General features: G+C 43.3%; 2 protein-coding genes and 1 non-coding gene across 3 annotated transcripts; 1 reads left to right on the forward strand and 2 right to left on the reverse strand.

Moving 5' to 3' along the window:
- Positions 1–3,385: 3,385 nt before the first annotated feature.
- Positions 3,386–3,467, forward strand: trnal-aag (transfer RNA leucine (anticodon AAG)). The gene has a single exon. It is a non-coding gene; the product is annotated as a tRNA-Leu (tRNA).
- A 20,142-nt stretch (positions 3,468–23,609) lies between these two features.
- On the reverse strand, positions 23,610–42,235 carry LOC106577917 (uncharacterized). The gene is made up of 6 exons (XM_045701533.2): positions 28,689–42,235; positions 26,793–26,948; positions 25,580–25,698; positions 25,031–25,149; positions 24,663–24,803; positions 23,610–24,465 (listed from the first exon to the last, which is right to left on the reverse strand). The coding sequence occupies exons 1-6, from the start codon at positions 42,062–42,064 to the stop codon at positions 24,421–24,423; spliced, it is 13,956 nt and encodes a 4,651-aa protein (XP_045557489.2). The 5' UTR covers positions 42,065–42,235; the 3' UTR covers positions 23,610–24,420.
- A 12,403-nt stretch (positions 42,236–54,638) lies between these two features.
- On the reverse strand, positions 54,639–56,285 carry LOC145861703 (uncharacterized). The gene is made up of 2 exons (XM_082964587.1): positions 54,778–56,285; positions 54,639–54,646 (listed from the first exon to the last, which is right to left on the reverse strand). Exons 1-2 carry the CDS (start codon positions 56,261–56,263, stop codon positions 54,639–54,641), a joined length of 1,494 nt encoding a protein of 497 aa, XP_082820713.1. The 5' UTR covers positions 56,264–56,285.
- Between the last annotated feature and the right edge of the window lie 15,401 nt (positions 56,286–71,686).

Below are 71,686 nucleotides of genomic sequence, written 5' to 3' on the forward strand. Positions count from 1 at the left end.
AGTTCAAGTAACAGACACATCTCAACATCAACTGTTCAGAGGAGACTGTGAATCAGGCCTTCATCGTCGAATTGCTGCAAAGAAACCACTACTAAGGGATACCAAGAATAAGAATGGACTTGCTTGGGCCAAGAAACAAAAGTAATTGACATTAGAGCAGTGGAAATCTGGCTTTTGGTCTGATGAATCCAAATTTGAGATTTTTGACTCCAACCGCCATGTCTTTGTGAAACAACTATGTACAGACTCAGTGAGCATAACCTTGCTATTGAGAATGGCCGCCGTAGGCAGACCTGGCTCTCAAGAGATGACAGGCTATGTGCACGCTGCCCACAAAATGAGGTGGAAACTGAGCTGCAATTCCTAACCTCCTGCCAAATGTATGACCATATTAGAGACACATATTTCCCTCAGATTACACAGACCCACAAAGAATTCGAAAACAAACCCAATCTTGATAAATATGTAGTGGGTGAAGTACCACAGTGTGCCATCACAGCAGCAAGATTTGTGACCTGTTTCCACAAGAAAATGGCAACCAGTGAAGAACAAACACCACTGTAAATACAACCCAGATGTATGTAAATGTATTTTCCCTTTTGTACTTTAACTATTTGCACATCGTTACAACACTGTATATAGACATAATATGATATTTGAAATGTCTCTATTCATTTGAAACGTTTGTGAGTGTAAAGTTTACTGTTAATTTTTGATTGTTTATTTAACTTTTGTTTATTATCTATTTCACTTGCTTTGGCAATTTAAACATATGTTTGCCATGTCAAAAAATCCTCTTGATTTGAATTGAGTTACACACAGTGTGAGAGAGAAGGTTACACAGTGTGAGAAAGAGAGTTACAGAGAATGTGTGAGAGAAAGAGGGAATTACACAGAATGTGAGAGAGTTACACAGAATGTGAAAGAGAGAGAGAGTTACACAGAATGTGAAAGAGAGAGAGAGAGTTACACAGAATGTGAGAGAGAAAGAGAGAGTTACACAGAATGTGAAAGAGAGAGAAAGTTACACAGAATGTGAAAGAGAGAGAGTTACACAGAATGTGAAAGAGAAAGAGAGAATTACACAGAATGTGAAAGAGAGAGAGAGTTACACAGAATGTGAGAAAGAGAGAGAGAATTACACAGAATGTGAGAGAGTTACACAGAATGTGAAAGAGAGAGAGAGAGTTACACAGAATGTGAGAGAGAAAGAGAGAGTTACACAGAATGTGTGAGAGAAAGAGAGAGTTACACAGAATGTGAGAGAGAGAGTTACACAGAATGTGAGAAAGAGTTTACACAGAATGTGAGAGAGAAAGAGAGAGTTACACAGAATGTGAGAGAGAGAGTAACACAGAATGTGAAAGAGAGAGAGAGTTACACAGAATGTGAGAAAGAGAGTTTACACAGAATGTGAGAGAGAAAGAGAGAGTTACACAGAATGTGAGAGAGAAAGAGAGAGTTACACAGAATGTGAAAGAGAGAGAGAGAGTTACACAGAATGTGAAAGAGAAAGAGAGAGTTACACAGAATGTGAAAGAGAGAGAGAGTTACACAGAATGTGAGAAAGAGAGTTACACAGAATGTGAGAGAGAAAGAGAGAGTTACACAGAATGTGAGAGAGAGTTACTTCTGTGAGTGTAATGTTCACTGTTCATTTTTATTGTTTATTTCACTTTTGTATATTATCTACTTCACTTGCTTTGGCAATGTTAACATATGTTTCCCATGCCAATAAAGCCCCTTGAATTTAATTGAATTGAGTTACACCGAATGTCAAAGAGAGAGAGAGTTACACAGAATGTGAGACAGAAAGAGAGAGTTAAACAGAATGTGAAAGAGAGAGAGAGAGTAGTGAGGAGGAAAAGAAGAATAGGTTAGCTATGTAAATAGAACGGCGATTATCATAACAATCAGTCTATAAGGCTTCAGGATAGGATAGGCTTCAGGATAGGATAGGCTTCAGGACTAAAGGGTCCCTACCTCTCAGCATACAGCAGCAATGCACCACTACATAGCGAGGAGTTGAGACAGTCACGAGTCACTATGACACAAATCACAACTAGGCTACGTCATTGTGCACTATCTTATGCTCAGGCTGAGGATAAAGCATTATCGTTATCCCACAAGGTTATTGAGTCACAAATAATGTTATGTGATTACTTGATTATTAATAACTACTGCATCAGTATGTATCATATTAACAAGCTGATCTGGCTGCAGAAATATCTAGTTTTCCTAATTTAAGGTTGTTGTGTTGTTAGTTCACATTGTTTTGTTTAGGCACAACGAGATAACTTTAATAGACTTAGACATCATCAAGTTTCATCATCATTTATAGATCGGCAGGTAAAGGTTCTGTCGAGCGGCTAGATGTTCTTTACCATTCGGGCCATTCCATTTGCCACCAATGCTCCTTATAGGACACATCACTGCACTCTAAACTCTGCATACCCGTCGCAAGACCCCCTGGTTGATGCTTATTTATAAAACCCTCTTAGGCCTCACTCCCCCCTATCTGAGATATCTACTGCAGGCATCATCCTCCACATACAACACCCGTTCTGCCAGTCACATTCTGTTAAAGGTCCCCAAAGCACACACATCCCTGGGTCGCTCCTCTTTTCAGTTCGCTGCAGCTAGTGACTGGAAAAAGCTGCAAAAAAACACTCAAACTGGACAATTTTATCTCAATCTCTTCATTCAAAGACTCAATCATGAACGCTCTTATTGACAATTGTGGCTGCTTCACGTGATTTATTGTTGTCTCTACCTTCTTGCCCTTGGTGCTGTTGTCTGTGCCCAATAATGTTTATACCATGTTTTGATCTGCTACAATGTTGTGCTTCTGCCATGTTGTGTTGCTACCATGTTGTTGTAATGCTGTGTTGCTACCATGTTGTTGTAATGCTGTGTTGCTATCATGCTGTGTTTTCATGTCCACAACACTCTTTTAGTGTTGTGGTGTCTCTCTTGTCATGATGTGGCTTTGTTTCTTATTTTATTTTTAATCCCAGCCCCCGTCCCCGCAGGAGGCCTTTTGGTAGACCGTCATTGTAAATAATAATTTGTTCTTAACTGACTTGCCTTGTTAAATAAAGGTTAAATAAAAATAAATACAAAATAAAAAGTTGACCTTGTCTGATTGGTGCGTGATAGTTATTGCACTGCATCTTCAACCAGTAGATGGCGGTAGTGTACAAGGTTGGTGTTTCTGCGTTCTGAAGAAAAACACACGTTTTCAGTACCATTGGGAGATAACTAGTGGGATAGGTCTACTGATTTTGAAGGAATTAAAACTTTTCCATCAAAAAAACTAATGAGTAGAAACATATTATCTTCTTTGGCTGAGTTAAAAACCCTAACACATCAAGTAAATCCCATCGGTAGCGTGGCCGAGCGGTCTAAGGCGCTGGATTAAGGCTCCAGTCTCTTCGGAGGCGCGGGTTCGAATCCCGCCGCTGCCAGTAGTTTTTTGTTTGACGTTTTGAAAAAATATTTTATAGTTACTACTATAATCAATTATATTTCATGTGCATACGTCACGCACTCAAATACAACATGTAGAACGTGTTTTTCCAGTGGTGCATTGTCCAGACTTTTTAAACCTGCGGTACTCCGTGGTGTATTGATTCTTGAGCAGTACATTTAAATGTGTTGTCAACGCTAGGCACAGAAACATAATTCACTTCAGCCCGGTGAAAGTGCAACATTTAAAGATATCTACGAACTATATTAGCTAGCTATAGCTATGTGAGACACGTTATGTGGGACAAATCGTTTTAAAGCTAGTAACGTTAACTATGTAAATGTAATGTAAAATGTTAACTAGCTCTGGTATTTCGTGCTACAGAGTTGCCTCTGCACTGCATATACTTTAGTAGCTAACTAGCCGAAGTAACGATTTGGCTAGAGTGCTGGATAATTTGTATATGTGTGTGAAGGGTGTAATTTTTCCAAAATAGGAAAAGGACCTTTGGCCACTTTTCTGAGAAGGGTAGCTACAGCTCAATATGGCGAGTGGGTGTGTCGAAGGGTTAGGTTAGACAAAATATATTTATAACTAACCCACGATAGTTAAACTGTGTTGTATACAGTAGAACATGACGCATACTGGGCAGAACCAGGAAGCAGGTGGGCAAAGCCAAGCACGAGATAGCGAGATGCTATTGGCAAGTTGTTGCATGTATTTGCATATTTCTATTAGGGAACGCCTCTTGGGAAGTACGCGTGTGTACAAACTCCAAACTCCTAGTGAGAACACTTTCTAAATTGGTGTTTATAGCCCCTGTGATGTGCATGGGGTTTCCCCTTCTGTCTGTGGTTAGACGGTTTTGATTGAGCTGTGTTTATTTCTTCCGTTTCTTACCAGGCAACTACAACTACCGTACATTATACTGCGAGAGTTTGCGCTTGTGTTTTGAAGCCAGATAATGAGTCTGAGTCGTATTTCACAAATAATTGTAGATTTTCACTTATGAAAAATATGTATTGTTGCTTCATGCGTTGTATGCGTGTGCTTACGGTGACCCTGATACTAGGTACTTCAACTACTTTCCTAACAGCTGCAGAAACTCCGAAAAGCTCCACCTGCTAGAATTCTCCCCCAGCACCGACGTGTGTGAACGCGCACGAACTCAATTATTCTTTGCCACGACTTGCTTGCTAGTTGAGATTTCTGATTACGTTCGGCTGCCTTTCATTTTATTTTTTATTTCGGTTTGATACCGGGGGAGGCACTAGTAATGTCTGCAGTTTTCGGTTTGGCTATTTAGTCTATAAATACGTCTCTTTGACAAAATTCGTCATCTCTCCCATGTCTTATTGGACTAGTAGTAGTTCTGAAATGTTTACTGCTTGCCTACATTTTACTCCCTCCTCTATGTTTAATATAACACACATACATTAATTATTAATTTTGGTTGCCTATCCTGATGTGAAGTTTGTTCTATAGAAAGTATTTGACTCTGATGTGTGCCACAGAAAGTATTTGACTCTAGCCACAAAATGAAGGAAATTGGAAGGGGGAGGAGGATTTCGGCAAGGCTATTTTCTATCTCTTTTTTATCCCCTTCTATCTTGGGACTGCAAGGCCTACCTATCAGGACTAGGTTAGGCTTGAGTTCCAGGCGACGGTATCACCTGGAAAACTTTCCATAAAAAGTGGACTAAATGTTCAGTCGAGCTGTTGCAGCTATTCAATATTTGTTTGTTATTTATTGTCTTTTAATATTTGATTTATTGTCATTTTACATCTTATTATGCAAAGATCAAACTTTGTATTTCTTATTTAATGTTTGTTAACAAACGTAACTTTGTGATATTTTTTTGTTACTGTGTGATAATATGTGTGTATTATCATTATTTTCTTAAACATGACAAAATGTTTCTAAAACAAATGCTTATGTTTCTTTATACTTTAATTTTGCTTTCTGTGGCACACACTACTGGTCAACATGAGCTACCAAAATTATTCTGAAGTGTGCCAGGCCTTGCAGTCCCAAGATAGAAGGATGGAGGGGGATTTCGCCAGGCAAGAAAATAGCCTTGCCCTCATTTTGTGGCGAGAGTCAAATACACTGCTCAAAAAAATGAAGGGAACACTTAAACAACACAATGTAACTCCAAGTCAATCACACTTCTGTGAAATCAAACTGTCCACTTAGGAAGCAACACTGATTGACAATACATTTCACATGCTGTTGTGCAAATGGAATAGACAACAGGTGGAAATTATAGGCAATTAGCAAGACACCCCCAATAAAGGAGTGGTTCTGCAGGTGGGGACCACAGACCACTTCTCAGTTCCAATGCTTCCTGGCTGATGTTTTGGTCACTTTTGAATGCTGGCGGTGTTTTCACTCTAGTGGTAGCATGAGACGGAGTCTACAACCCACACAAGTGGCTCAGGTAGTGCAGCTCATCCAGGATGGCACATCAATGCGAGCTGTGGCAAGAAGGTTTGCTGTGTCTGTCAGCGTAGTGTCCAGAGCATGGAGGCGCTACTAGGAGACAGGCCAGTACATCAGGAGACGTGGAGGAGGCCGTAGGAGGGCAACAACCCAGCAGCAGGACCACTACCTCCGCCTTTGTGCAAGGAGGAGCAGGAGAAGCACTGCAAGATCTAGAATGTGTTGTTTAAGTGTTCCCTTTATTTTTTTGAGCAGTATACTTTCTGTGGCACACATCAGAGCCAAACACTTTCTATAGAACACACTTCACATCAGGATAGGCAACCAAAATGAATAATTAATGTATGTGTGTTATATTAAACATAGAGGAGGGAGTAAATTGTAGGCTAGCAGTAAACATTTCAGAACAACTACTAGTCGAATAGGAATAAAATTAATTTTGTCAAAGAGATGTATTTATAGACTAATACACTTGAAACAAATAGCCAAACCGAGACCTGCAGACATTACTAGTGCCTCCCCCGCTATCAAACCGACATAAAATATAAAATGAAACGCAGCCTAGCGTGATCAGAAAGCTCAACTAGCAAGCAAGTCACAGCAATTCTGGCAGGGGGGAGCTTTTCGGCACAGCACCGGAAAGTAGTGCATGTCAAGCGGGAGAGAACAGGACCCGGTTCTTTTATCGTTATTTTATTTAACCTTTATTTAACTAGACAAGTCAGTTAAGAACAAAGTCTTATTTACAATGACCGCCTACCCCTAACCCGGACGACGCTGGGCCAATTGTGCGCCGCTCTATGGGATCACAATCACGGCCAGTTGTGACACAGCCTGAATCGAACCAGGGTATGTTGTGACGCCTTTAGCTCTGAGATGCAGTGCCTTAGACCGGTGCAACACTCGGGAGCTCCTGGTGTTGTTGCCGTTCATTCCCTCCACATTGAGCAATCAATATTAGTTGTTTCTTGTGTTGGCTGCTGTCTTACTTGATATACAAAAATGTGAGGGAAAAAATGGCAGTGATACTCAGTTGGAAGCTTAATTATCGCGGTCAGATCTCAGGTTGGCAGGCATGTCCATACAAAACCAGTGCACTGGTCGCAGGTTTATTGACTCGTCGTGCAAACCAATGTATGTAGTTATCTCCTTTAACTGTTCTTGTCTATTGATGTTCTGTATTATGTCACTCTGTATTATGTTTCATGTTTTGTGTGGACCCCAGGAAGAGTAGTTGCTGCTTTTGCAACAGCTAATGCGGACCCTAATAAAATACCAAGTAGGCCACACAAAACAGTCTTGAGTGGCAACAAATATGCCAAACTAGCTGACTGGTTTTCCATACACCCACTCCTTTCGACACACCCAATCGCCCATACTCCGGTTGCCATCTCGTTTTAGATCAATGGAAAAAAGATAAGAGAACTACAGTGCACCCTCACGAAAAATGCAAAACCATGGATAAAAGAACCACTCAGCTGGAGGAGACAATCTCCAATGCTGAACGATACAATATAAGATGTTGCCTGTACGAACTGACTGAATACAACGTTGTGGACGTAAAACAAAAAGTAATTGACATTTGTCAGAAGCTAGTGCCCGGTCTTGGTGTGAGTCAGCGAGGCCGTCGACGTCGCACACAGGCTGGGCAGGCGAGACAACAACAATTCAGTTAAGTAGTTAATTACTTTTATTGTTGTTACTTTTTATATCCTTTAACATAACAGGATATTGTAAAAAGAAAAGCATTTTTTTCTATTTTGTAAAGAGGCAAAGGAAGATTTAAGTTTCTTAAAAAAAAATGCCATTCATACTCAGAGGATGTGCAATTTTGGAAAAAACAGTGGGGGCTATCAATGAGCTATGGTTATCACATGGTATAAATTATTCTGCAGGGGTCGCTATTCTCAAAGAAAAGTGTTAACAACTAAGACCTTTTCAAGAGGTCACTGGGACTTTTAGTAATTGAAACTGCTTAAAAACCGTTCTTACTTTGTAATGTTTATGGTCATAACGCAAGAAATGCAAATAGAAAAACTATTGGAAGATATAGAAGAGAACGCAAATTCACTCGTAGATCATTTTACTTCTGCAAAGCTGATATTTGGGGGATACTTTAATATGGTCCTACACAATAGCATATACGTATATCCTGTACTCTAGGAAAATGTATGTATTATCTGCATTCTGTAATTGTATTAATGTTATTGATATATGGAGGTATAGAAAACCTGTGGTAAAAGATTTCTCAAAAAATACTTCACTCTACAGTGCAGAATAGATTTATGGCTGATTTCCAATGATTTAGAACCTAAAGTTGATTAAATTGAGAACTCACCAGCTATTTCAACAGATCATAAAGTAGTAAAAATAAAACTGAATCTTTGTGATGACTCACAGAAATGTTCAAATCCAATTTCAAAACTTCACAGCAAATGTCAATTATCTTATTTAACACTGGACATTATCCATTGATGATGATGACTATGAGAAATAGTGTGAATTATTAATGTTTAAGATGAGAAGATTGGCAATGAGGCATGGCAAGGAACATGCATCAAAAAAAGAGATTGAGGATTAAAAGCATTGTCAGTGAAATGACTTCCCTATCTGAACGTCAAAACGAAGGTACAGGGTTGTAGGATATTCAGTTACACGAACTGCTAAATGAATTAGATGAAATGTACAAAGAGAAGGCTAGAGGGGCTTTTGTTACATCAAGAAGACAATGGATGGAGGAAGGCGAGAATAATTCAGAAATTAATGTTTTAAGGAAACTAGCAACTGATGGAGCTATGTGAAGATAGTAAAATCTCTACCTTTTGTGGCTAGTTTTTAGAGTAATCTTTACAAACTGACTCTTCAAATCAAATTTATTTATATAGCCCTTCGTACATCAGCTGATATCTCAAAGTGCTGTACAGAAACCCAGCCTAAAACCCAAACAGCAAGCAATGCATGTGAAAGAAGCACGGTGGCTAGGAAAAACTCCCTAGGAAAAACTCCCTAGAAAGGCCAAAAACCTAGGAAGAAACCTAGAGAGGAACCAGGCTATGAGGGGTGGCCAGTCCTCTTCTGGCTGTGCCGGGTGGATATTATAACAGAACATGGTCAAGATGTTAAAATGTTCATAAATGACCAGCATGGTCAAATAATAATAATCATAGTAGTTGTCGAGGGTGCAACAAGCACGTCCAGTGAACAGGTCAGGGTTCCATAGCCGCAGGCAGAACAGTTGAAACTGGAGCAGCAGCACGGCCAGGTGGACTGGGGACAGCAAGGAGTCATCATGCCAGGTAGTCCTGAGGCATGGTCCTAGGGCTCAGGTCCTCCGAGAGAAAGAGAGAATTAGAGAGAGCATATTTAAATTCACACAGGACACCGGATAAGACAAGAGAAATACTCCAGATGTAACAGACTGACCCTAGCCCCCCGACACACAAACTACTGCAGCATAAATACTGGAGGCTGAGACAGGAGGGATCAGAAGACACTGTGGCCCCATCCGATGATACCCCCGGACAGGGCCAAACAGGCAGGATATAACCCCACCCACTTTGCCAAAGCACAGCCCCCACACCACTAGAGGGATGTCTCCAACCACCAACTTACCGTCCTAAGACAAGGCCGAGTATAGCCCACAAAGATCTCCGCCACGGCACAACCCAAGGGGGGGGGGGGGGGCGCCAACCCAGACAGGAAGACCACGTCAGTGACTCAACCCACTCAAGTGACGCACCCCTCCCACGGACGGCATGGAAGAACACCAGTAAGCCAGTGACTCAGCCCCTGTAATAGGGTTAGAGGCAGAGAATCCCAGTGGAGAGAGGGGAACCAGCAAGGCAGAGACAGCAAGGGCGGTTCGTTGCTCCAGCCTTTCCGTTCACCTTCACACTCCTGGGCCAGACTATACTTAATCATAGGACCTACTGAAGAGATAAGTCTTCAGTAAAGACTTAAAGGTTGAGACTGAGTCTGCGTCTCTCACATGGGGAGGCAGACCATTCCATAAAAATGGAGCTCTATAGGAGAAAGCCCTACCTCCAGCCGTTTGCTTAGAAATTCTAGGGACAATTAGGAGGCCTGTGTCTTGTGACCGTAGCGTACGTGTAGGTATGTACGGCAGGACCAAATCGGAAAGATGGGTAGGAGCAAGCCCATGTAATGCTTTGTAGGTTAGCAGTAAAACCTTGAAATCAGCCCTTGCCTTAACAGGAAGCCAGTGTAGGGAGGCTAGCACTGGAGTAATATGATCACATTTTTTGGTTCTAGTCAGGATTCTAGCAGCCGTATTTAGCACTAACTGAAGTTTATTTAGTGCTTTATCCGGGTAGCCGGAAAGTAGAGCATTGCAGTAGTCCAGCCTAGAAGTAACAAAAGCATGGATTAATTTTTCTGCATCATTTTTGGACAGAAAGTTTCTGATTTTTGCAATGTTACGTAGATGGAAAAAAGCTGTCCTTGAAACAGTCTTGATATGTTCTTCAAAAGAGAGATCAGGGTCCAGAGTAACGCCGAGGTCCTTCACAGTTTTATTTGAGACGACTGTACAACCATCCAGATTAATTGTCAGATTCAACAGAAGATCTCTTTGTTTTTTGGGACCTAGAACAAGCATCTCTGTTTTGTCCGAGTTTAAAAGTAGAAAGTTTGCAGCTATCCACTTCTTTATGTCTGAAACACAGGCTTCTAGCGAGGGCAGTTTTGGGGCTTCACCATGTTTAATTGAAATGTACAGCTGTGTGTCGTCCGCATAGCAGTGAAATTTAACATTATGTTTTCGAATGACATCCCCAAGAGGTAAAATATATAGTGAAAACAATAGTGGTCCTAAAACGGAACCTTGAGGAACACCGAAATTTACAATTGATTTGTCAGAGGACAAAGCATTCACAGAGACAAACTGATATCTTTCCAACAGATAAGATCTAAACCAGGCCAGAACTTGTCCATGTAGACCAATTTGGGTTTCCAATCTCTCCAAAAGAATGTGGTGATCGATGGTATCAAAAGCAGCACTAAGATCTAGGAGCACGAGGACAGATGCAGAGCCTCGGTCTGACGTCATTAAAAGGTCATTTACCACCTTCACAAGTGCAGTCTCAGTGCTATGATGGGGTCTAAAACCAGACTGAAGCGTTTCGTATACATTGTTTGTCTTCAGGAAGGCAGTGAGTTGCTGCGCAACAGCTTTTTCGAAAATTTGTGAGAGGAATGGAAGATTCGATATAGGCCGATAGTTTTTTATAATTTTTGGGTCAAGATTCGGCTTTTTCAAGAGAGGCTTTATTACTGCCACTTTTAGTGAGCTTGGTACACATCCGGTGGATAGAGAGCCGTTTATTATGTTCAACATAGGAGGGCCAAGCACAGGAAGCAGCTCTTTCAGTAGTTTAGTTGGACTAGGGTCCAGTATGCAGCTTGAGGGTTTAGAGGCCATGATTATTTTCATCATTGTGTCAAGAGATATAGTACTAAAACACTTTAGTATCTCCCTTGATCCTAGGTCCTGGCAGAGTTGTGCAGACTCAGGACAATGGAGCTTTGGAGGAATACGCAGATTTAAAGAGGAGTCCATAATTTGCTTTCTAATGATCATGATCTTTTCCTCAAAGAAGTTCATAAATTTATTACTGCTGAAGTGAAAGCCATCCTCCATTTGCGAATGCTGCTTTTTAGTTAGCTTTGCGACAGTATCAAAAAGAAATTTCAGATTGTTCTTATTTTCCTCAATTAATAAGTTGGAAAAATAGGATGATCGAGCAGCAGTGAGGGCTCTTCGATACTGCACGGTACTGTCTTTCCAAGCTAGTCGGAAGACTTCCAGTTTGGTGTGGCGCCATTTCCGTTCCAATTTTCTGGAAGCTTGCTTCAGAGCTCGTGTATTTTCTGTATACCAGGGAGCTAGTTTCTTATGACAGATGTTTTTAGTTTTTAGGGGTGCAACTGCATCTAGGGTATTGCGCAAGGTTAAATTGAGTTCCTCAGTTAGGTGGTTAACTGATTTTTGTCCTCTGACATCCTTGGGTAGGCAGAGGGAGTCTGGAAGGGCATCAAGGAATCTTTGGGTTGTCTGAGAATTTATAGCACGACTTTTAATGCTCCTTGGTTGGGGTCTGAGCAGATTATTTGTTGCAATTGCAAACGCAATAAAATGGTGGTCCGATAATCCAGGATTCTGAGGAAAAACATTAAGATCCACAACATTTATTCCATGGGACAAAACTAGGTCCAGAGTATGACTGTGGCAGTGAGTAGGTCCAGAGACATGTTGGACAAAACCCACTGAGTCGATGATGGCTCCGAAAGCCTTTGGGAGTGGGTCTGTGGACTTTTCCATGTGAATGTTAAAGTCACCAAAAATTTGAATATTATCTGCTATGACTACAAGATCCGATAGGAATTCAGGGAACTCAGTGAGGAACACTGCATATGGCCCAGGAGGCCTGTAAACAGTAGCTATAAAAAGTGATTGAGTAGGCTGCATAGATTTCATGACTAGAAGCTCAAAAGACGAAAACGTCATTGTTTTTTTTTGTAAATTTAAATTTGCTATCATAAATGTTAGCAACACCTCCGCCTTTGCCGGATGCACGGGGGACTCTTCAACAAGGAAGTTCAGAAATATACTGAACAAAAATATAAATGCAACAATTTCAACAAGTTTTTACTGAGTTACAGTTCATATAAGGAAATCAGTCTATTGAAATAAATTCATTAGGCCCTAATATATGGATTTCACATGATTGGAAATACAGATATGCATCTGTTGGTCACAGATACCTTTAAAAAAAGGTAGGGGCGTGGATCAGAAAACCAGTCAGTATCTGGTGTGACCACCATTTGTCTCATGCAGAGCGACACATCTCCTTCACATACTATAGAGTTGATCAGGCTGTTGATTGTGGCCTGTGGGATGTTGTCCCACTACTCTTCAATCGTTGCGCAGTTGCTGGATATTGTCAGGAACTGGAACACGCTATCCTACAAGTCACTCCAGAGCATCCCAAACATGCTCAATGGTTTACATATCTGGTGAGTATGCAGGCCATGGAAGAACCAGGGCATTTTCAGCTTCCAGGAATTGTGTATAGATCCTTGCGACATGGGGCCACACATTATCATGCTGAAACATAAGGTGATGGCAGCGGATGAATGGCACGACAATGGGCCTCAGGATCTCATTACAATATCTCTGTGCATTCAAATTGCCATCGATAAAATGCAATTGTGTTTGTTGTCTGTAGCTTACGGTTGGACGTACTGCCAAATTTTCAAAAACTATGTTGGAGGCAGTTTAAGGTAGAGAAATTAACATTAAAGTATTTGGCAACAGCTCTAACTGACATTCCTGCAGTCAACATGCTTCTTGATATGCCACACCTGTCAGGTGGATGGATTATCTTGGCAAAGAAGATATGCTCACTAACAGGGGTGTAAACAAATTTGTGCACAATGTCATGACGTTGGCCTCTTTTGGTACAGGGAGGACAGTTGACCCCCTCCCTTTTGCACCACCACCCAACCTACCTTCCCCCCAACCCAGGCCCTGTGTGTAAAGGGTTGTAAAAACTCTAAAATTCCAGGAGAGTCTCTGGCCACATGGCCCATAGAGAGACACAGGAAATTCTTCCAACTCATAGAATTGGAGAGCCAAGCGACATTTTGTGTTCTGGAGAAGAATCCAGCTACGAACTGATCCGCTTGGTACAATTTTGTGATACTCAGAAGAGACAATATAGCCATATTACCATAAAACTGTTTATATAATAGCCTCAGCTTGAGACTTGCATCATAAGGGGTGTATAGAATGTATTAATAAGGATAAAGCTTTTATAATACATTGAGATGCTATTGTACTGATGTTAATGTGATAGAATTGTATTTCTGTAACCAAGTCTAGCTCAGTCATAGGCACGCCCCAGGGACACATACAGGACCAGGCGTCATTTGACAAGCCTGTTCGATGGGCACTATAAAACACCCCCTGATTTACATTTCTTCAGACCAGGCCTCCACTCCATGGCCAATAGGTTTTACCATCCAATTCCTCTACTGAAAGTGAACCATACCACGTGGTTAACTTTTAGACTATTGATACCGACAGAATAAGAACAAGTCTTTGATATTAATTATTAGTCTGCAGCTAAGTAAATTATATCATCGAACGCGAAGACCAACGAAACATCCATTCTATGACGACATTAATGAATGTCGCTCTGAAAGATCCATTCTAACCGAGAGAGAGAGAGAGAGAACGCGGAGAAAAGTCCCCAACAGAACCGAACTCTCCAACAAAGAACGACGACACACTGAGCGTAAATATATATTGATTGCAATTGTTCCCGAATGAGTGAGCCTTCAATTGTCAATTGTTAATATTAATGAACTCTGTGTAACTCCTCAGCTGACCGTTTATGACCCATTGTCTAACAGACCAGCCATGCCTGTTAGCCATTAGCGCACATTACTATACCAATCCTTTGTGACGATAATTACTGTTTGTATGTTTTCTGTTAATTACTTAGTGTAGTAAATAAATGATTTTAAGACAATTGATGTATGGATGATTTTAGTAAAGACTGGGTTCGTGCAGATACAACAATTTACGATGTTTGGAATGAGACTGAACGCGAGGTAAAATACACCATTTAAACCAGAAGATAATCGGCCTATACTATAATAGAATAGAATATTATAGTACAGGAAAGTTATATTAGGAAAATTATAGCTTTGTAATCTGAATATTCTCCTTGGTGCCCCGATCTCCTAGTTAATTACAATTAAACGATTAATCAGTTTAGTCGCGTGATAGTAATTACAGGGAGCTAATTGATAAACATGTCTTCAGTTTAATGGTACCCCCAAAGACACGACAACAACATTTGAGAGAAATAAGCTTATTGTCCCTATGGAAAATTTTTGGCCTTTATATTTTTGTTCAGTGTATTTCAGCCAATTATTAATCCAGTAATGTAAATGAGGAATTAAAAACTAAATGTTCCAAAATCATAACTATAGATTAAATAAAAATAAAAGTTTCAAAAACAATAAATCCCCGGGCAATTATGGGTTAATGGCAAAGTTTTACAAAGCCTCTATAGATAACATTACAAAATGTATTCTGGTAGTTTATGATGAATCTATGATGAATTACCCTCTTCCCCAAAGCATGGTCTTTCACACTTCTGAATAATGATTAGCAGGTACGTGCCTCCATTTTAGCAAAGCGATTAAAATTTGGCTTGCATGTTATTATGTGTTCTCCTGTCTTGACAGTGCCTTTAAGCTTGGAAAATTCCATAAAATTATGTCATGGCTTTAGAAGCTTCTGATATGCTAATTGACATTATTTGAGTCAATTGGAGGCGTACCTGTGGATCCCTGTGGCTCAGTTGGTAGAGCATGGTGTTTGCAACGCCAGCATGGTGTGTGCAACGCCAGAGTTGTGGGTTTGATTCCCACGGGGGGCCAGTGTATGAAATGTATGCATTCACTACTGTAAGTCGCTCTGGATAAGAGCGTCTGCTAAATGACTAAAATGTAAATGTATTTCAAGGTCTACCTTCAAACTCAGTGCCTCTGCTTGACATCACGGGAAAATCAAAAGAAATCAGCCAAGACCTCAGAAAAAGATTTGTAGACCTCCACAAGTCTGGATCATCCATGGGAGCAATTTTCAAATGCCTGAAGGTACCATGTTCATCTGTATAAACAATAGTACGCAAGTACTAAACACCATGGGACCATGCAGCTGTCATACTGCTCGGGAAGGAGATGTGTTCTGTCGTACTTTGATGTGAAAAATGCAAATCAATCCCAGAACAACAGCAAAGGACCTTGTGGAGATGCTGGAGGAAACAGGTACAAAAGTATCTATATCCACAGTAAAAGGAGTCCTATATAACCTGAAAGGCCCCTCAGCAAGGAAGTAGCCACTGCTCCAAAACCGCCATAAAAAAGCCAGACTATGGTTTGCAACTGCACATGGGGACAAAGATTGTACTTTTTGGAGAAATGTCCTCTGGTCTGATGAAACAAAAATAGAACTATTTGGCCATAATGACCATCGTTATGTTTGGAGGAAAAAGGGGAACGCTTGCAAGCCGAAGAACACCATCCCAACTGTGAAGTACGGGGGTGGCAGCATCATCTTGTGGGGGTGCTTTGCTGCAGGAGGGACTGGTGCACTTCACAAAATAGATGGCATCATGAGGCAGGAAAATGATGTGGATATTTTGAAGCAACATCTCAAGACATCAGTCAGGTAGTTAAAGCTTGGTCGCAATTGGGTCTTCCAAATGGACAATGACCCCAAGCATATTTCCAAAGTTGTGGCAAAATGGCTTAAGGACAACAAAGTCAAGGTATTGGAGTGGCCATCACAAAGCCCTGACCTCAAGCCTATAGACAATTTGTGGGCAGAACTGAAAAAGCGTGTGCGAGCAAGGAGGCCTAGAAACCTGACTGAGTTACACCAGCTATGTCAGGAGGAATGGGCCAAAATTCACCCAACTTATTGTGGGAAGTTTATGGAAGGCTACCCGAAACGTTTGACCCAAGTTAAACAATTTAAAGGCAATGCTCCCAAATACTAATTGAGTGTATGTAAACTTCTGACCCACTGGGAATGTGATGAAAGCGATAAATGCTGAAATAAATCATTCTCCCTACTATTATTCTGACATTTCACCTAAAACAGGGATTTTTTTTACTAGGATTAAATGTCAGGATTTGGGAGAAACTGAGTTTAAATGTATTTGGCTAAGGTGTATGTAAACTTCCGACTTCAACTGTACATTTAACCAACTGAAAGATCTATTGGATAAAGCAATACTTTAAGGACCAAACAGCTTTTGGTTTACAATACCAAATCTTTTTTTCAGAACAATTGGTGTCTTACGTTTCCCTTTGCAGTGTCCTTATGTAGTTAAAAAATGTTCTGTTAAACTGGCTGATTTCCAGAAACAAATGCTTATCTGTTGGTCCCTTCTATACAAACATAAATTTTTCCCCTAATAAATATGTTTTATGGAATAATCACTGTTTTTAGAATATTGGTTTAGGAAGGACATTTTACTTGTGTGCCAGCTGCTCAACTCGGATGGACATCTGTATACATGCAGTGCATTCGGAAAGTATTCAGACCCCTTTTTTCCCACATTTTGTTTTACGATACAGCCTTACTCTAAAATTGATTAAATGTTTTTTTTCCCTCATCAATCTACGCACAATACCCCGTAATGACAAAGCAAAAACAGGTTTTGGAGCAGGTTTTCATCAAGGATTTCTCTGTACTTTACATGTTTCTCTCAATCCTGACTAGTCTCCCAGTCCCTGCTGCTGATAAATATCCCCACAGCATGAAGCTGCCACCACCATGCTACACCATAGGGATGGTGCCAGGTTTCCTCTGGACGTGAAGCTTGGCATTCAGGCCAAAGAGTTCAATCTTGTTTCATCAGACCAGAGAATCTTGTTTCTCATGGTCTGAGAGTCCTTTAGGTGCTGTGGTGGATGAATCAGAATTAGTTGGGTAACATAGATAATTAAGATGTTTTATTTGTATAATATGCTTATGTGAGATACTTGTCATTAGGATGGCGTGCCCTTTGGACTCTGGTGTTGACAGTTGTACTTTTCCCTTAGCTAGGGCTCAGTCACTTGGGGCCCAGAGAGGGAAGAAGTCAGAATGAAACATTGTCTTCATATGTGATTGTGTCTTTACCTATTCTTAATCCATGTAAAGGGATGGCGTGATTAATGGGGAACCAATTACTTGTCTCCACAATGTCTATGCGCATGTCACTCCCTCCTTTTCTATGTTGTGAGGAGGTTTATGCCAGTGTCTGGGACCATTGTATGTCCTCTCTCTAGATCTTGCACTTATCCTGGGATAGTGTATGACCTAGAGGCTCACTCCCCTCAGTGAGCTTGTCCAGGAGTGGGGTCAAGAGGGGTTTTTCTTGAGATGGGAGTATTTAGAGTTGACAATTGAAATATGCCATTGGATGAGTTGGTGTTTTTGTACTATGAAGTACCAGGAACGAGATTAGAAACCTCGTCAAGGGAACCAAACTGAATGATAATTTATAGCGAATGCTATCTGGCTGTGGATACCCCTCTCTCAAGTAACAGTCTTTCTTTGTGAACCGTTCCTAACTATCTGTGGTTTGTCATGTCAAAGGGGGGTGGATCTTTGCTATAAAGATCTCAGTAGCCATTGTGTTGACACTCTCAACGGTTCATTAGAAATGGGGAATCGTTGAAAGTCAAGTGCTTTTGCAAAGCTCTTAATTTAAGATGTAGTTTTAAGTATAACTGACTTGTGTGAAGTTTAACTCTCCTCATTTGGTAATGCAGAAATTAGCCACCACAGTGCCCTTTGGCAATCTCCAAATGGGCTGTCATGTGCCTTTTACTGAGGAGTGGCTTCCGTCTGGCCACTCTACCATAAAAACCTTGATTGATGGAGTGCTGCAGAGATGGTTGTCCTTCTGGAAGGTTCTACCATCTCCACAGAGGAACTCTGTAGCTCTGTCAGAGTGACCATCGGGTTCTTGGTCACCTCCCTGACCAAAGACCTTCTCCCCCGATTGCTCAGTTTGGCCGGCTGGCCAGCTCTAGGAAGTCTTGGTGGTTCCAAACCTCTTCCATTTAAGAATGATGGAGGCCACTGTTCTTGGGGACCTTCAATGCTGCAGAAATGTTTTGGTACCCTTCCCCAGATCTGTGCCTTGACACAATCCTGTCTCGGAGCTCTACGGACAAGTCCTTCAACCTCATGGCTTGGTTTTTGCTCTGACATGCACTGTCAACTGTGGGACCTTGCATAGACAGGTGTGTGCCTTTCCAAGTCATGTCCAATCAATTGAATTTAATACAAGATGTGGAAACATCAAGGATGATCAATGGAAACAGGAGGCAATTTCGAGTCTCATAGCAAAGATTTTGAAAACATATATAAATAAGGTAAATAAGGTACAATTACTTTTTAACAACGTATGAGCTCCCTGTCTCACCAAAGGAACATGAAACAGTGTGTAAAGCAATACCAGGGGGTGTTCTAACCCTTTAGAAACAAACTGTGGTCAATCCAGATCCATCCCTTGGAAATTCAACCATACTAGTTATTAGGCAATTACTGATTTAAAAAAAAACAATTCAGTAATTCATTCTTTAGAAAAAGCTTTTTATGATAGTGATGTTCCAATAGCAAAATGTAGGTGGAACTTACAATATGTTGTGAATTGGTGAAAGGTATGGACTTTCTCATGCAAATGTGTGCTCACAAACAAAGTGAGGGAAACACTCTTTAAAATAACTCCTAGATATTTTCCCGTCCAATGAAAGCATTTGAAATGTTGATGAGAAATGTACATGTTGTCAATCTGGGACTGAATCACTTTGGCATTTGTTTTTCCAATGTGTGTATGAGGCTATGTTCTGGGTGGCTCTTCGGCTGGACATCCATCTACAAGCTGGTGATGTTCTTTTTGTTACGGATAGTTCAAGATTCTCCACTAACGAAAAGTGTGTAATACATTTGATTATGATTCTTGCTAAATATCACATCCATAAAATTAAATGAAGGAAAAATACATCTTATTCAATATGTTTTAAGGTAGACTTAAATAATGACTTTGCCACATTGAAAAGTATGTTTTGTAAGGATAAGAAAGGTATTGAAATCAATTCATACTCTTAACCTTTTCAAATTTCTTTTAATGTTAAAACCCTGTGTGTGTTTTTGTGTTTATCTGTTTGTGATGTTTTATGTGAAACATTTTAAGAAGGATGCATAGATTTTTCAAACATTTGAATTTGTATCCTTCAAAATGTTTGGAATTTCAATAATAAAATGTTTAACTCTGGTCACCATATTGGTCTGCAGCTACCCCACTTGACTTTTCTTACCGCCGTGCTAGCTCTGGTCGAACGTCAGCTCGTAGTTAAAATCCGACCAGAGCTTGCTACTTGCCGTCTCACTGTTTGTCTTTGATACCTAGCTAGCACACCCTCTCGTCCGCGAATAAAACCAACGCACTATGTGAACAAGAAGACTGAAAAGACAGTCGTGAAGCAGGCTCCGAAGTAAACTTGCTGCGCTGCCTCAACAAGCAGAGCAAGATCGAGAGCATCCTGACCGGTTGCATAACTGCCTGGTTTGGCAACTGCTCCGCATCTGACTGTAAGGCGCTACAGAGGGTAGTGAGTACGGCCCAGTACATCACTGGGGCCAAGCTTCCTGACATCCAGGACCACTGCTGCTACTCGCTGTTTATTATCTATGCATAATCACTTCAACTACCCTGTACCCACGCACATTGACTCGGTACCCCCTGTATATAGCCTCGTTATTGTTATGTCATTTTCTTGTGTTACTTTTTGAAGATATAGATTTGTTTATTTAGTAAATATTTTCTGAACTCTATTTCTTGAACTGCATTGTTGGTTAAGGGCTTGTAAGTAAACATTTCACGGTAAGGTCTACACCTGTTGTATTCAGCGCATGTGACAATCTTTTTGATTTGATTTGAAGATGACAAAACTCTTCCAATCAGTCCACAGCAGAAGTTAGTTATTTCTCTCTCTTTGGTTTCTCTGTCTCTCTTTGTGTCTGTCTGTGTGAGAGAGAGAGAGTGCGAGTGGTTTGTGTGTAAACTTTGTCTGCTAACATTACTGTTTCCACTGTAGCTATACTCGTTGGCAACATATCAACAGTGTTTCCTATGGATATATACTGTACTGTACTGTATATAAAATACCCAATTCTGTTTGTTATATTATGGTATTATATTACCGGTATGTAATTGTGTTTCTCCTTTATCTACTCCGATTCAGTACCGGTTGGAGTCTCAGATGTGTGTGATGAGACCGGTGGTGGGGCTGGTGAAGAGGCAGAGGAGTCAGCAGAAGGTCGTCCAGCTGTGGGCTGAGCTGGCTCACGATATTGCTGGAGCCCTGGAGGAGCCCATCACCTCGGCCTTCGCTCATTGGTCGTTCCACCTCAAAAAGCACAAGAAAAAAAGATATCAACACCAGCCGTCTCAGATGTTTGTTGAAATTAACCTGATTGCACCCAAATTGGCCACTTTAATTTATATGATTTTAATAATATTCAATAAATATAGTACCTAACATCCGATTTGGACCAACCCTTTTTTCTAACATGAGGAATCTACAGAAATGGTAAATAGCCACCCACAGTCTCCCCACACCCCCCGCCAATTCCACCCCAACAATGAGTATGTAGTATCAGTTGGACAAGTAGCGTGGAACTGCGGCTCAGAGTATTGTTTCTTCATCCTGTGTAATGTCTTCTCAGTGAATTTGGTGATGTCCCCCCCCCCTCTGTTTAGAGAAAATAAATAAATGGGGGAGTATTTTTATATCACCTAATTAATAGCAGGAACAGTATTATCTATTGGTTAGAACATGGTAATATCAGAATGTAGAATGGGACGTAAACCCAACGACTTCGACTCCAGCAGCCTCCATCAGATTTCGACAGGAGGTTGGTGGCACCTTAATTCGGGAGGACGGGCTTGTGGTAATGGCTGGAGCGGAATGGTATCAAATACATCAAACACATGGTTTTCCATGTTTGATGCCGTTCCATTTTGCTCCGTTCCGGAGCCATCCTCACCGTTGGCCATGTCCAGTGTGCTATCAGTGCAAATGGCTGCCACAGCCACTGTACCATCAGTACAGCCCCATTCTGCCTCATCTGGTCCTACTACAACACTGCAGTCCCAGTCTGTGCCACAAGGTGGTACTCACACTCGCCCGTCCAACGTCACTTTTACTCAGCCAGTCATTCAGCTGGCAGGAACGTTCTCTCCGGTCTCTGCTGGTGTGACAACACAACAAGAACAACAAACCACTACCTCCACTGGGCCAGATGCTGCCAGTATGTCAACATAACAACAGCCCTTTGCTGCAGCCTCCTCTACTGGGTCACAGCATCAGCATCCTGGGGCCTAGAAAAATGTAACATGGCGATGAGAACACTCCTAGATACACAGGCCTAGGGAGCATGTTCCTGAGTACGGTCCATGTGCAGAGTGAATGTTATAGACTGATTCCAATGGTTGAGACGATACCTAATGTGTGTGTGTGTGTGTGTGTGTGTGTGTGTGTGTGTGTGTGTGTGTGTGTGTGTGTGTGTGTGTGTGTGTGTGTGTGTGTGTGTGTGTGTGTGTGTGTGTGTCAATTATACACTTTGTACCTTATGACAGTCAGTCCCATTTTCCTCATCACTACCTTCTTCTTCCCAGAAAGTGTTATACTGGATCTGCTGATGTCTCTGCCTCTACACTCAAACCACAGATCTAGGATCCAATTGCCCTGCCCCTAGATTAAGAGTGCTGATCTTAATAAATAAGAGTTGGGACCTGATCCTAGATCAGCACTCCTACTCTGATGCGCTTTGTGAGTACAGGCCCCCAGGCCTAGAATTACTGATGGGTAACAGATCTTCACCTCAGTAATTTCTGTGGGAGGGAGTTTGCCCTCTTGCTAGTGAGACCTCTCCACCATCTTACATTTTTTTCTCTTTAATATATTATTTCCACCATCTCTCCCGTTTGAGATATATACTGAGTGTACATAACATTAGGAACACCTTCCTAATATTAAGTTGCACCCCCTTTTGCCCACAGCACAGCTTCAATTTGTAACTGTTAAGCGTGAAAAACCCAGCAGCGTTGCAGTTCTTGACACACTCAAACCGGTGTGCCTGGCACTTACTACCATACCCGATTCAAAGGCACTTAAATATTTTGTCAGGCACATTCATCCTCTAAATGGTACACATACACTATCCCCATCTCAATTGTCTCAAGGATTAAAAATCCTTCTTTAACCTGTCTCCTCCCCTTCATCTACACTGATTGAAGTGGATTTACAGGTGACATCAATAAGGGATCATAGCTTTCACCTGGATTCACCTGGTCAGTCTATGTCATGGAAAGAGCAGGTGTTCCTAATGTTTTGTACACAATGTAAATGACATTACTCGTGTAATCTTTTTTTCGTATCACCCCTAGGTACATGAGAGGTCTTCAGCCCTGGTTCCCAAGGCATTCCGGGAAGGCACCGGTCCTGGTAGTCCCCGGTGGCGGCGGGAGGAAGAACAACGGCCGTAGATCAAAGAAGAGAAGATGGCCATGAAAATGCCCTTCAGTTTAGATGCTGGAGACAAGGCGGGGGCCCCACCTCAAACACTGCAGGAGAGTCAGCTAGAAGGAGGGAGGTGTGCGGCTATTGGTGGGCTGCCAGATGATCGAGGAGGAGGTGACGGCAACAGTGACAGGACAGAATCCATCTCAGCCAATCAGTGTGTGGCTGCCACAGCAACAGTTGCGCCCAGCAACTCTGTTGCCAGGAATTCAAATTCCATTGCCAAGGACAGGGCTGGTTGTGTTGCAGGAGAGGACAGCGGAAAGAGCCAGAACTGACACTGTCAGCCTTTCCCATGCCAATGGACAAGCCCAAGGAGAAACGCCCAAATTGCGAGTCAGCAAAATCAGGGACAGCTACGCAAAGGAAACCTGACTGTGAGAAGGCTGGGACTATGTCCCTTTAACCCCTTCATGGTGCACTTGTAACAGATCCATTTGGTGGAAGATGTGTTGCCGTAGTGTCCATTTAGTTTATTTTCATATTCTGAGAGAAACAAAATGGCTGACAATCTTGAGGATTTCATAGAATGTTCGTAAGCACTTTATTGGTAAAGAAGGAGATATACAGTCACAATACAGCAGTATTTATTTGATCAGAAATGGCTCACTTTGGCATTCATTCATTGTTCATTTGACTGCCAACTTCATCAGTTGCGATTATTGTTCTATATATTTTTTAAACAGAATTTGCAAGTGTATTATTGGTTTAACATTATGCAGTTTACAAAAATGAGTTGGGAAATAACTTAGTTTTTGGTACACATTTTAAATATGTTTTGCGTGTGTAAGAACTACCACTGTGCAATATCTGTTCTATATACAGACAGATTGTTAGGCCATATTATTATATACATGTGATATTACAACATTATTTACGTTCATTAGTTTTAGTACCAAAGTAGTACCAAAGTGCAAAACAAGCCATGCTAATTGGTAAACTGGTATAAGTAACATATATCATTGGGCAGACTTATTGTAAACATGCATCACTGAAGTACAGCATATAAAACATGTTGTTTCCTTAGATATCCTGATAGGTAATAGAGTTGAGAGCAGATTATTCCATTAAGGAACCTGAGGTTTGGTTTCACATACTCCTGTATCAGTGAGTCCATGGAAACCACACTTCTTTGGACAATCCTGTGTAGTGTTAATAAAGCATTGTCCCGCAACCGTTATTCAGGCTTCGGCTCCCAAAGAGGAGACTGTCCGTTAGAGATACATTTTCTGTCTGTTTTATTCCGTTGGTCAATGAGAAACACTTCTTTAAATGTATTATCCTCTTCTTTGTCCAATTCTGTTTAAGAGTTGAAGGTGTCCCACTAGATCTCAGAGTAAGTCCTTATCTCCGGTATGCTGATCCTAAGCTGTCAGGGAATATTTAAAACAGGTATTTGAGTATGCAATAGGTTTCTAAAGTGATCACTAGCTCCTCTGTGTGTCCTCAATCATGTAGTAATTTACTTGGAAAGTGCACACCCAGAAGGCTGAAACAGTTTACGAGGGCCAGTCATACCTATTACATACATATTTGACAGCATTATGATGAACAATCCGTTCCCACCTCTGATTGGCTGCCAGGGTCACTCATTGTAAAATGTTGCCCTGACGAGGTGGCAGTAGTCTGTATGACTTGAATGGCGTCCCTATCAGCGCCCCAGGAACTGTAGTCACGGCAGATGGTCTCAGACCTCCTCCTGGACACCTTTTGAAGAAGAAAAAGAAGACTTGATTGTCATTTTCAGATCATGGAATTTCCTTTTTTATGTTGCTTTTTAACCCTTTACGTAACATGCACTCGTCTCCCACACACACACACAGACACAGACAGAGGGGTCGGAAACAAGGGTGAGCCATGGGTTAAGTCAAGTGCCTTGCTCAAAGGCACCACAGCAGGAGATGGCATCTAGGATAGCTATAATAGATCCCCACCTGTGCCTGTGTTCCATGGTAGGGAGATGGCAGCCTTGTACTGGAGGATGACAGGGAATCTCTCTCTGCGTCGTACTGCAAGCCCACTCGGCCACCATAAGGTGGGTTAGGCTCATTCTCTGTATAAAAGGGGACAAAAATGATATTTACAAACGGTCCTCTGAAGATACTCATGTTTTAAAACATGCCAAGCTACTCTACAGATAAGAATATTTTAAAATACATTTTTCGGAAGGGGGCAGCATTATGCCACACTTTTTAAAGTAAAATGAAATCAAAGTTTACGTGTTACTTGCACAGGATGCAGCAGGTGGAAACAGTACAGAGAAATGCTCACTGACAAGCTCTTCCTCAGCAATACAGTGTTCAATATCAAACAGTAAGAAATAGAACATCCAGAATATGATCATAAAAGAGCACGGAATCAAAACTAGGTCAGATAAAAGTAAAAGACTGTTTAACAATGGAATATTATAAATGTACCCCTTATAACACAATTCTAGTAATAACCTATGGCAGGTGAGGCAGAGTAGGGTTTAGACAGTGTACCTGTTAGGACTGTGGTACTACTTGAACCAACCAAGTGGCCACCTGTATTTGGCCTGTTGGGCCATTCAAAGTCTTCCTCCAGCCACTGGTTAACTTGTTCAGTATGGATGTCTTTCACCCTGAAGGAAAGGGGAGAGAGGAAACGTACTTTATGAGCTTGCATTGCTGATCATCGTACTATGATCATTGTTATGAGAATAATTATTGGTTGGTGTCATTGATTGCTACAAAAAAAAAATCACATCCTCAACCAGGTTTCAAAGTTCCAACTTCTTACACAGTTATATATGTGTTGGAGATCAGAGTTCATCATATCCAAATTCTATACAAATGCAGAGCTTTGTAATACATCACCTCCAGGCTTGTCTGTGCCAACATCTTACTCCTGCTGTTTTATCTTTACAAATCCACACATTAGCTTCTCTCATGACTAGATGGTGAAGGCTTCTCTCATGACTAGATGGTGAAGGCTTCTCTCATGACTAGATGGTGAAGGGTTCTCTCGTAACTAGATGGTGAAGGGTTCTCTCATGACTAGATGGTGAAGGGTTCTCTCATGACTAGATGGTGAAGGGTTCTCTCATGACTAGATGGTGAAGGGTTCTCTCATGACTAGATGGTGAAGGGTTCTCTCATGACAAGATGGTGAAGGGTTCTCTCATGACTAGATGGTGAAGGGTTCTCTCATCACTAGATGGTGAAGGGTTCTCTCATGACTAGATGGTGAAGGGTTCTCTCATGACTAGATGGTGAAGGGTTCTCTCATCACCAGATGGTGAAGGGTTCTCTCATGACTAGATGGTGAAGGGTTCTCTCATGACTAGATGGTGAAGGGTTCTCTCATGACTAGATGGTGAAGGGTTCTCTCATGACTAGATGGTGAAGGGTTCTCTCATGACTAGATGGTGAAGGGTTCTCTCATGACAAGATGGTGAAGGGTTCTCTCATGACAAGATGGTGAAGGGTTCTCTCATGACTAGATGGTGAAGGGTTCTCTCATCACTAGATGGTGAAGGGTTCTCTCATGACTAGATGGTGAAGGGTTCTCTCATGACTAGATGGTGAAGGGTTCTCTCATCACCAGATGGTGAAGGGTTCTCTCATGACTAGATGGTGAAGGCTTCACTTACTGCATGTAAACATTTGTCACTCTTATAATATATATATTTATTTTGTATTTTTAGCTGCTGTGTTGATCTGTAGTCAGTCTCACCTATGTAATTGTCGTCTATGCCAGGGCACGTAGACCACCACGACCCCCACGGCTGCTATCACCAGTCCTGCCAGGGTCAGTAACGCGGCATAGAGGTCCCTCTTCAGGATAGGACCGTAGCAGTCGGAGCCTAGGTACCAGTAGTCCTGGTTACATCTGTGTGGGTGGTGGATGGGACACAGAAGGATGGAGGGTTAAGTGGAGTCATTGTGCTGGTTTTATGTTGGCTATATGTTGGCTAAATGTTGTATGTTGGCTATATGTTGTATGTTGGCTATATGTTGTATGTGTTATATGTTGGCTATATGTTGTATGTGTTGTATGTTGGCTATATGTTGTATGTGTTATATGTTGTATGTGTTATATGATGGCTATATGTTGTATGTTGTATGTTGACTATATGTTGTATGTTGACTATATGTTGTATGTTGGCAATATGTTGTATGTGTTATATGTTGGCTATATGTTGACTATATGTTGTATGTTGACTATATGTTGTATGTTGACTATATGTTGTATGTTGGCTATATGTTGTATGTGTTATATGTTGACTATATGTTGTATGTGTTATATGATGGCTATATGTTGTATGTTGTATGTTGACTATATGTTGTATGTTGACTATATGTTGTATGTTGGCTATATGCTGTATGTGTTATATGTTGGCTATATGTTGACTATATGTTGTATGTTGGCTATATGTTGTATGTTGACTATATGTTGTATGTTGACTATATGTTGTATGTGTTATATGTTGGTTATATGTTGACTATATGTTGTATGTTGACTATATGTTGTATGTGTTATATGTTGTATGTGTTATATGATGGCTATATGTTGTATGTGTTATATGTTGGCTATATGTTGACTATATGTTGTATGTTGGCTATATGTTGTATGTGTTATATGTTGGCTATATGTTGTATGTGTTATATGTTGGCTATATGTTGACTATATGTTGTATGTTGGCTATATGTTGTATGTTGACTATATGTTGTATGTTGGCTATATGTTGACTATATGTTGTATGTTGGCTATATGTTGTATGTGTTATATGTTGGCTATATGTTGTATGTTGGCTATATGTTGTATGTTGGCTATATGTTGTATGTTGGCTCTATGTTGTATGTGTTATATGTTGGCTATATGTTGTATGTTGGCTATATGTTGTATGTTGGCTATATGTTGTATGTTGGATATATGTTGTATGTTGGATATATGTTGTATGTGTTATATGTTGGCGATATGTTGTATGTGTTATATGTTGGCTATATGTTGTATGTGTTATATGTTGTATGTTAGCTATATGTTGTATGTTGGCTATATGTTGTCTGTTGACTATATGTTGTATGTTGGCTATATGTTGTATGTTGACTATATGTTGTATGTGTTATATGTTGGCTATATGTTGTATGTGTTATATGTTGTATGTGTTATATGTTGTATGTGTTATATGTTGTATGTGTTATATGTTGTATGTTGGCTATATGTTGTCTGTTGACTATATGTTGTATGTTGGCTATATGTTATATGTTGGCTATATGTTGTATGTGTTATATGTTGGCTATATGTTGTATGTGTTATATGTTGTATGTGTTATATGTTGTATGTGTTATATGTTGTATGTGTTATATGTTGTATGTTGGCTATGTGTTGTATGTTGGCTATATGTTGTCTGTTGACTATATGTTATATGTTGGCTATATGTTGTCTGTTGACTATATGTTGTATGTTGGCTATATGTTGTATGTTGACTATATGTTATATGTGTTATATGTTGGCTATATGTTGTATGTGTTACATGTTGTATGTGTTATATGTTGACTATATGTTATATGTTGGCTATATGTTGTATGTAGGCTATATGTTGTATGTTGGCTACTTGTCATTTCTAACGTTGTTGTGTGTTCTTCAGGGGTCGTTCCCGCTGCAGTTGTGGAGTCAGTTGGGTCTGCAGTTGTACTTTCAGGTCTCTGGGTAGAGGAGAGTCCAATGGTTGGGGCTGATACTTGCCCTTCCGTGACTGCTGAAGTTCGTTCATTTGTAGTGGCAGGCTCACTGGTAATCGTAGAAGGTTGTGAGGGACTTGTTTCCGGCGAGGTACTGGTTGAAGTTTCTGTTACACCTGAGGACATAGCTATAGTTGTTTCCATTGTGTCTTTGGTTGATTCTGGTGTCATAGTCACTCCCGATGTTGAAAACGTAGCTTCCACAGTTGCACTTGTTAAACTAGATGAGGTCGCTATCGATTCTTCAGCAGATGTGTTTGCTTCAGAAGTTGTTGATGCCTTACTTGGAGTTGAGGTACCAGCAGTGTTTGTTAGAGACTCACTTGTAACGTCAGAGGACACTGATGTGTGCCCAGAAGTGATTGTGGCAGACAGGCTTTCCGGCAAGGTACTGGTTGAAGTTTCTGTTACACCTGAGGACATAGCTGTAGTTGTTTCCATTGTGTCTTTGGCTGTTTCTGGTGTCATTGTCACTCCCGATGTTGAAAACGTAGCTTCCACAGTTGCACTTGTTAAACCAGCTATGGTCGATGTTGATTCTTCAGCAGATGTGCTTTCTTCAGAAGTTGTTGTTGATGCCTTACTTAATGTTGAGGTACCAGCAGTGCTAGGTAATGACTCACTTGTAACGTCAGAGGGCATTGATGTGTGATCAGAAGTAATTGTGGGAGACAGGCTTGTTACAGTCTCCGGGCTAGCTGATGGTTCTTGTGCAGCAGTGGTAGATGCTTCTGCAGGAATACTTGTCATTTCTAACGTTGTTGTGCGTTCTTCAGGGGTCGTTCCCACTGCAGTTGTGGAGTCAGTTGGGTCTGCAGTTGTACTTTCAGTTCTCTGGGTAGATGAGAGTCCAACGGTTGTGGCAGATGTTTGCCTGTCCGTGACTGCTGAAGTTAGTTCATTTGTAGTGGCAGGCTCACTGGTAATCGTAGAAGGTTGTGAGGGACTTGTTTCCGGCGAGGTACTGGTTGAAGTTTCTCTTACACCTGAAGACATAGCTGTAGTTGTTTCCATTGTGTCTTTGGCTGTTTCTGGTGTCATTGTCACTTCCGATGTTGAAAACGTAGCTTCCACAGTTGCACTTGTTAAACCAGCTGAGGTCGATGTTGATTCTTCAGCAGATGTGCTTTCTTCAGAAGTTGTTGTTGATGCCTTACTTGATGTTGAGGTACCAGCAGTGCTAGGTAATGACTCACTTGTAACGTCAGAGGGCATTGATGTGTGATCAGAAGTAATTGTGGGAGACAGGCTTGTTACAGTCTCCGGGCTAGCTGATGGTTCTTGTGCAGCAGTGGTAGATGCTTCAGCAGGAATACTTGTCATTTCTAACGTTGTTGTGCGTTCTTCAGGGGTCGTTCCCACTGCAGTTGTGGAGTCAGTTGGGTCTGCAGTTGTACTTTCAGTTCTCTGGGTAGATGAGAGTCCAACGGTTGTGGAAGATGTTTGCCTGTCCGTGACTGCTGAAGTTAGTTCATTTGTAGTGGCAGGCTCACTGGTAATCGTAGAAGGTTGTGAGGGACTTGTTTCCGGCGAGGTACTGGTTGAAGTTTCTCTTACACCTGAAGACATAGCTGTAGTTGTTTCCATTGTGTCTTTGGCTGTTTCTGGTGTCATTGTCACTTCCGATGTTGAAAACGTAGCTTCCACAGTTGCACTTGTTAAACTAGCTGAGGTCGCTATCGATTCTTCAGCAGATGTGTTTGCTTCAGAAGTTGTTGATTTCTCACTTGATGTTGAGGTACCAGCAGTGCTAGGTAATGACTCACTTGTAATATCAGAGGGCACTGATGTGTGATCAGAAGTAATTGTGGGAGACAGGCTTGTTACAGTCTCCGGGCTAGCTGATGGTTCTTCTGTAACAATGGTAGCTGTTTCAGCTGAAATTGTCGTCATTTCTAACGTTGTTGTGTGTTCTTCAGGGGTCGTTCCCGCTGCAGTTGTGGAGACAGTTGGGTCTGCAGTTGTACTTTCAGTTCCCTGGGTAGATGAGAGTCCAACGGTTGTGGCCGATATTTGCCCCTCTGTGACTGCTGAAGTTAGTTCATTTGTAGTGGCAAGCTCACCGGTAATCGTAGAAGGTTGTGAGGGACTTGTTTCCGGCGAGGTACTGGTTGAAGTTTCTGTTACACCTGAGGACATAGCTGTAGTTGTTTCCATTGTGTCTTTGGTTGATTCTGGTGTCATGGTGACTCCCGATGTTGAAAACGTAGCTTCCGCAGTTGTTAAACTAGCTGAGGTCGCTATCGATTCTTCAGCAGATGTGTTTACTTCAGAAGTTGTTGATCCCTTACTTGATGTTGAGGTACCAGCAGTGCTAGTTAGAGACTCACTTGTAACGTCAGAGGACACTGATGTGTGCCCAGAAGTGATTGTGGGAGACGGGCTTGTCACAGTCTCTGTGCAAGCTGATGGTTCTTGTGTAACAATGGTAGATGCTTCAGCTGGAATACTTGTCATTTCTAACGTTGTTGTGTGTTCTTCAGCGGTCGTTCCCGCTGCAGTTGTGGAGTCAGTTGGGTCTGCAGTTGTACTTTCAGTTCCCTGGGTAGATGAGAGTCCAACGGTTGTGGCCGATATTTGCCCCTCTGTGACTGCTGAAGTTAGTTCATTTGTAGTGGCAAGCTCACTGGTAATCGTAGAAGGTTGTGAGGGACTTGTTTCCGGCGAGGTACTGGTTGAAGTTTCTGTTACACCTGAGGACATAGCTGTAGTTGTTTCCATTGTGTCTTTGGTTGATTCTGGTGTCATGGTCACTCCCGATGTTGAAAACGTAGCTTCCGCAGTTGTTAAACTAGCTGAGGTCGCTATCGATTCTTCAGCAGATGTGTTTACTTCAGAAGTTGTTGATCCCTTACTTGGAGTTGAGGTACCAGCAGTGCTAGTTAGAGACTCACTTGTAACGTCAGAGGGCACTGATGTGTGACCAGAAGTAATTGTGGGAGATGGGCTTGTCACAGTCTCTGGGCTAGCTGATGGTTCTTGTGTAACCATGGTAGCTGTTTCAGCTGAAAATGTTGTCATTTCTAACGTTGTTGTGCGTTCTTCAGGGTTCGTTCCCGCTGCAGTTGTGGAGTCAGTTGGGTCTGCAGTTGTACTTTCAGTTCTCTGGGTAGATGAGAGTCCAACGGTAGTGGAAGATATTTGCCCGTCTGTGACTGCTGAAGTTCGTTCATTTGTAGTGGCAGGCTCACTGGTAATCGTAGAAGGTTGTGAGGGACTTGTTTCCGGCGAGGTACTGGTTGAAGTTTCTGTTACACCTGAGGACATAGCTGTAGTTGTTTCCATTGTGTCTTTGGCTGTTTCTGGTGTCATTGTCACTTCCGATGTTGAAAACGTAGCTTCCACAGTTGCACTTGTTAAACCAGCTGTGGTCGATGTTGATTCTTCAGCAGATGTGTTTGCTTCAGAAGTTGTTGTTGATGCCTCACTTGATGTTGAGGTACCAGCAGTGCTAGGTAATGACTCACTTGTAATGTCAGAGGGCACTGATGTTTGATCAGAAGTAATTGTGGGAGACAGGCTTGTTACAGTCTCCGGGCTAGCTGATGGTTCTTCTGTAACAATGGTAGCTGTTTCAGCTGAAATTGTTGTCATTTCTAACGTTGTTGTGTGTTCTTCAGGGGTCGTTCCCGCTGCAGTTGTGGAGACAGTTGGGTCTGCAGTTGTACTTTCAGTTCCCTGGGTAGATGAGAGTCCAACGGTTGTGGCCGATATTTGCCCCTCTGTGACTGCTGAAGTTAGTTCATTTGTAGTGGCAGGCTCACTGGTAATCGTAGAACGTTGTGAGGGACTTGTTTCCGGCGGGGTACTGGTTGAAGTTTCTGTTACACCTGAGGACATAGCTATAGTTGTTTCCATTGTGTCTTTGGCTGTTTCTGGTGTCATAGTCACTCCCGATGTTGAAAACGTAGCTTCCACATTTGCACTTGTTAAACCAGCTGAGGTCGATGTTGATTCTTCAGCAGATGTGTTTGCTTCAGAAGTTGTTGTTGATGCAATACTTGATGTTGAGGTACCAGCAGTGCTAGTTAGAGACTCACTTGTAACGTCAGAGTACACAGATGTGTGCCCAGAAGTGATTGTGGGAGACGAGCTTGTCACAGTCTCTGTGCTAGCTGATGGTTCTTGTGTAACAATGGTAGATGCTTTCTCTGGAATACTTGTCATTTCTAACGTTGTTGTGTGTTCTTCAGCGGTCGTTCCCACTGCAGTTGTGGAGTCAGATGGGTCTGCAGTTGTACTTTCAGTTCTCTGGGTAGGTGAGAGTCCAACGGTAGTGGAAGATATTTGCCCGTCTGTGACTGCTGAAGTTCGTTGATTTGTAGTGGCAGGCTCACTGGTAATCGGAGAAGGTTGTGAGGGACTTGTTTCCGGCGAGGTACTTGTTGAAGTTTCTGTTACACCTGAGGACATAGCTGTAGTTGTTTCCATTGTGTCTTTGGTTGATTCTGGTGTCATGGTCACTCCCGATGTTGAAAACGTAGCTTCCGCAGTTGTTAAACTAGCTGAGGTCGCTATCGATTCTTCAGCAGATGTGTTTACTTCAGAAGTTGTTGATCCCTTACTTGGAGTTGAGGTACCAGCAGTGCTAGTTAGAGACTCACTTGTAACGTCAGAGGGCACTGATGTTTGATCAGAAGTAATTGTGGGAGACAGGCTTGTTACAGTCTCCGGGCTAGCTGTTGGTTCTTCTGTAACAATGGTAGCTGTTTCAGCTGAAATTGTTGTCATTTCTAACGTTGTTGTGTGTTCTTCAGGGGTCGTTCCCGCTGCAGTTGTGGAGACAGTTGGGTCTGTAGTTGTACTTTCAGTTCCCTGGGTAGATGAGAGTCCAACGGTTGTGGCCGATATTTGCCCCTCTGTGACTGCTGAAGTTAGTTCATTTGTAGTGGCAGGCTCACTGGTAATTGTAGAAGGTTGTGAGGGACTTGTTTCCGGCGAGGTACTGGTTGAAGTTTCTGTTACACCTGATGACATAGCTGTAGTTGTTTCCATTGTGTCTTTGGTTGATTCTGGTGTCATGGTCACTCCCGATGTTGAAAACGTAGCTTCCGCAGTTGTTAAACTAGCTGAGGTCGCTATCGATTCTTCAGCAGATGTGTTTACTTCAGAAGTTGTTGATCCCTTACTTGATGTTGAGGTACCAGCAGTGCTAGTTAGAGACTCACTTGTAACGTCAGAGGACACTGATGTGTGCCCAGAAGTGATTGTGGGAGACGGGCTTGTCACAGTCTCTGTGCTAGCTGATGGTTCTTGTGTAACAATGGTAGATGCTTCAGCTGGAATACTTGTCATTTCTAACGTTGTTGTGTGTTCTTCAGCGGTCGTTCCCGCTGCAGTTGTGGAGTCAGTTGGGTCTGCAGTTGTACTTTCAGTTCTCTGGGTAGATGAGAGTCCAACGGTAGTGGAAGATATTTGGCCGTCTGTGACTGCTGAAGTTCGTTCATTTGTAGTGGCAGGCTCACTGGTAATCGTAGAAGGTTGTGAGGGACTTGTTTCCGGCGAGGTACTGGTTGAAGTTTCTGTTACACCTGAGGACATAGCTGTAGTTGTTTCCATTGTGTCTTTGGCTGTTTCTGGTGTCATTGTCACTTCCGATGTTGAAAACGTAGCTTCCACAGTTGCACTTGTTAAACCAGCTGTGGTCGATGTTGATTCTTCAGCAGATGTGCTTGCTTCAGAAGTTGTTGTTGATGCCTCACTTGATGTTGAGGTACCAGCAGTGCTAGGTAATGACTCACTTGTAATGTCAGAGGGCACTGATGTTTGATCAGAAGTAATTGTGGGAGACAGGCTTGTTACAGTCTCCGGGCTAGCTGATGGTTCTTCTGTAACAATGGTAGCTGTTTCAGCTGAAATTGTTGTCATTTCTAACGTTGTTGTGTGTTCTTCAGGGGTCGTTCCCGCTGCAGTTGTGGAGACAGTTGGGTCTGTAGTTGTACTTTCAGTTCCCTGGGTAGATGAGAGTCCAACGGTTGTGGCCGATATTTGCCCCTCTGTGACTGCTGAAGTTAGTTCATTTGTAGTGGCAGGCTCACTTGTAATTGTAGAAGGTTGTGAGGGACTTGTTTCCGGCGAGGTACTGGTTGAAGTTTCTGTTACACCTGAGGACATAGCTGTAGTTGTTTCCATTGTGTCTTTGGTTGATTCTGGTGTCATGGTCACTCCCGATGTTGAAAACGTAGCTTCCGCTGTTGTTAAACTAGCTGAGGTTGCTATCGATTCTTCAGCAGATGTGTTTACTTCAGAAGTTGTTGATCCCTTACTTGATGTTGAGGTACCAGCAGTGCTAGTTAGAGACTCACTTGTAACGTCAGAGGACACTGATGTGTGCCCAGAAGTGATTGTGGGAGACGGGCTTGTCACAGTCTCTGTGCTAGCTGATGGTTCTTGTGTAACAATGGTAGATGCTTCAGCTGGAATACTTGTCATTTCTAACGTTGTTGTGTGTTCTTCAGCGGTCGTTCCCGCTGCAGTTGTGGAGTCAGTTGGGTCTGCAGTTGTACTTTCAGTTCTCTGGGTAGATGAGAGTCCAACGGTAGTGGAAGATATTTGGCCGTCTGTGACTGCTGAAGTTCGTTCATTTGTAGTGGCAGGCTCACTGGTAATCGTAGAAGGTTGTGAGGGACTTGTTTCCGGCGAGGTACTGGTTGAAGTTTCTGTTACACCTGAGGACATAGCTGTAGTTGTTTCCATTGTGTCTTTGGCTGTTTCTGGTGTCATTGTCACTTCCGATGTTGAAAACGTAGCTTCCACAGTTGCACTTGTTAAACCAGCTGTGGTCGATGTTGATTCTTCAGCAGATGTGCTTGCTTCAGAAGTTGTTGTTGATGCCTCACTTGATGTTGAGGTACCAGCAGTGCTAGGTAATGACTCACTTGTAATGTCAGAGGGCACTGATGTTTGATCAGAAGTAATTGTGGGAGACAGGCTTGTTACAGTCTCCGGGCTAGCTGATGGTTCTTCTGTAACAATGGTAGCTGTTTTAGCTGAAATTGTTGTCATTTCTAACGTTGTTGTGTGTTCTTCAGGGGTCGTTCCCGCTGCAGTTGTGGAGACAGTTGGGTCTGTAGTTGTACTTTCAGTTCCCTGGGTAGATGAGAGTCCAACGGTTGTGGCCGATATTTGCCCCTCTGTGACTGCTGAAGTTAGTTCATTTGTAGTGGCAGGCTCACTTGTAATTGTAGAAGGTTGTGAGGGACTTGTTTCCGGCGAGGTACTGGTTGAAGTTTCTGTTACACCTGAGGACATAGCTGTAGTTGTTTCCATTGTGTCTTTGGTTGATTCTGGTGTCATGGTCACTCCCGATGTTGAAAACGTAGCTTCCGCTGTTGTTAAACTAGCTGAGGTTGCTATCGATTCTTCAGCAGATGTGTTTACTTCAGAAGTTGTTGATCCCTTACTTGATGTTGAGGTACCAGCAGTGCTAGTTAGAGACTCACTTGTAACGTCAGAGGACACTGATGTGTGCCCAGAAGTGATTGTGGGAGACGGGCTTGTCACAGTCTCTGTGCTAGCTGATGGTTCTTGTGTAACAATGGTAGATGCTTCAGCTGGAATACTTGTCATTTCTAACGTTGTTGTGTGTTCTTCAGCGGTCGTTCCCGCTGCAGTTGTGGAGTCAGTTGGGTCTGCAGTTGTACTTTCAGTTCTCTGGGTAGATGAGAGTCCAACGGTAGTGGAAGATATTTGCCCGTCTGTGACTGCTGAAGTTCGTTCATTTGTAGTGGCAGGCTCACTGGTAATCGTAGAAGGTTGTGAGGGACTTGTTTCCGGCGAGGTACTGGTTGAAGTTTCTGTTACACCTGAGGACATAGCTGTAGTTGTTTCCATTGTGTCTTTGGCTGTTTCTGGTGTCATTGTCACTTCCGATGTTGAAAACGTAGCTTCCACAGTTGCACTTGTTAAACCAGCTGTGGTCGATGTTGATTCTTCAGCAGATGTGCTTGCTTCAGAAGTTGTTGTTGATGCCTCACTTGATGTTGAGGTACCAGCAGTGCTAGGTAATGACTCACTTGTAATGTCAGAGGGCACTGATGTTTGATCAGAAGTAATTGTGGGAGACAGGCTTGTTACAGTCTCCGGGCTAGCTGATGGTTCTTCTGTAACAATGGTAGCTGTTTCAGCTGAAATTGTCGTCATTTCTAACGTTGTTGTGTGTTCTTCAGGGGTCGTTCCCGCTGCAGTTGTGGAGACAGTTGGGTCTGCAGTTGTACTTTCAGTTCCCTGGGTAGATGAGAGTCCAACGGTTGTGGCCGATATTTGCCCCTCTGTGACTGCTGAAGTTAGTTCATTTGTAGTGGCAGGCTCACTGGTAATCGTAGAAGGTTGTGAGGGACTTGTTTCCGGCGAGGTACTGGTTGAAGTTTCTGTTACACCTGAGGACATAGCTGTAGTTGTTTCCATTGTGTCTTTGGTTGATTCTGGTGTCATGGTCACTCCCGATGTTGAAAACGTAGCTTCCGCAGTTGTTAAACTAGCTGAGGTCGCTATCGATTCTTCAGCAGATGTGTTTACTTCAGAAGTTGTTGATCCCTTACTTGGAGTTGAGGTACCAGCAGTTCTAGTTAGAGACTCACTTGTAACGTCAGAGGGCACTGATGTGTGACCAGAAGTAATTGTGGGAGATGGGCTTGTCACAGTCTCTGGGCTAGCTGATGGTTCTTGTGTAACCATGGTAGCTGTTTCAGCTGAAAATGTTGTCATTTCTAACGTTGTTGTGCGTTCTTCAGGGGTCGTTCCCGCTGCAGTTGTGGAGTCAGTTGGGTCTGCAGTTGTACTTTCAGTTCTCTGGGTAGATGAGAGTCCAACGGTAGTGGAAGATATTTGCCCGTCTGTGACTGCTGAAGTTCGTTCATTTGTAGTGGCAGGCTCACTGGTAATCGTAGAAGGTTGTGAGGGACTTGTTTCCGGCGAGGTACTGGTTGAAGTTTCTGTTACACCTGAGGACATAGCTGTAGTTGTTTCCATTGTATCTTTGGCTGTTTCTGGTGTCATAGTCACTCCCGATGTTGAAAACGTAGCTTCCACATTTGCACTTGTTAAACCAGCTGAGGTCGATGTTGATTCTTCAGCAGATGTGCTTTCTTCAGAAGTTGTTGTTGATGCCTTACTTGATGTTGAGGTACCAGCAGTGCTAGTTAGAGACTCACTTGTAACGTCAGAGGACACTGATGTGTGACCAGAAGTGATTGTGGGAGACGGGCTTGTCACAGTCTCTGTGCTAGCTGATGGTTCTTCTGTAACAATGGTAGATGCTTCAGCTGGAATACTTGTCATTTCTAACGTTGTTGTGTGTTCTTCAGCGGTCGTTCCCGCTGCAGTTGTGGAGTCAGTTGGGTCTGCAGTTGTACTTTCAGTTCTCTGGGTAGATGAGAGTCCAACGGTAGTGGAAGATATTTGCCCGTCTGTGACTGCTGAAGTTCGTTCATTTGTAGTGGCAGGCTCACTGGTAATCGTAGAAGGTTGTGAGGGACTTGTTTCCGGCGAGGTACTGGTTGAAGTTTCTGTTACACCTGAGGACATAGCTGTAGTTGTTTCCATTGTATCTTTGGCTGTTTCTGGTGTCATAGTCACTCCCGATGTTGAAAACGTAGCTTCCACATTTGCACTTGTTAAACCAGCTGAGGTCGATGTTGATTCTTCAGCAGATGTGCTTTCTTCAGAAGTTGTTGTTGATGCCTTACTTGATGTTGAGGTACCAGCAGTGCTAGTTAGAGACTCACTTGTAACGTCAGAGGACACTGATGTGTGACCAGAAGTGATTGTGGGAGACGGGCTTGTCACAGTCTCTGTGCTAGCTGATGGTTCTTCTGTAACAATGGTAGATGCTTCAGCTGGAATACTTGTCATTTCTAACGTTGTTGTGTGTTCTTCAGCGGTCGTTCCCGCTGCAGTTGTGGAGTCAGTTGGGTCTGCAGTTGTACTTTCAGTTCTCTGGGTAGATGAGAGTCCAACGGTAGTGGAAGATATTTGCCCGTCTGTGACTGCTGAAGTTCGTTCATTTGTAGTGGCAGGCTCACTGGTAATTGTAGAAGGTTGTGAGGGACTTGTTTCCGGCGAGGTACTGGTTGAAGTTTCTGTTACACCTGAGGACATAGCTGTAGTTGTTTCCATTGTTTCTTTGGCTGTTTCTGGTGTCATAGTCACTCCCGATGTTGAAAACGTAGCTTCCACATTTGCACTTGTTAAACCAGCTGAGGTCGATGTTGATTCTTCAGCAGATGTGTTTGCTTCAGAAGTTGTTGTTGATGCCTCACTTGATGTTGAGGTACCAGCAGTGCTAGGTAATGACTCACTTGTAATGTCAGAGGGCACTGATGTTTGATCAGAAGTAATTGTGGGAGACAGGCTTGTTACAGTCTCCGGGCTAGCTGATGGTTCTTCTGTAACAATGGTAGCTGTTTCAGCTGAAATTGTTGTCATTTCTAACGTTGTTGTGTGTTCTTCAGGGGTCGTTCCCGCTGCAGTTGTGGAGACAGTTGGGTCTGTAGTTGTACTTTCAGTTCCCTGGGTAGATGAGAGTCCAACGGTTGTGGCCGATATTTGCCCCTCTGTGACTGCTGAAGTTAGTTCATTTGTAGTGGCAGGCTCACTGGTAATCGTAGAAGGTTGTGAGGGACTTGTTTCCGGCGAGGTACTGGTTGAAGTTTCTGTTACACCTGAGGACATAGCTGTAGTTGTTTCCATTGTGTCTTTGGTTGATTCTGGTGTCATGGTGACTCCCGATGTTGAAAACGTAGCTTCCGCAGTTGTTAAACTAGCTGAGGTCGCTATCGATTCTTCAGCAGATGTGTTTACTTCAGAAGTTGTTGATCCCTTACTTGGAGTTGAGGTACCAGCAGTGCTAGTTAGAGACTCACTTGTAACGTCAGAGGGCACTGATGTGTGACCAGAAGTAATTGTGGGAGATGGGCTTGTCACAGTCTCTGGGCTAGCTGATGGTTCTTGTGTAACCATGGTAGCTGTTTCAGCTGAAAATGTTGTCATTTCTAACGTTGTTGTGCGTTCTTCAGGGGTCGTTCCCGCTGCAGTTGTGGAGTCAGTTGGGTCTGCAGTTGTACTTTCAGTTCTCTGGGTAGATGAGAGTCCAACGGTAGTGGAAGATATTTGCCCGTCTGTGACTGCTGAAGTTCGTTCATTTGTAGTGGCAGGCTCACTGGTAATCGTAGAAGGTTGTGAGGGACTTGTTTCCGGCGAGGTACTGGTTGAAGTTTCTGTTACACCTGAGGACATAGCTGTAGTTGTTTCCATTGTATCTTTGGCTGTTTCTGGTGTCATAGTCACTCCCGATGTTGAAAACGTAGCTTCCACATTTGCACTTGTTAAACCAGCTGAGGTCGATGTTGATTCTTCAGCAGATGTGCTTTCTTCAGAAGTTGTTGTTGATGCCTTACTTGATGTTGAGGTACCAGCAGTGCTAGTTAGAGACTCACTTGTAACGTCAGAGGACACTGATGTGTGACCAGAAGTGATTGTGGGAGACGGGCTTGTCACAGTCTCTGTGCTAGCTGATGGTTCTTCTGTAACAATGGTAGATGCTTCAGCTGGAATACTTGTCATTTCTAACGTTGTTGTGTGTTCTTCAGCGGTCGTTCCCGCTGCAGTTGTGGAGTCAGTTGGGTCTGCAGTTGTACTTTCAGTTCTCTGGGTAGATGAGAGTCCAACGGTAGTGGAAGATATTTGCCCGTCTGTGACTGCTGAAGTTCGTTCATTTGTAGTGGCAGGCTCACTGGTAATTGTAGAAGGTTGTGAGGGACTTGTTTCCGGCGAGGTACTGGTTGAAGTTTCTGTTACACCTGAGGACATAGCTGTAGTTGTTTCCATTGTGTCTTTGGTTGATTCTGGTGTCATGGTCACTCCCGATGTTGAAAACGTAGCTTCCGCTGTTGTTAAACTAGCTGAGGTCGCTATCGATTCTTCAGCAGATGTGTTTACTTCAGAAGTTGTTGATCCCTTACTTGATGTTGAGGTACCAGCAGTGCTAGTTAGAGACTCACTTGTAACGTCAGAGGACACTGATGTGTGCCCAGAAGTGATTGTGGGAGACGGGCTTGTCACAGTCTCTGTGCTAGCTGATGGTTCTTGTGTAACAATGGTAGATGCTTCAGCTGGAATACTTGTCATTTCTAACGTTGTTGTGTGTTCTTCAGCGGTCGTTCCCGCTGCAGTTGTGGAGTCAGTTGGGTCTGCAGTTGTACTTTCAGTTCTCTGGGTAGATGAGAGTCCAACGGTAGTGGAAGATATTTGCCCGTCTGTGACTGCTGAAGTTCGTTCATTTGTAGTGGCAGGCTCACTGGTAATCGTAGAAGGTTGTGAGGGACTTGTTTCCGGCGAGGTACTGGTTGAAGTTTCTGTTACACCTGAGGACATAGCTGTAGTTGTTTCCATTGTGTCTTTGGTTGATTCTGGTGTCATGGTCACTCCCGATGTTGAAAACGTAGCTTCCGCAGTTGTTAAACTAGCTGAGGTCGCTTTCGATTCTTCAGCAGATGTGTTTACTTCAGAAGTTGTTGATCCCTTACTTGGAGTTGAGGTACCAGCAGTGCTAGTTAGAGACTCACTTGTAACGTCAGAGGGCACTGATGTGTGACCAGAAGTAATTGTGGGAGATGGGCTTGTCACAGTCTCTGGGCTAGCTGATGGTTCTTGTGTAACCATGGTAGCTGTTTCAGCTGAAAAGGTTGTCATTTCTAACGTTGTTGTGCGTTCTTCAGGGGTCGTTCCCGCTGCAGTTGTGGAGTCAGTTGGGTCTGCAGTTGTACTTTCAGTTCTCTGGGTAGATGAGAGTCCAACGGTAGTGGAAGATATTTGCCCGTCTGTGACTGCTGAAGTTCGTTCATTTGTAGTGGCAGGCTCACTGGTAATCGTAGAAGGTTGTGAGGGACTTGTTTCCGGCGAGGTACTGGTTGAAGTTTCTGTTACACCTGAGGACATAGCTGTAGTTGTTTCCATTGTATCTTTGGCTGTTTCTGGTGTCATAGTCACTCCCGATGTTGAAAACGTAGCTTCCACATTTGCACTTGTTAAACCAGCTGAGGTCGATGTTGATTCTTCAGCAGATGTGCTTTCTTCAGAAGTTGTTGTTGATGCCTTACTTGATGTTGAGGTACCAGCAGTGCTAGTTAGAGACTCACTTGTAACGTCAGAGGACACTGATGTGTGACCAGAAGTGATTGTGGGAGACGGGCTTGTCACAGTCTCTGTGCTAGCTGATGGTTCTTGTGTAACAATGGTAGATGCTTCAGCTGGAATACTTGTCATTTCTAACGTTGTTGTGTGTTCTTCAGCGGTCGTTCCCGCTGCAGTTGTGGAGTCAGTTGGGTCTGCAGTTGTACTTTCAGTTCTCTGGGTAGATGAGAGTCCAACGGTAGTGGAAGATATTTGCCCGTCTGTGACTGCTGAAGTTCTTTCATTTGTAGTGGCAGGCTCACTGGTAATTGTAGAAGGTTGTGAGGGACTTGTTTCCGTCGAGGTACTGGTTGAAGTTTCTGTTACACCTGAGGACATAGCTGTAGTTGTTTCCATTGTATCTTTGGCTGTTTCTGGTGTCATAGTCACTCCCGATGTTGAAAACGTAGCTTCCACATTTGCACTTGTTAAACCAGCTGAGGTCGATGTTGATTCTTCAGCAGATGTGTTTGCTTCAGAAGTTGTTGTTGATGCAATACTTGATGTTGAGGTACCAGCAGTGCTAGTTAGAGACTCACTTGTAACGTCAGAGTACACAGATGTGTGCCCAGAAGTGATTGTGGGAGACGAGCTTGTCACAGTCTCTGTGCTAGCTGATGGTTCTTGTGTAACAATGGTAGATGCTTTCTCTGGAATACTTGTCATTTCTAACGTTGTTGTGTGTTCTTCAGCGGTCGTTCCCACTGCAGTTGTGGAGTCAGATGGGTCTGCAGTTGTACTTTCAGTTCTCTGGGTAGGTGAGAGTCCAACGGTAGTGGAAGATATTTGCCCGTCTGTGACTGCTGAAGTTCGTTCATTTGTAGTGGCAGGCTCACTGGTAATCGGAGAAGGTTGTGAGGGACTTGTTTCCGGCAAGGTACTTGTTGAAGTTTCTGTTACACCTGAGGACATAGCTGTAGTTGTTTCCATTGTGTCTTTGGTTGATTCTGGTGTCATGGTCACTCCCGATGTTGAAAACGTTGCTTCCGCGGTTGTTAAACTAGCTGAGGTCGCTATCGATTCTTCAGCAGATGTGTTTACTTCAGAAGTTGTTGATCCCTTACTTGATGTTGAGGTACCAGCAGTGCTAGTTAGAGACTCACTTGTAACGTCAGAGGACACTGATGTGTGCCCAGAAGTGATTGTGGGAGACGGGCTTGTCACAGTCTCTGTGCTAGCTGATGGTTCTTGTGTAACAATGGTAGATGCTTCAGCTGGAATACTTGTCATTTCTAACGTTGTTGTGTGTTCTTCAGTGGTCGTTCCCGCTGCAGTTGTGGAGTCAGTTGGGTCTGCAGTTGTACTTTCAGTTCTCTGGGTAGATGAGAGTCCAACGGTAGTGGAAGATATTTGCCCGTCTGTGACTGCTGAAGTTCGTTCATTTGTAGTGGCAGGCTCACTGGTAATCGTAGAAGGTTGTGAGGGACTTGTTTCCGGCGAGGTACTGGTTGAGGTTTCTGTTACACCTGAGGACATAGCTGTAGTTGTTTCCATTGTGTCTTTGGCTGTTTCTGGTGTCATTGTCACTTCCGATGTTGAAAACGTAGCTTCCACAGTTGTTAAACTAGCTGAGGTCGCTATCGATTCTTCAGCAGATGTGTTTACTTCAGAAGTTGTTGATCCCTTACTTGGAGTTGAGGTACCAGCAGCGCTAGTTAGAGACTCACTTGTAACGTCAGAGGGCACTGATGTGTGACCAGAAGTAATTGTGGGAGATGGGCTTGTCACTGTCTCTGGGCTAGCTGATGGTTCTTGTGTAACCATGGTAGCTGTTTCAGCTGAAAATGTTGTCATTTCTAATGTTGTTGTGCGTTCTTCAGGGGTCGTTCCCGCTGCAGTTGTGGAGTCAGTTGGGTCTGCAGTTGTACTTTCAGGTCTCTGGGTAGATGAGAGTCCAACGGTAGTGGAAGATATTTGCCCGTCTGTGACTGCTGAAGTTCGTTCATTTGTAGTGGCAGGCTCACTGGTAATCGTATAAGGTTGTGAGGGACTTGTTTCCGGCGAGGTACTCGTTGAAGTTTCTGTTACACCTGAGGACATAGCTGTAGTTGTTTCCATTGTATCTTTGGCTGTTTCTGGTGTCATAGTCACTCCCGATGTTGAAAACGTAGCTTCCACATTTGCACTTGTTAAACCAGCTGAGGTCGATGTTGATTCTTCAGCAGATGTGTTTGCTTCAGAAGTTGTTGTTGATGCAATACTTGATGTTGAGGTACCAGCAGTGCTAGTTAGAGACTCACTTGTAACGTCAGAGTACACAGATGTGTGCCCAGAAGTGATTGTGGGAGACGAGCTTGTCACAGTCTCTGTGCTAGCTGATGGTTCTTGTGTAACAATGGTAGATGCTTTCTCTGGAATACTTGTCATTTCTAACGTTGTTGTGTGTTCTTCAGCGGTCGTTCCCACTGCAGTTGTGGAGTCAGATGGGTCTGCAGTTGTACTTTCAGTTCTCTGGGTAGGTGAGAGTCCAACGGTAGTGGAAGATATTTGCCCGTCTGTGACTGCTGAAGTTCGTTCATTTGTAGTGGCAGGCTCACTGGTAATTGGAGAAGGTTGTGAGGGACTTGTTTCCGGCGAGGTACTTGTTGAAGTTTCTGTTACACCTGAGGACATAGCTGTAGTTGTTTCCATTGTGTCTTTGGTTGATTCTGGTGTCATGGTCACTCCCGATGTTGAAAACGTAGCTTCCGCGGTTGTTAAACTAGCTGAGGTCGCTATCGATTCTTCAGCAGATGTGTTTACTTCAGAAGTTGTTGATCCCTTACTTGATGTTGAGGTACCAGCAGTGCTAGTTAGAGACTCACTTGTAACGTCAGAGGACACTGATGTGTGCCCAGAAGTGATTGTGGGAGACGGGCTTGTCACAGTCTCTGTGCTAGCTGATGGTTCTTGTGTAACAATGGTAGATGCTTCAGCTGGAATACTTGTCATTTCTAACGTTGTTGTGTGTTCTTCAGCGGTCGTTCCCGCTGCAGTTGTGGAGTCAGTTGGGTCTGCAGTTGTACTTTCAGTTCTCTGGGTAGATGAGAGTCCAACGGTAGTGGAAGATATTTGCCCGTCTGTGACTGCTGAAGTTCGTTCATTTGTAGTGGCAGGCTCACTGGTAATCGTATAAGGTTGTGAGGGACTTGTTTCCGGCGAGGTACTCGTTGAAGTTTCTGTTACACCTGAGGACATAGCTGTAGTTGTTTCCATTGTATCTTTGGCTGTTTCTGGTGTCATAGTCACTCCCGATGTTGAAAACGTAGCTTCCACATTTGCACTTGTTAAACCAGCTGAGGTCGATGTTGATTCTTCAGCAGATGTGTTTGCTTCAGAAGTTGTTGTTGATGCAATACTTGATGTTGAGGTACCAGCAGTGCTAGTTAGAGACTCACTTGTAACGTCAGAGTACACAGATGTGTGCCCAGAAGTGATTGTGGGAGACGAGCTTGTCACAGTCTCTGTGCTAGCTGATGGTTCTTGTGTAACAATGGTAGATGCTTTCTCTGGAATACTTGTCATTTCTAACGTTGTTGTGTGTTCTTCAGCGGTCGTTCCCACTGCAGTTGTGGAGTCAGATGGGTCTGCAGTTGTACTTTCAGTTCTCTGGGTAGGTGAGAGTCCAACGGTAGTGGAAGATATTTGCCCGTCTGTGACTGCTGAAGTTCGTTCATTTGTAGTGGCAGGCTCACTGGTAATCGGAGAAGGTTGTGAGGGACTTGTTTCCGGCAAGGTACTTGTTGAAGTTTCTGTTACACCTGAGGACATAGCTGTAGTTGTTTCCATTGTGTCTTTGGTTGATTCTGGTGTCATGGTCACTCCCGATGTTGAAAACGTTGCTTCCGCGGTTGTTAAACTAGCTGAGGTCGCTATCGATTCTTCAGCAGATGTGTTTACTTCAGAAGTTGTTGATCCCTTACTTGATGTTGAGGTACCAGCAGTGCTAGTTAGAGACTCACTTGTAACGTCAGAGGACACTGATGTGTGCCCAGAAGTGATTGTGGGAGACGGGCTTGTCACAGTCTCTGTGCTAGCTGATGGTTCTTGTGTAACAATGGTAGATGCTTCAGCTGGAATACTTGTCATTTCTAACGTTGTTGTGTGTTCTTCAGTGGTCGTTCCCGCTGCAGTTGTGGAGTCAGTTGGGTCTGCAGTTGTACTTTCAGTTCTCTGGGTAGATGAGAGTCCAACGGTAGTGGAAGATATTTGCCCGTCTGTGACTGCTGAAGTTCGTTCATTTGTAGTGGCAGGCTCACTGGTAATCGTAGAAGGTTGTGAGGGACTTGTTTCCGGCGAGGTACTGGTTGAGGTTTCTGTTACACCTGAGGACATAGCTGTAGTTGTTTCCATTGTGTCTTTGGCTGTTTCTGGTGTCATTGTCACTTCCGATGTTGAAAACGTAGCTTCCACAGTTGTTAAACTAGCTGAGGTCGCTATCGATTCTTCAGCAGATGTGTTTACTTCAGAAGTTGTTGATCCCTTACTTGGAGTTGAGGTACCAGCAGCGCTAGTTAGAGACTCACTTGTAACGTCAGAGGGCACTGATGTGTGACCAGAAGTAATTGTGGGAGATGGGCTTGTCACTGTCTCTGGGCTAGCTGATGGTTCTTGTGTAACCATGGTAGCTGTTTCAGCTGAAAATGTTGTCATTTCTAATGTTGTTGTGCGTTCTTCAGCGGTCGTTCCCGCTGCAGTTGTGGAGTCAGTTGGGTCTGCAGTTGTACTTTCAGGTCTCTGGGTAGATGAGAGTCCAACGGTAGTGGAAGATATTTGCCCGTCTGTGACTGCTGAAGTTCGTTCATTTGTAGTGGCAGGCTCACTGGTAATCGTATAAGGTTGTGAGGGACTTGTTTCCGGCGAGGTACTCGTTGAAGTTTCTGTTACACCTGAGGACATAGCTGTAGTTGTTTCCATTGTATCTTTGGCTGTTTCTGGTGTCATAGTCACTCCCGATGTTGAAAACGTAGCTTCCACATTTGCACTTGTTAAACCAGCTGAGGTCGATGTTGATTCTTCAGCAGATGTGTTTGCTTCAGAAGTTGTTGTTGATGCAATACTTGATGTTGAGGTACCAGCAGTGCTAGTTAGAGACTCACTTGTAACGTCAGAGTACACAGATGTGTGCCCAGAAGTGATTGTGGGAGACGAGCTTGTCACAGTCTCTGTGCTAGCTGATGGTTCTTGTGTAACAATGGTAGATGCTTTCTCTGGAATACTTGTCATTTCTAACGTTGTTGTGTGTTCTTCAGCGGTCGTTCCCACTGCAGTTGTGGAGTCAGATGGGTCTGCAGTTGTACTTTCAGTTCTCTGGGTAGGTGAGAGTCCAACGGTAGTGGAAGATATTTGCCCGTCTGTGACTGCTGAAGTTCGTTCATTTGTAGTGGCAGGCTCACTGGTAATTGGAGAAGGTTGTGAGGGACTTGTTTCCGGCGAGGTACTTGTTGAAGTTTCTGTTACACCTGAGGACATAGCTGTAGTTGTTTCCATTGTGTCTTTGGTTGATTCTGGTGTCATGGTCACTCCCGATGTTGAAAACGTAGCTTCCGCGGTTGTTAAACTAGCTGAGGTCGCTATCGATTCTTCAGCAGATGTGTTTACTTCAGAAGTTGTTGATCCCTTACTTGATGTTGAGGTACCAGCAGTGCTAGTTAGAGACTCACTTGTAACGTCAGAGGACACTGATGTGTGCCCAGAAGTGATTGTGGGAGACGGGCTTGTCACAGTCTCTGTGCTAGCTGATGGTTCTTGTGTAACAATGGTAGATGCTTCAGCTGGAATACTTGTCATTTCTAACGTTGTTGTGTGTTCTTCAGCGGTCGTTCCCGCTGCAGTTGTGGAGTCAGTTGGGTCTGCAGTTGTACTTTCAGTTCTCTGGGTAGATGAGAGTCCAACGGTAGTGGAAGATATTTGCCCGTCTGTGACTGCTGAAGTTCGTTCATTTGTAGTGGCAGGCTCACTGGTAATCGTATAAGGTTGTGAGGGACTTGTTTCCGGCGAGGTACTCGTTGAAGTTTCTGTTACACCTGAGGACATAGCTGTAGTTGTTTCCATTGTATCTTTGGCTGTTTCTGGTGTCATAGTCACTCCCGATGTTGAAAACGTAGCTTCCACATTTGCACTTGTTAAACCAGCTGAGGTCGATGTTGATTCTTCAGCAGATGTGTTTGCTTCAGAAGTTGTTGTTGATGCAATACTTGATGTTGAGGTACCAGCAGTGCTAGTTAGAGACTCACTTGTAACGTCAGAGTACACAGATGTGTGCCCAGAAGTGATTGTGGGAGACGAGCTTGTCACAGTCTCTGTGCTAGCTGATGGTTCTTGTGTAACAATGGTAGATGCTTTCTCTGGAATACTTGTCATTTCTAACGTTGTTGTGTGTTCTTCAGCGGTCGTTCCCACTGCAGTTGTGGAGTCAGATGGGTCTGCAGTTGTACTTTCAGTTCTCTGGGTAGGTGAGAGTCCAACGGTAGTGGAAGATATTTGCCCGTCTGTGACTGCTGAAGATCGTTCATTTGTAGTGGCAGGCTCACTGGTAATCGGAGAAGGTTGTGAGGGACTTGTTTCCGGCGAGGTACTTGTTGAAGTTTCTGTTACACCTGAGGACATAGCTGTAGTTGTTTCCATTGTGTCTTTGGTTGATTCTGGTGTCATGGTCACTCCCGATGTTGAAAACGTAGCTTCCGCGGTTGTTAAACTAGCTGAGGTCGCTATCGATTCTTCAGCAGATGTGTTTACTTCAGAAGTTGTTGATCCCTTACTTGATGTTGAGGTACCAGCAGTGCTAGTTAGAGACTCACTTGTAACGTCAGAGGACACTGATGTGTGCCCAGAAGTGATTGTGGGAGACGGGCTTGTCACAGTCTCTGTGCTAGCTGATGGTTCTTGTGTAACAATGGTAGATGCTTCAGCTGGAATACTTGTCATTTCTAAAGTTGTTGTGTGTTCTTCAGCGGTCGTTCCCGCTGCAGTTGTGGAGTCAGTTGGGTCTGCAGTTGTACTTTCAGTTCTCTGGGTAGATGAGAGTCCAACGGTAGTGGAAGATATTTGCCCGTCTGTGACTGCTGAAGTTCGTTCATTTGTAGTGGCAGGCTCACTGGTAATCGTAGAAGGTTGTGAGGGACTTGTTTCCGGCGAGGTACTGGTTGAAGTTTCTGTTACACCTGAGGACATAGCTGTAGTTGTTTCCATTGTATCTTTGGCTGTTTCTGGTGTCATTGTCACTTCCGATGTTGAAAACGTAGCTTCCACAGTTGCACTTGTTAAACCAGCTGTGGTCGATGTTGATTCTTCAGCAGATGTGCTTGCTTCAGAAGTTGTTGTTGATGCCTCACTTGATGTTGAGGTACCAGCAGTGCTAGGTAATGACTCACTTGTAATGTCAGAGGGCACTGATGTTTGATCAGAAGTAATTGTGGGAGACAGGCTTGTTACAGTCTCCAGGCTAGCTGATGGTTCTTCTGTAACAATGGTAGCTGTTTCAGCTGAAATTGTCGTCATTTCTAACGTTGTTGTGTGTTCTTCAGGGGTCGTTCCCGCTGCAGTTGTGGAGACAGTTGGGTCTGCAGTTGTACTTTCAGTTCCCTGGGTAGATGAGAGTCCAACGGTATTGGCCGATATTTGCCCCTCTGTGACTGCTGAAGTTAGTTCATTTGTAGTGGCAGGCTCACTGGTAATCGTAGAAGGTTGTGAGGGACTTGTTTCCGGCGAGGTACTGGTTGAAGTTTCTGTTACACCTGAGGACATAGCTGTAGTTGTTTCCATTGTGTCTTTGGTTGATTCTGGTGTCATGGTCACTCCCGATGTTGAAAACGTAGCTTCCGCAGTTGTTAAACTAGCTGAGGTCGCTATCGATTCTTCAGCAGATGTGTTTACTTCAGAAGTTGTTGATCCCTTACTTGGAGTTGAGGTACCAGCAGTGCTAGTTAGAGACTCACTTGTAACGTCAGAGGGCACTGATGTGTGACCAGAAGTAATTGTGGGAGATGGGCTTGTCACAGTCTCTGGGCTAGCTGATGGTTCTTGTGTAACCATGGTAGCTGTTTCAGCTGAAAATGTTGTCATTTCTAACGTTGTTGTGCGTTCTTCAGGGGTCGTTCCCGCTGCAGTTGTGGAGTCAGTTGGGTCTGCAGTTGTACTTTCAGTTCTCTGGGTAGATGAGAGTCCAACGGTAGTGGAAGATATTTGCCCGTCTGTGACTGCTGAAGTTCTTTCATTTGTAGTGGCAGGCTCACTGGTAATTGTAGAAGGTTGTGAGGGACTTGTTTCCGTCGAGGTACTGGTTGAAGTTTCTGTTACACCTGAGGACATAGCTGTAGTTGTTTCCATTGTATCTTTGGCTGTTTCTGGTGTCATAGTCACTCCCGATGTTGAAAACGTAGCTTCCACATTTGCACTTGTTAAACCAGCTGAGGTCGATGTTGATTCTTCAGCAGATGTGTTTGCTTCAGAAGTTGTTGTTGATGCAATACTTGATGTTGAGGTACCAGCAGTGCTAGTTAGAGACTCACTTGTAACGTCAGAGTACACAGATGTGTGCCCAGAAGTGATTGTGGGAGACGAGCTTGTCACAGTCTCTGTGCTAGCTGATGGTTCTTGTGTAACAATGGTAGATGCTTTCTCTGGAATACTTGTCATTTCTAACGTTGTTGTGTGTTCTTCAGCGGTCGTTCCCACTGCAGTTGTGGAGTCAGATGGGTCTGCAGTTGTACTTTCAGTTCTCTGGGTAGGTGAGAGTCCAACGGTAGTGGAAGATATTTGCCCGTCTGTGACTGCTGAAGTTCGTTCATTTGTAGTGGCAGGCTCACTGGTAATCGGAGAAGGTTGTGAGGGACTTGTTTCCGGCGAGGTACTTGTTGAAGTTTCTGTTACACCTGAGGACATAGCTGTAGTTGTTTCCATTGTGTCTTTGGTTGATTCTGGTGTCATGGTCACTCCCGATGTTGAAAACGTAGCTTCCGCAGTTGTTAAACTAGCTGAGGTCGCTATCGATTCTTCAGCAGATGTGTTTACTTCAGAAGTTGTTGATCCCTTACTTGATGTTGAGGTACCAGCAGTGCTAGTTAGAGACTCACTTGTAACGTCAGAGGACACTGATGTGTGCCCAGAAGTGATTGTGGGAGACGGGCTTGTCACAGTCTCTGTGCTAGCTGATGGTTCTTGTGTAACAATGGTAGATGCTTCAGCTGGAATACTTGTCATTTCTAACGTTGTTGTGTGTTCTTCAGCGGTCGTTCCCGCTGCAGTTGTGGAGTCAGTTGGGTCTGCAGTTGTACTTTCAGTTCTCTGGGTAGATGAGAGTCCAACGGTAGTGGAAGATATTTGCCCGTCTGTGACTGCTGAAGTTCGTTCATTTGTAGTGGCAGGCTCACTGGTAATCGTAGAAGGTTGTGAGGGAGTTGTTTCCGGCGAGGTACTGGTTGAAGTTTCTGTTACACCTGAGGACATAGCTGTAGTTGTTTCCATTGGGTCTTTGGCTGTTTCTGGTGTCATTGTCACTTCCGATGTTGAAAACGTAGCTTCCACAGTTGCACTTGTTAAACCAGCTGTGGTCGATGTTGATTCTTCAGCAGATGTGCTTGCTTCAGAAGTTGTTGTTGATGCCTCACTTGATGTTGAGGTACCAGCAGTGCTAGGTAATGACTCACTTGTAATGTCAGAGGGCACTGATGTTTGATCAGAAGTAATTGTGGGAGACAGGCTTGTTACAGTCTCCGGGCTAGCTGATGGTTCTTCTGTAACAATGGTAGCTGTTTCAGCTGAAATTGTCGTCATTTCTAACGTTGTTGTGTGTTCTTCAGGGGTCGTTCCCGCTGCAGTTGTGGAGACAGTTGGGTCTGCAGTTGTACTTTCAGTTCCCTGGGTAGATGAGAGTCCAACGGTTGTGGCCGATATTTGCCCCTCTGTGACTGCTGAAGTTAGTTCATTTGTAGTGGCAGGCTCACTGGTAATCGGAGAAGGTTGTGAGGGACTTGTTTCCGGCGAGGTACTTGTTGAAGTTTCTGTTACACCTGAGGACATAGCTGTAGTTGTTTCCATTGTGTCTTTGGTTGATTCTGGTGTCATGGTCACTCCCGATGTTGAAAACGTAGCTTCCGCAGTTGTTAAACTAGCTGAGGTCGCTATCGATTCTTCAGCAGATGTGTTTACTTCAGAAGTTGTTGATCCCTTACTTGATGTTGAGGTACCAGCAGTGCTAGTTAGAGACTCACTTGTAACGTCAGAGGACACTGATGTGTGCCCAGAAGTGATTGTGGGAGACGGGCTTGTCACAGTCTCTGTGCTAGCTGATGGTTCTTGTGTAACAATGGTAGATGCTTCAGCTGGAATACTTGTCATTTCTAACGTTGTTGTGTGTTCTTCAGCGGTCGTTCCCGCTGCAGTTGTGGAGTCAGTTGGGTCTGCAGTTGTACTTTCAGTTCTCTGGGTAGATGAGAGTCCAACGGTAGTGGAAGATATTTGCCCGTCTGTGACTGCTGAAGTTCGTTCATTTGTAGTGGCAGGCTCACTGGTAATCGTAGAAGGTTGTGAGGGACTTGTTTCCGGCGAGGTACTGGTTGAAGTTTCTGTTACACCTGAGGACATAGCTGTAGTTGTTTCCATTGTGTCTTTGGCTGTTTCTGGTGTCATTGTCACTTCCGATGTTGAAAACGTAGCTTCCACAGTTGCACTTGTTAAACCAGCTGTGGTCGATGTTGATTCTTCAGCAGATGTGCTTGCTTCAGAAGTTGTTGTTGATGCCTCACTTGATGTTGAGGTAGCAGCAGTGCTAGGTAATGACTCACTTGTAATGTCAGAGGGCACTGATGTTTGATCAGAAGTAATTGTGGGAGACAGGCTTGTTACAGTCTCCGGGCTAGCTGATGGTTCTTCTGTAACAATGGTAGCTGTTTCAGCTGAAATTGTCGTCATTTCTAACGTTGTTGTGTGTTCTTCAGGGGTCGTTCCCGCTGCAGTTGTGGAGACAGTTGGGTCTGCAGTTGTACTTTCAGTTCCCTGGGTAGATGAGAGTCCAACTGTTGTGGCCGATATTTGCCCCTCTGTGACTGCTGAAGTTAGTTCATTTGTAGTGGCAGGCTCACTGGTAATCGTAGAAGGTTGTGAGGGACTTGTTTCCGGCGAGGTACTGGTTGAAGTTTCTGTTACACCTGAGGACATAGCTGTAGTTGTTTCCATTGTGTCTTTGGTTGATTCTGGTGTCATGGTCACTCCCGATGTTGAAAACGTAGCTTCCGCAGTTGTTAAACTAGCTGAGGTCGCTATCGATTCTTCAGCAGATGTGTTTACTTCAGAAGTTGTTGATCCCTTACTTGATGTTGAGGTACCAGCAGTGCTAGTTAGAGACTCACTTGTAACGTCAGAGGACACTGATGTGTGCCCAGAAGTGATTGTGGGAGACGGGCTTGTCACAGTCTCTGTGCTAGCTGATGGTTCTTGTGTAACAATGGTAGATGCTTCAGCTGGAATACTTGTCATTTCTAACGTTGTTGTGTGTTCTTCAGCGGTCGTTCCCGCTGCAGTTGTGGAGTCAGTTGGGTCTGCAGTTGTACTTTCAGTTCTCTGGGTAGATGAGAGTCCAACGGTAGTGGAAGATATTTGCCCGTCTGTGACTGCTGAAGTTCGTTCATTTGTAGTGGCAGGTTCACTGGTAATCGTAGAAGGTTGTGAGGGACTTGTTTCCGGCGAGGTACTGGTTGAAGTTTCTGTTACACCTGAGGACATAGCTGTAGTTGTTTCCATTGTGTCTTTGGCTGTTTCTGGTGTCATTGTCACTTCCGATGTTGAAAACGTAGCTTCCACAGTTGCACTTGTTAAACCAGCTGTGGTCGATGTTGATTCTTCAGCAGATGTGCTTGCTTCAGAAGTTGTTGTTGATGCCTCACTTGATGTTGAGGTACCAGCAGTGCTAGGTAATGACTCACTTGTAATGTCAGAGGGCACTGATGTTTGATCAGAAGTAATTGTGGGAGACAGGCTTGTTACAGTCTCCGGGCTAGCTGATGGTTCTTCTGTAACAATGGTAGCTGTTTCAGCTGAAATTGTCGTCATTTCTAACGTTGTTGTGTGTTCTTCAGGGGTCGTTCCCGCTGCAGTTGTGGAGACAGTTGGGTCTGCAGTTGTACTTTCAGTTCCCTGGGTAGATGAGAGTCCAACGGTTGTGGCCGATATTTGCCCCTCTGTGACTGCTGAAGTTAGTTCATTTGTAGTGGCAGGCTCACTGGTAATCGTAGAAGGTTGTGAGGGACTTGTTTCCGGCGAGGTACTGGTTGAAGTTTCTGTTACACCTGAGGACATAGCTGTAGTTGTTTCCATTGTGTCTTTGGTTGATTCTGGTGTCATGGTGACTCCCGATGTTGAAAACGTAGCTTCCGCAGTTGTTAAACTAGCTGAGGTCGCTATCGATTCTTCAGCAGATGTGTTTACTTCAGAAGTTGTTGATCCCTTACTTGGAGTTGAGGTACCAGCAGTGCTAGTTAGAGACTCACTTGTAACGTCAGAGGGCACTGATGTGTGACCAGAAGTAATTGTGGGAGATGGGCTTGTCACAGTCTCTGGGCTAGCTGATGGTTCTTGTGTAACCATGGTAGCTGTTTCAGCTGAAAATGTTGTCATTTCTAACGTTGTTGTGCGTTCTTCAGGGGTCGTTCCCGCTGCAGTTGTGGAGTCAGTTGGGTCTGCAGTTGTACTTTCAGTTCTCTGGGTAGATGAGAGTCCAACGGTAGTGGAAGATATTTGCCCGTCTGTGACTGCTGAAGTTCGTTCATTTGTAGTGGCAGGCTCACTGGTAATCGTAGAAGGTTGTGAGGGACTTGTTTCCGGCAAGGTACTGGTTGAAGTTTCTGTTACACCTGAGGACATAGCTGTAGTTGTTTCCATTGTGTCTTTGGTTGATTCTGGTGTCATGGTCACTCCCGATGTTGAAAACGTAGCTTCCGCAGTTGTTAAACTAGCTGAGGTCGCTATCGATTCTTCAGCAGATGTGTTTACTTCAGAAGTTGTTGATCCCTTACTTGATGTTGAGGTACCAGCAGTGCTAGTTAGAGACTCACTTGTAACGTCAGAGGACACTGATGTGTGCCCAGAAGTGATTGTGGGAGACGGGCTTGTCACAGTCTCTGTGCTAGCTGATGGTTCTTGTGTAACAATGGTAGATGCTTCAGCTGGAATACTTGTCATTTCTAACGTTGTTGTGTGTTCTTCAGCGGTCGTTCCCGCTGCAGTTGTGGAGTCAGTTGGGTCTGCAGTTGTACTTTCAGTTCTCTGGGTAGATGAGAGTCCAACGGTAGTGGAAGATATTTGCCCGTCTGTGACTGCTGAAGTTCGTTCATTTGTAGTGGCAGGTTCACTGGTAATCGTAGAAGGTTGTGAGGGACTTGTTTCCGGCGAGGTACTGGTTGAAGTTTCTGTTACACCTGAGGACATAGCTGTAGTTGTTTCCATTGTGTCTTTGGCTGTTTCTGGTGTCATTGTCACTTCCGATGTTGAAAACGTAGCTTCCACAGTTGCACTTGTTAAACCAGCTGTGGTCGATGTTGATTCTTCAGCAGATGTGCTTGCTTCAGAAGTTGTTGTTGATGCCTCACTTGATGTTGAGGTACCAGCAGTGCTAGGTAATGACTCACTTGTAATGTCAGAGGGCACTGATGTTTGATCAGAAGTAATTGTGGGAGACAGGCTTGTTACAGTCTCCGGGCTAGCTGATGGTTCTTCTGTAACAATGGTAGCTGTTTCAGCTGAAATTGTCGTCATTTCTAACGTTGTTGTGTGTTCTTCAGGGGTCGTTCCCGCTGCAGTTGTGGAGACAGTTGGGTCTGCAGTTGTACTTTCAGTTCCCTGGGTAGATGAGAGTCCAACGGTTGTGGCCGATATTTGCCCCTCTGTGACTGCTGAAGTTAGTTCATTTGTAGTGGCAGGCTCACTGGTAATCGTAGAAGGTTGTGAGGGACTTGTTTCCGGCGAGGTACTGGTTGAAGTTTCTGTTACACCTGAGGACATAGCTGTAGTTGTTTCCATTGTGTCTTTGGTTGATTCTGGTGTCATGGTCACTCCCGATGTTGAAAACGTAGCTTCCGCAGTTGTTAAACTAGCTGAGGTCGCTATCGATTCTTCAGCAGATGTGTTTACTTCAGAAGTTGTTGATCCCTTACTTGGAGTTGAGGTACCAGCAGTGCTAGTTAGAGACTCACTTGTAACGTCAGAGGGCACTGATGTGTGACCAGAAGTAATTGTGGGAGATGGGCTTGTCACAGTCTCTGGGCTAGCTGATGGTTCTTGTGTAACCATGGTAGCTGTTTCAGCTGAAAATGTTGTCATTTCTAACGTTGTTGTGCGTTCTTCAGGGGTCGTTCCCGCTGCAGTTGTGGAGTCAGTTGGGTCCGCAGTTGTACTTTCAGTTCTCTGGGTAGATGAGAGTCCAACGGTAGTGGAAGATATTTGCCCGTCTGTGACTGCTGAAGTTCGTTCATTTGTAGTGGCAGGCTCACTGGTAATCGTAGAAGGTTGTGAGGGACTTGTTTCCGGCAAGGTACTGGTTGAAGTTTCTGTTACACCTGAGGACATAGCTGTAGTTGTTTCCATTGTATCTTTGGCTGTTTCTGGTGTCATAGTCACTCCCGATGTTGAAAACGTAGCTTCCACATTTGCACTTGTTAAACCAGCTGAGGTCGATGTTGATTCTTCAGCAGATGTGCTTTCTTCAGAAGTTGTTGTTGATGCCTTACTTGATGTTGAGGTACCAGCAGTGCTAGTTAGAGACTCACTTGTAACGTCAGAGGACACTGATGTGTGACCAGAAGTGATTGTGGGAGACGGGCTTGTCACAGTCTCTGTGCTAGCTGATGGTTCTTGTGTAACAATGGTAGATGCTTCAGCTGGAATACTTGTCATTTCTAACGTTGTTGTGTGTTCTTCAGCGGTCGTTCCCGCTGCAGTTGTGGAGTCAGTTGGGTCTGCAGTTGTACTTTCAGTTCTCTGGGTAGATGAGAGTCCAACGGTATTGGAAGATATTTGCCCGTCTGTGACTGCTGAAGTTCGTTCATTTGTAGTGGCAGGCTCACTGGTAATCGTAGAAGGTTGTGAGGGACTTGTTTCCGGCGAGGTACTGGTTGAAGTTTCTGTTACACCTGAGGACATAGCTGTAGTTGTTTCCATTGTGTCTTTGGCTGTTTCTGGTGTCATTGTCACTTCCGATGTTGAAAACGTAGCTTCCACAGTTGCACTTGTTAAACCAGCTGTGGTCGATGTTGATTCTTCAGCAGATGTGCTTGCTTCAGAAGTTGTTGTTGATGCCTCACTTGATGTTGAGGTACCAGCAGTGCTAGGTAATGACTCACTTGTAATGTCAGAGGGCACTGATGTTTGATCAGAAGTAATTGTGGGAGACAGGCTTGTTACAGTCTCCGGGCTAGCTGATGGTTCTTCTGTAACAATGGTAGCTGTTTCAGCTGAAATTGTCATCATTTCTAACGTTGTTGTGTGTTCTTCAGGGGTCGTTCCCGCTGCAGTTGTGGAGACAGTTGGGTCTGCAGTTGTACTTTCAGTTCCCTGGGTAGATGAGAGTCCAACGGTTGTGGCCGATATTTGCCCCTCTGTGACTGCTGAAGTTAGTTCATTTGTAGTGGCAGGCTCACTGGTAATCGTAGAAGATTGTGAGGGACTTGTTTCCGGCGAGGTACTGGTTGAAGTTTCTGTTACACCTGAGGACATAGCTGTAGTTGTTTCCATTGTATCTTTGGCTGTTTCTGGTGTCATAGTCACTCCCGATGTTGAAAACATAGCTTCCACATTTGCACTTGTTAAACCAGCTGAGGTCGATGTTGATTCTTCAGCAGATGTGCTTTCTTCAGAAGTTGTTGTTGATGCCTTACTTGATGTTGAGGTACCAGCAGTGCCAGTTAGAGACTCACTTGTAACGTCAGAGGACACTGATGTGTGACCAGAAGTGATTGTGGGAGACGGGCTTGTCACAGTCTCTGTGCTAGCTGATGGTTCTTGTGTAACAATGGTAGATGCTTCAGCTGGAATACTTGTCATTTCTAACGTTGTTGTGTGTTCTTCAGCGGTCGTTCCCGCTGCAGTTGTGGAGTCAGTTGGGTCTGCAGTTGTACTTTCAGTTCTCTGGGTAGATGAGAGTCCAACGGTAGTGGAAGATATTTGCCCGTCTGTGACTGCTGAAGTTCTTTCATTTGTAGTGGCAGGCTCACTGGTAATCGTAGAAGATTGTGAGGGACTTGTTTCCGGCGAGGTACTGGTTGAAGTTTCTGTTACACCTGAGGACATAGCTGTAGTTGTTTCCATTGTATCTTTGGCTGTTTCTGGTGTCATAGTCACTCCCGATGTTGAAAACATAGCTTCCACATTTGCACTTGTTAAACCAGCTGAGGTCGATGTTGATTCTTCAGCAGATGTGCTTTCTTCAGAAGTTGTTGTTGATGCCTTACTTGATGTTGAGGTACCAGCAGTGCCAGTTAGAGACTCACTTGTAACGTCAGAGGACACTGATGTGTGACCAGAAGTGATTGTGGGAGACGGGCTTGTCACAGTCTCTGTGCTAGCTGATGGTTCTTGTGTAACAATGGTAGATGCTTCAGCTGGAATACTTGTCATTTCTAACGTTGTTGTGTGTTCTTCAGCGGTCGTTCCCGCTGCAGTTGTGGAGTCAGTTGGGTCTGCAGTTGTACTTTCAGTTCTCTGGGTAGATGAGAGTCCAACGGTAGTGGAAGATATTTGCCCGTCTGTGACTGCTGAAGTTCTTTCATTTGTAGTGGCAGGCTCACTGGTAATTGTAGAAGGTTGGGAGGGACTTGTTTCCGGCGAGGTACTGGTTGAAGTTTCTGTTACACCTGAGGACATAGCTGTAGTTGTTTCCATTGTATCTTTGGCTGTTTCTGGTGTCATAGTCACTCCCGATGTTGAAAACGTAGCTTCCACATTTGCACTTGTTAAACCAGCTGTGGTCGATGTTGATTCTTCAGCAGATGTGCTTGCTTCAGAAGTTGTTGTTGATTTCTCACTTGATGTTGAGGTACCAGCAGTGCTAGGTAATGACTCACTTGTAATGTCAGAGGGCACTGATGTTTGATCAGAAGTAATTGTGGGAGACAGGCTTGTTACAGTCTCCGGGCTAGCTGATGGTTCTTCTGTAACAATGGTAGCTGTTTCAGCTGAAATTGTCGTCATTTCTAACGTTGTGTGTTCTTCAGGGGTCGTTCCTGCTGCAGTTGTGGAGACAGTTGGGTCTGCAGTTGTACTTTCAGTTCCCTGGGTAGATGAGAGTCCAACGGTTGTGGCCGATATTTGCCCCTCTGTGACTGCTGAAGTTAGTTCATTTGTAGTGGCAGGCTCACTGGTAATCGTAGAAGGTTGTGAGGGACTTGTTTCCGGCGAGGTACTGGTTGAAGTTTCTGTTACACCTGAGGACATAGCTGTAGTTGTTTCCATTGTGTCTTTGGCTGTTTCTGGTGTCATGGTCACTCCCGATGTTGAAAACGTAGCTTCCACAGTTGCACTTGTTAAACCAGCTGAGGTCGATGTTGATTCTTCAGCAGATGTGCTTGCTTCAGAAGTTGTTGTTGATGCCTTACGTGGAGTTGAGGTACCAGCAGCGCTAGTTAGAGACTCACTTGTAACGTCAGAGGACACTGATGTGTGCCCAGATGTGATTGTGGGAGACCGGCTTGTCACAGTCTCTGTGCTAGCTGATGGTTCTTGTGTAACAATGGTAGTTGTTTCAGCTGGAATTGTTGTCATTTCTAACGCTGTTGTGTGATCTTCAAGGGTCGTTCCCACTACAGTTGTGGAGTCAGTTGGCTCTGCAGTTGTACTTTCAGTTCCCTGGGTAGATGAGAGTCCAATGGTGGTGGAAGATATTTGCCCGTCCGTGACTGCTGAAGTTAGTTCATTTGTAATGGCAGGCTCACTGGTAATCGTAGAAGGTTGTGAGGATTTTTGTTCTGGCAAGGCACTTGTTGCTGCCATTTTATTCTTGACAGATGCAGTTATATTTTTCTTGAGTCTGTCTGGGATTTTCACCCACATTTTAAATGTTGTAATCCCATCTGGTGGTGGATGATTTTTCTCTTTAGATGTTATAGTGAAATCAGTTGATGAGGCTGTATTTGCTGTTTTGGGTGGTAGAGAATGAATCATTAGTACAGTTTTATAACAGTTATTTCAACAAAAATATATATATAATTAGGACTGCTTTCACACATCGTCTATATTTTCCTTGCCAGTTTAATACAATCCTTTATTGAATGAAAGATTTTAATAGAATGTTTTTGTAACTTCACATCCCAATATAATGGTGCCGGAAGAGATCGCTGCCAGTGTACTGTTCATTTTACAGTCACCTAACCTATTGCTATTGTGTTTTTTCACGTTATTTGTAACTTATTTTGTACATAATGTTTCTGCCACCATCTCTTATGACCGAAAATAGCTTCTATACATCAGGACAGCGATTACTCACCTCGTACTGCAAGAAGATTTTTTCTTTAACGAGTCGGACACAAAGGATTTACTCCAAATACCCAACAAGGCCCTCATCTCCGTCATTTGCAGGAGAATGAGACGGAGATATCGGGGACGTAGCACTCGGTGCCTTGTAAGGATCTGACGGCTAGTCGGTAATCTGCCTCTACATCCTAACAACGTGACATTAAAAATTGTATTACCTTGTGTTTCACTGAGTCGTGTCTGAACGACGACATGAATAACACACAGCTGGCGGGTTATACGATTTTTCGGCAGGATAGAACAGCCGCCTCTGGTAAGATAAGGGGTGACGGTCTATGTACAATATATTAGTAAACAACAGCTGGTGCACGAAATCTTAGTTAGTCTAAAGGTTTTGCTCCCCTTGAGGTATGAAATCTCATGATAAGCTGTAGACCACACTATTTACAGAGAGAGTTTCATCTATATTCTTTGTAGCTGTCTATTTACTACCACAAACCGATGATGGCACTAAGACCGCACTCAATCAGCTGTATACGGCCATAAGCTAGCACAGACTGGAATATGTTCCGGGATTCTTCCGATGGCATTGAGGAGTACACCACATCAGTCACTGGCTTCATAAATAAGTGCATCGATGACGTCATCCCCACAGTGGATGTACGTACAGTTGAAGTCGGAAGTTTACATACACTTAGGTTGGAGTCATTAAAACTAGTTTTTCAACCACTCCACAAATTTCTTGTTAACAAACTATAGCTTTGGCAAGTCGGTTAGGACATCTACTTTGTGTATGACACAAGTAATTTTCCCAACAATTGTTCACAGACAGACTGTTTTATTCTGTGCATGTGACAAATAACATTTGAGTTGATAATATAATTACATACATTTTCCATCTCAGATCATGTCAAAAGATTAATGAGCACTGAGCAGTTAGCTGAACTCCTTTGACATTTTTCCGTTGGTTCATTTTATTGCAGTTTCAAAGTATGTTACAACATGCAAGGTTATATGGCTATGAAAGCTGCTGAAACGATACTCTAGAAGTATAGAGTTCCCTGTAAATGCCACTCCCGTCCTCCTACTAGGGAAAGCCTACCGAATTACTTTTATCATCATTATAAAAATTACTTATTAACATTTGCTCATAGCATTAGATGACTTGTAGCACAACTGTCTTAAGGTTTTCTACAACGCATCACCGGGGGCAAACTACCTGCCCTCCTGGACACCTACACCACCCGATGTCACAGGAAGGCCAAAAAGATCATTAAGGACAACAACCACCCGAGCCACTGCCTGTTCACCTCGCTATCATCCAGAAGGCGAGGTCAGTGCAGGTGCATCAAAGCTGGGACCGAGAGACTGAAAAACAGCTTCTATCTCAAGCCAATCAGACTGTTTAACAGCCATCACTAACATTGAGTGGCTGCTGCCAACATACTGACTCAATCTCTAGCCACTTTAATAATTAATAATTTTATGAAATAAATGTATAACTAGTCACTTTAAGCTATGCCACTTTATATAATGTTTACATACCCTACACTACTCATCTCAAATGTATATACTGTACTCTATACCATCTACTGCATCTTGCCTATGTCGTTCGGCCATCACTCATCCATATATATTGTTATGTACATATTTGTATTCATTCCTTTACACTTGTGTGTATAAAGTAGTTGTTGTGAAATTGTTAGATTACTTGTTAGATATTACTGCATGGTCGGAACTAAAAGCACAAGCATTTCGCTACACTCGCATTAACATCTGCTAACCATGTGTATGTGACAAATAACATTTGATTTGATGTCCACTGTCCCTCTTCAGAAAAAGAGGTTCTTGCCCTATGGGTTGCTCTGGCTTGGACAAGGCTTACTTTAATGACTACTATATGTTTGCCTATAGTTTGACTATACATTGGAATTACTCTAATTTGACTATTCACATTGCAAGTTTTTCACAAATTCTCAGGTCTTATAAACATTTCCATAATTTGCCAGTTCACTCACTGATACTCTTCGCATTCACGATAAATACTGTGCATATATTTGAGTGTGTTTTCGGATGTTCAATACGTTTGGTTTTGAGCATCATTGCAGTGTTGCAATATGTTGTATATTATATTTTACCTTACAAATGCAGGGAAAATTTACTAATTTACACATCTTGTAGTGTCCATGAGTTACATTAAATGAATGCTGTATTAGAACTGTATTCTTATTATTTCAATGTAAAAACATTCTGAAAACTAAATGCCATTTAAAATACACTCCAGGGCCTGTATTCACAAAGTGTCTCAGAGTACGGGTGCTGATTTAGGATCAGGTCCCCCATATCTTGCGCATTATGATCTGAAAGGCAAACCTGATCCTAGATCAGCACTAAACCAAACCTAAATTCCAGGTGAGATATTTCAAAGATTATTCAAGATCTTCTTTTCAGTTTTAAGAGTCAAATGTGCTATCCATACCAGCAAATTAGTTTTTAAATATTCATTTTATTCATCTATTATCATTACATAAATTGCATAATTAAAAGAATTCTATAACAATAACCTACTCATTTAACAGCTTTATTATTTTCAAAAAATTATCACCAAGTATAAATGATAACCCCTTACCATTCCCTATACACCCTGCCTACCATTTGTCTAAATGCACAAAGTTGAAAAACATTTAAAACACGTTTTCACAAGATACTGATTACAAGCGTCAACTGATAAATACATTACTACATACATTAGAATACATAAATGCATCAATTACAAAGACATACAAATGTAATTGTATCATAAATACCTATTAAAATAATCAGAAGTACAGTATATATCTTATACTGTACATATATATTATACAGCATATATTATACAGTATATATATATATATATATGCCAAACGTCCTGCACGGTGTTGGGCTGTAAGCACAACCCCCACCTGTGGACGTATATATATATATATATATATATATATATATATATAGACTGCTCAAAAAAATGAGTTGCTAGTTGAGATTTCTGATTACGTTCGGCTGCCTTTCATTTTATTTTTTATTTCGGTTTGATACCGGGGGAGGCACTAGTAATGTCTGCAGTTTTCGGTTTGGCTATTTAGTCTATAAATACGTCTCTTTGACAAAATTCGTCATCTCTCCCATGTCTTATTGGACTAGTAGTAGTTCTGAAATGTTTACTGCTTGCCTACATTTTACTCCCTCCTCTATGTTTAATATAACACACATACATTAATTATTAATTTTGGTTGCCTATCCTGATGTGAAGTTTGTTCTATAGAAAGTATTTGACTCTGATGTGTGCCACAGAAAGTATTTGACTCTAGCCACAAAATGAAGGAAATTGGAAGGGGGAGGAGGATTTCGGCAAGGCTATTTTCTATCTCTTTTTTATCCCCTTCTATCTTGGGACTGCAAGGCCTACCTATCAGGACTAGGTTAGGCTTGAGTTCCAGGCGACGGTATCACCTGGAAAACTTTCCATAAAAAGTGGACTAAATGTTCAGTCGAGCTGTTGCAGCTATTCAATATTTGTTTGTTATTTATTGTCTTTTAATATTTGATTTATTGTCATTTTACATCTTATTATGCAAAGATCAAACTTTGTATTTCTTATTTAATGTTTGTTAACAAACGTAACTTTGTGATATTTTTTTGTTACTGTGTGATAATATGTGTGTATTATCATTATTTTCTTAAACATGACAAAATGTTTCTAAAACAAATGCTTATGTTTCTTTATACTTTAATTTTGCTTTCTGTGGCACACACTACTGGTCAACATGAGCTACCAAAATTATTCTGAAGTGTGCCAGGCCTTGCAGTCCCAAGATAGAAGGATGGAGGGGGATTTCGCCAGGCAAGAAAATAGCCTTGCCCTCATTTTGTGGCGAGAGTCAAATACACTGCTCAAAAAAATGGAGGGAACACTTAAACAACACAATGTAACTCCAAGTCAATCACACTTCTGTGAAATCAAACTGTCCACTTAGGAAGCAACACTGATTGACAATACATTTCACATGCTGTTGTGCAAATGGAATAGACAACAGGTGGAAATTATAGGCAATTAGCATGACACCCCCAATAAAGTAGTGGTTCTGCAGGTGGTGACCACAGACCACTTCTCAGTTCCTATGCTTCCTGGCTGATGTTTTGGTCACTTTTGAATGCTGGCGGTGCTTTCACTCTAGTGGTAGCATGAGACGGAGTCTACAACCCACACAAGTGGCTCAGGTAGTGCAGCTCATCCAGGATGGCACATCAATGCGAGCTGTGGCAAGAAGGTTTGCTGTGTCTGTCAGCGTAGTGTCCAGAGCATGGAGGCGCTACCAGGAGACAGGCCAGTACATCAGGAGACGTGGAGGAGGCCGTAGGAGGGCAACAACCCAGCAGCAGGACCGCTACATCCGCCTTTATGCAAGGAGGAGCAGGGGGAGCACTGCCAGAGCCCTGCAAAATGACCTCCAGCAGGCCACAAATGTGCATGTGTCTGCTCAAACGGTCAGAAACAGACTCCATGAGGGTGGTATGAGGGCCCGACGTCCACAGGTGGGGGTTGTGCTTACAGCCCAACACCGTGCAGGACGTTTGGCATTTGCCAGAGAACGCCAAGATTGGCAAATTCGCCACTGGCGCCCTGTGCTCTTCACAGATGAAAGCAGGTTCACACTGAGCACATGTGACAGACGTGACAGAGTCTGGAGACGCCGTGGAGAACGTTATGCTGCCTGCAACATCCTCCAGCATGACCGGTTTGGCGGTGGGTCAGTCATGGTGTGGGGTGGCATTTCTTTGGGGGACCGCACAGCCCTCCATGTGCTCGCCAGAGGTAGCCTGACTGCCATTAGGTACCGAGATGAGATCCTCAGACCCCTTGTGAGACCATATGCTGGTGCGGTTGGCCCTGGGTTCCTCCTAATTCAAGACAATGCAAGACCTCATGTGGCTGGAGTGTGTCAGCAGTTCCTGCAAGAGGAAGGCATTGATGCAATGGACTGGCCCGCCCGTTCCCCAGACCTGAATCCAATTGAGCACATCTGAGACATCATGTCTCGCTCCATCCACCAACGCCACGTTGCACCACAGACTGTCCAGGATTTGGCGGATGCTTTAGTTCAGGTCTGGGAGGAGATCCCTCAGGAGACCATCCGCCACCTCATCAGGAGCATGCCCAGGCGTTGTAGGGAGGTCATACAGGCACGTGGAGGCCACACACACTACTGAGCCTAATTTTGACTTGTTTTAAGGACATTACATCAAAGTTGGATCAGCCTGTAGTGTGGTTTTCCACTATAATTTTGAGTGTGACTCCAAATTCAGACCTCCATGGGTTGATAAATTGGATTTCCATTGATTATTTTTGTGTGATTTTGTTGTCAGCACATTCAACTATGTAAAGAAAAAAGTATTTAAGAAGATTATTTCATTCATTCAGATCTAGGATGTGTTATTTTAGTGTTCCCTTAATTTTTTTGAGCAGTGTATATACATATGTACATATAAATTATATTGCTGACTATAACTTCACCAACAGTAAAATGCAGTTTATAACCACACCTATGATAACAGAATATTCCATGGAACTTAATTAGCCTAACCATTAGGTATGGGGTCTTACAGCGATCAATAAGAGAGAACTTAGTTGTATATCCATTGCATGTGCATTGCTGATGACTAATACTAAGTTATCAGCTGTTAAATGCAGTTTAAAATCACATCTACCATTTAAAAAAAGTAGTACTAAACATTCGAATGGGGTCTTACCTATAAGAGTCAACAATAGTAGAAAACTCCATAGTATATCCATAGCATGGTCTCCCAGGAAACCCATGATTGCTAAGGAGCAACCACTCTGTTTAAATGATGTTCAACACACATATGATAGTTTATAAAGAATGACACAGTGACTGCAGGGAGGTTGTCCTGTACAGGATGTTACGTGTTTCTATTTTCAGTCACTTAACTATCAGCTCTCTATGAGCTCTAGAATATTTATTATATCCGTTGTGTAAGTTCACGAGGGCACTGGAAAAGGCAAAGGCATCAGAGTCAGAGATAAGAGATCTGTAGCTGTGATGGACCTCCCACTGTAAAAAGATGACAAAGGATTGTAAATGTCAATGCAAATAATATTTTAACATTTCAGGGGCTGCAATAAATATTATGCTGTTTTTTTTCATCCTGCTGACAATGATTGACTTAATATCTTCTTGCAACAGAAGGATCAAGCCAATAAAAACTGTGGAATCCATCTGTAGTGTACAAGTACACAAGATAGAGATATTTGTTATTTTGCTAATTCAAAGATATTGCATTTCACCATCATTATCCCATATAAAAAAACACTATCCTCAGGATCCACTTGTTGTAGATATCATATCGATGGACAGGTTTGAACATTGAATGATTATTTCAGACTCTTACCCCACAGAGTTGATTGATAACCTATTACAATTCCAACTCCTGTAGCATAAGTAAGTGATTATGATGGAGAGGTCAGTGATGGCTATGTGACATGTATTTTGCTGGTAACTAGCTACTACTAACATGCTACTATCTTCAACTAACCAACTGCCATGGTCACATTTGAGCACGTTCTGCAATGTTTGATCAGGACCCATCCCTAGTGTTTGCTGTTCTCTTGTGACGCTGGGGACGGTAATAATAATGAAATAATCATTTCATGTACACATTTAAAGATACATTCTGCGATTAAAAAAAAAAAAACAGCAAAATGGCCAACCCCCTTACAAAAACAAACACATGATTCCACAAGTGGAAAATCACAATGTTTTTACATGTGAAATTCTCACATATTGTGCACGTGAAACCATGTGGCTTTAGAACACTTCACATGTGATGATATTTCACATGAAGTTTCACATCTCACAAGTGGATTTTCATGTGATCACAACCTTTCACATGTGAAATTATGTGGTTTTGGAACAACTTCGCAGGTGCGGATATTTCACACGTGGATTTTCACGTGATCACATAACCTTTCACATGTGTATTCCCATTTTCACATGATGCCCTGCAAACATTCTGGATCCATTCTGTGCATTTCACAGCTACGTTGAGACAATGACTTATCAGTGACCCAAGCACTGCTCAGATAATCCCTACCTTTGTGTCACAGAGCTGTCGTAGTGCTGCTGAAAATGTACATTGTCCCAGGATTGTTGGCAGTAATAACCTAGTGTATGTCCCTCTAACTCCCCTGAATGCCTCTGTCAGTCATACAGCTATTGTATTTTATTTTATTTATATATTTTACCTCTATTTAACTAGGCAAGTCAGTTAAGAACAAATTCTTATTTACAATGATGGCCTACCAAAAGGCAAAAAGCCTTCTGCGGGAATGGGGGATTAAGCCGTAATCATCCGCCTATGAACCTGAGTTATACTTAGGACTGAGGCTGTTAGCCCTAGTAGGAAGTCCACTGTGCAGCTTACCCTGCACTATCGGCTCAAACAATATAGATCACTGTCATGTCTACCTCTGATAAAACTCCCAGTAAAGCAATAAAAACAATCTATAATCCCAGAAAAGTGCTATTAATAGCCCACATTAACATACACTATGTAGTCTAAGAAAGAAAGTTCATGAAATCGATAACTTGCTAGTAACAGACAACACTCATATACTGACTATCTCTGAAACTCACTTAGATAATACCTTTGATGATACAGTGGTAGCAATACACGTTTTCAATATCTTCAGAAGAGACAGGAATGCCAATGGTGGAGGTGTTTCCATTGATGTTCAGTCATATTCCTGTAAAACTTAGCGAGGATCTCTTGTCAAATGCTGTTGAAGTAATATGGCTAGAGGTTCACGTCTCACCTAAAGGTCGCTATAAACCACCAAGTGCTAACAGAATGTATCTAGATAATATGTGTGAAATGCTTGAAAATCTACACTACATGTATGTGTACACCTGTTGGTCAAACATCTCATTCCAAAATCATGGGCATTAATATGGAGTTGGTCCCCCCTTTGCTGCTATAACAGTCTCCACTCTTCTGGGAAGGCTTTCCACTAGATGTTGGAACATTGCTGCGGGGACTGGCTTCCATTCAACCACAAGAGAATTTGTGATGTCGGGGCACTGATGTTGGGCCATTAGGCCTGGCTCGCAGTCGGCGTTCCAATTCATCCCAAATGTGTTTGATGAGGTTGAGGTCAGGGCTGTGTGCAGGCCAGTCAAGTTCTTCAACATCAATCTCAACAAACCATTTCTGTATTGACCTCGCTTTGTGCACAGGGACATTGTCATGCTGAAACAGGAAAGGGCCTTCTTCAAGCTCTTGCCACAAAGTTGGAAGCACAGTATCATTTAGAACATGCCTGGGCAATTCCAGTCCTCGGGGGCCTGATTGGAGTCATACTTTTCCCCCATCCCTAGCAAACACAACTTATTTTCAACTAATTGCATTTTTAACTGAAGATCATGATTAGTTGATCATTGGAGTCAGGTGTGTTAGCTGGGGCTGGGACAAAAGTGTGACACCAATCAGGCCCACGAGGACTGGAGTTGCCCAGGCCTGGTCTAGAATGTCATTGTATGCTGCAGCTTTAAGATTTCCCTTCACTGGAACTAAGGGACCTAGGCCGAACCATGAAAAACAACCCCAGACCATTATTCCTCCTCCACCAAACTTTACAGTTGACACTATGCATTGGGGCAGGTAGCGTTCTCCTGGCATCTGCCAAACCCAGATTCATCCATCGGACTGCCAGATTGTGATGCGTGATTTATCACTCGAGAACGCATTTCTACTGCTCCGGAGTCCAATGTCGGCGAGCTTTACAACACTCCAGCCAACGCTTGGCATTGTGCATGGGGATCGTAGGCTTGTGTGCGGCTGCTCGGTAATGGAAACCTGTTTCATGAAGCTCCCGACGAACTAACAGTTCTTGTGCTGACCTTGCTTCCAGAAGCAGTGTGGAACTCAGTAGTGAGTGTTACAACCAAGGACAGACAATGTTTATGCGCTTTAGCACTCAGTGGTCCCGTTCTGTGAGCTTGTGTGACCTACCACTTCACGGCTGAGCCATTGATGCTCCTAGACGTTTCAGTTGACCGGGGCAGCTCAAGAGGCTGCCTGGATCTTTAATTTAATAAAGACCCTTGCTCCATACGTTCTTAACATAGACTTTGATCTGAAGCCATTCTTGTGATTATTGTGATTTTTGCTATCGTAAATGTTTATAGGCCTATGTAGCCAAATTGTATCTATGATCGTATGATATCCATTCATGTTTTTGGTATGTTATTTTTATATCTGACAATTAACCAATGATATCAGGCCACACCCGGCCATGATTACAAACACCTGTGTGTGTCCTTTGACACTTTATAAACTAGTCACCCCGCAGTGTTTGTCATTATACCCTGGTGAAGACCGCTTGTCTGTCGAAACGTTGGTTATTAGGTTATTAAATTATTGCGTCTGAACTCCTAGAGTGTGCGGCTCTCCTTTAATTTTTCAAGTGTTCTACTCCGCTAGCCAGCACCTCGCCTAAATAGGTGTGTTTTTTTCACCTCTAGATGAATCTGTTACCCAGTAAACAGCACCCAACCGACAAAAATCTCTAAAACGATGCCGAAATATAATTATTTTCCTGACACTGGTCAAAGACCCAAACAAGATTACTTTGAATATAACCAAAGGGAAAGTGATGAGATAATTGTCTCGGAGTCCCTGTGCATGTGACAAATAACATTTGAGTTGATAATATAATTACATACATTTTCCATCTCAGATCATGTCAAAAGATTAATGAGCACTGAGCAGTTAGCTGAACTCCTTTGACATTTTTCCGTTGGTTCATTTTATTGCAGTTTCAAAGTATGTTACAACATGCAAGGTTATATGGCTATGAAAGCTGCTGAAACGATACTCTAGAAGTATAGAGTTCCCTGTAAATGCCACTCCCGTCCTCCTACTAGGGAAAGCCTACCGAATTACTTTTATCATCATTATAAAAATTACTTATTAACATTTGCTCATAGCATTAGATGACTTGTAGCACAACTGTCTTAAGGTTTTCTACAACGCATCACCGGGGGCAAACTACCTGCCCTCCTGGACACCTACACCACCCGATGTCACAGGAAGGCCAAAAAGATCATCAAGGACAACAACCACCTGAGCCACTGCCTGTTCACCTCGCTATCATCCAGAAGGCGAGGTCAGTGCAGGTGCATCAAAGCTGAGACCGAGAGACTGAAAAACAGCTTCTATCTCAAGCCAATCAGACTGTTTAACAGCCATCACTAACATTGAGTGGCTGCTGCCAACATACTGACTCAATCTCTAGCCACTTTAAAAATACAAAATTGGATGTAATAAATGTATCACTAGTCTCTTTAAACTATGCCACTTTATAGACTGCTCAAAAAAATAAAGGGAACACTTAAACAACACAATGTAACTCCAAGTCAATCACACTTCTGTGAAATCAAACTGTCCACTTAGGAAGCAACACTGATTGACAATAAATTTCACATGCTGTTGTGCAAATGGAATAGACAACAGGTGGAAATTACAGGCAATTAGCAAGACACCCCCAATAAAGGAGTGGTTCTGCAGATGGGGACCACAGACCACTTCTCAGTTCCTATGCTTCCTGGCTGATGTTTTGGTCAGTTTTGAATGCTGGCGGTGCTTTCACTCTAGTGGTAGCATGAGACGGAGTCTACAACCCACACAAGTGGCACATCAATGCGAGCTGTGGCAAGAAGGTTTGCTGTGTCTGTCAGCGTAGTGTCCAGAGCATGGAGGCGCTACCAGGAGACAGGCCAGTACATCAGGAGACTTGGAGGAGGCCGTAGGAGGGCAACAACCCAGCAGCAGGACCGCTACCTCCGCCTTTGTGCAAGGAGGAGCAGGAGAAGCACTGCCAGAGCCCTGCAAAATGACCTCCAGCAGGCCACAAATGTGCATGTGTCTGCTCAAACGGTCAGAAACAGACTCCATGAGGGTGGTATGAGGGCCCGACGTCCACAGGTGGGGGTTGTGCTTACAGCCCAACACTGTGCAGGACGTTTGGCATTTGCCAGAGAACACCAAGATTGGCAAATTCGCCACTGGCGCCCTGTGCTCTTCACAGATGGAAGCAGGTTCACACTGTGACAGACGTGACAGAGTCTGGAGACGCTGTGGAGAACGTTCTGCTGCCTGCAACATCCTCCAGCATGACCGGTTTGGCGGTGGGTCAGTCATGGTGTGGGGTGGCATTTCTTTGGGGGG

The sequence above is a fragment of the Salmo salar genome, chromosome 18 (genome assembly GCF_965601325.2).
Source record: "Salmo salar chromosome 18, fSalSal1, whole genome shotgun sequence".
NCBI classification, from domain to species: Eukaryota; Metazoa; Chordata; class Actinopteri; order Salmoniformes; family Salmonidae; genus Salmo; species Salmo salar.

What these genes read in the sequence shown, in the direction of transcription:
- LOC106577917 (XM_045701533.2), bottom strand. Translation starts at nt 42,064, where the DNA reads ATGACAAGTATTCCAGCTGAAGCATCTACCATTGTTACACAAGAACCA. An exon ending in TAGTACCACAGTCCTAACAG is followed by an intron (nt 25,150 to 25,579) that starts GTACACTGTCTA and finishes CCTTTTATACAG; the next exon opens with AGAATGAGCCTAACCCACCT. An exon ending in ACCCTGGCAGCCAATCAGAG is followed by an intron (nt 24,466 to 24,662) that starts GTGGGAACGGAT and finishes ATTCCCTGACAG; the next exon opens with CTTAGGATCAGCATACCGGA.
- LOC145861703 (XM_082964587.1), bottom strand. Translation starts at nt 56,263, where the DNA reads ATGACAACATTTTCAGCTGAAACAGCTACCATGGTTACACAAGAACCA.